General features: G+C 40.7%; 1 protein-coding gene and 1 long non-coding RNA gene across 4 annotated transcripts in view; both read left to right on the forward strand.

Annotated features, from left to right (window-relative positions):
* The window catches only part of NEK7 (NIMA related kinase 7), a 77,570-nt gene extending 67,385 nt beyond the window's left edge, over positions 1–10,185 (forward strand). For all 3 annotated transcript variants that reach the window (XM_054833625.1, XM_054833623.1, XM_054833624.1), the window contains one exon: positions 2,142–10,185. In XM_054833625.1, the coding sequence (XP_054689600.1) occupies positions 2,142–2,252 (111 nt within the window). In that variant the 3' untranslated portion in view covers positions 2,253–10,185. The remainder of the gene's footprint in view (positions 1–2,141) is intronic.
* A 36,723-nt stretch (positions 10,186–46,908) lies between these two features.
* LOC129209227 (uncharacterized) lies at positions 46,909–54,967 on the forward strand. The gene is made up of 3 exons (XR_008578021.1): positions 46,909–47,015; positions 52,597–52,769; positions 54,845–54,967. It is a non-coding gene; the product is annotated as an uncharacterized LOC129209227 (long non-coding RNA).
* The last annotated feature ends 5,981 nt before the right edge of the window (positions 54,968–60,948 follow it).

The following is a 60,948-nucleotide window of genomic DNA, read 5'->3' on the forward strand; positions in this document are numbered from 1 at the left end:
TCTTCTTCAGTCTTGCCTGGTTTCCATGCAGTCTGTCCGAGGTGTTGCGTAGCAAGCTGCTAATACTTTGTGCCTGTTGCTTACACTGTGTCCCACCTGCTTCTTCTACAGGAGATTGTTTTGCTTTGCATATTTCTATTACATGTTGGCAATTATTATTTCTTACAGTTATTTGTGATTCCCAGCATTTTATTCTCCAAATGATTGGGACTTACTACAGGCTAATAGTTTTTCCTGTCAGTGGTATTGTATTTTATTTATTGGCTGCCAGAAGCAATACGATGCCTTTTGTAACTCCATTAGTCAAAATGCACTTAGCATATTTAAGATTCAAATAGCAAGTCTGTTCCAGATTATTTTAATATGTTTCTTTTCAATCCAGCAATCTGACCACTATCTTCAGAATTAATGATCTAATTTTTAAATATTAAACTCTTGCTAAAGAAGAGGGATGTCTAGTGAGATAGTTTTATGTATTGTTAAATATGAAAAACCTGTACATTGTATACAATTTACAATGTTTCTGCAAAGGCTAATGGACAGAGTTCTAAATAGTGGTATGCAATGTTTTTTACTTAACTACTGGACTTCTTATTCCTATGCATTTAAATTAATCTTCTGAAAAGTGAAAGGAGTATAATTATAATTTAAAATCCTTCTTGGTCTTTTTATAAAAAGCAGGAAGGAAACTCTCTGATGGCAGATTTGAATATGCAATCTATGTTACTTTTGAATAATTGTGGTGAAGTCGTCTCTCTATGTTAGTTGCAATAACTACAGATTTTTTCAGCAATCTTACCTAATAGTACTGGGAGGGAGACTGAACCAAATCTGACATATTGCCATAGAAGGGTGGATCACAAGGTGGTTTTTTATTGTTGGTCGTTCATCCCCTGTCCCTCTCCCAGTGCTATAGGGAAATTTGGCAAAGCTGCTAAAAAGCATAACGGAAGAGCTTCAGAGTTGATGAAGTTGCTTTTGCAAAGGATGGTAAACATTCTAATAAGTCATCGTGAAGCAGGTGTATTCCGTGTTGCAAAATGTTCGGGAGGTGCACACAATTTAAAATCAATGTTCCATCAGAAGGCTATCCAGACAATTTATTAAGTTCTAATGTTGTAAGTTCTTAGGCATATCAAGGGAGGAAGAAAAACCTGCAACTGTTCTGCCAGTTTGCGGAGGCAATGAGAAGTATCCAAGTGGTGTGGAAGCTCTTCAGGGTTGCTTCTGCTGAATATGTGCACTATAGAAGGCCCAGTAAATTATGGCGTTTGTGGAAATACCGTGTTTTCTAGTCATAGTGCTTTGTTTATTCCCAAATAGAGACTTCTGTGAACATATTTGTTAATTATGTGCTTCTTTCCGTAACGAAAAAATGAGTGATCTAATCCTAAGACTAGATACTGGGACATAGACCAAAGGTTATTTATTCCAATATCAGGTCTCCAGCATTGGGCAAGTGGAGTAACAGGGCCAGCATGATGTGATACTTCCCCAAAATGCTTTCCCAGCTTCCAGTTTTAAGTTCAGAGATTTCCTCAGTCAAATGTGGAGTCTTTATACTAAAGAGCCCTCAGTGAGTTTAGTTTGTTCTGTCGCTTTCTGAATGCCTGTGTAGCTTCTAGCAGGAGGAGGTTCTGCAGGTTAAGTGTGCGTTGTAAGGAGAGTTGCTGCCTTTTGTTTGTTGGAACCTGTCATGCAGCAATGCCATTTATTGCTGGCTAACTCTCGTATCAGGAGAGAATGAGCGAGCAGTCCCAATTTTCCTTCTCGGTGTGAGCTTCAGCCTTCTGCGGTTTGCTGGCGTAGCCCTCCAAAAGCACAGAAATTTTCATTCAAATGACTTATTATGAGACTAAATGCATGTCTAAAGTTGCATGTTAAAAGGATTAAAACTTAAGTCTTCTCATCAGTTTTTCTGGACAACAGTACAAAATGTAAAAATCACGGGAGTATGTTGCATATGTGCTTGCATAAAACTGTGCAGTGTGTGTCGAGAGAGGGAGGGTTGAGTGTATGTGTTTATGCAGAATTGCTATGTTTGGCTAATTTTTGCCACTCTTATTAATTTGAATTTGATAATGCATAAATACTAATTGACAGGATCCTTGGCTTTCTTACATGTTATTTTCCTTTCCTAGCTGCGACAATTAGTTAATATGTGCATCAACCCGGATCCAGAGAAGCGACCAGACATAACCTATGTCTATGATGTAGCGAAACGTATGCATGCACACACTGCGAGCAGCTAAACAGACATCAGATCATGAAGACAAAAGCAGAAATAACCAAGTATTTTGAGCAAATCATCCCACCTCTGTGTGTATTACTGAAATGTAATTATTTGAAGCTTACTGTTGTGCTTTGAATTGTAAACCAATTTATATACAAGCTTTGTTGTTTTCTGTTCATTTCTATTTTTTGTATTTTTTACTAACTTGCAGTTTTACAACAGATTTAAATATGTAAAGTATATAAGATACCAAGAACCACTGTTTTCCGTGTTAAGTGGGTTCAAGTATATTTTCTTTAATAACAAAATTGTATTCAGTTGGGCCTCAGTTCTAAAACACAGTTGCACTTTTGCACATGATACAGATATTAGGCTTATTATTCAGAAGCAAAATGTCTGAATCTCTCACCTTTTTAGTAATTTATGAAAGTATGAATCAGCACAGTTTATTTTAATCTTTGTTCTAAGAGGGACATAATTATAGAAGGTTATTGTATTTTATATTGAATTGTAGTTTGCAGTTCTTGGCGTAAGAGTAGACAGGCAATAGATAGGATTAGTTCTCTGCTTGCCAAATGTGGTGGGAAAATAGTTTCAGGAAAATTGTCACGCTGAAATTTTTGTAACATCCCTTTTTCTTTTGTTATTCTGTCATAATGCACATAAAACATTTGTTGGAGGTTTTCTGGGAAAATTTAAGGTGTTGATTCTGCAATCTGATCGTTTTCAATAGATTTGTGCAGCACTGCCCTGGGGCAATAGGAGTCTGCATAGTTAAGTCTTAAAACCATGCAGATGCTTCTTGTAGCGAATAGGGTTCTTTTGAGGCTAGCGTTTATGAGAAGGTCTGATTAAAAGCTGCAATCTTTAAGTTACAACTTCCCAACTGTTTATGTATATGTCACTGTCTGTAGATTTTTTTGTGTTTAAAATAATTTGAATGCCTTACAGTATATTTAAATTTTATTTTTTTTTTCAAATACAGAAAACCTTTTGGAAAAGATACAATAGTGTAGTATAACACAAAGTGTATTCCTCATGAATATCTGGTTTTGTATACTGTATCCTGAGAATTACTTTTATATTTAGCAAAAGTAAGTTTTAGCTTTTATGTTTAAGAGAAAGTTGCCACTCCTTCATTTGGGAAATAAATATCTGTGCAAAATGTCTTATAAATACTTTATTAGTTGAAAAGGAAATTCAGAATATTTTTGTTAGACCCTAGTACCTTTCTGGGTATGCTTAAATAATATTTTTGTTGTTAAGGAAGGAAGTTGTCTTGTTTTTTAAATGTGGTAAAAATAGAGAATGGACTGAAATGTCTTGAGTTTCTAGACTGAACTTTTTATACAGAACTGTCAAAACATAATTATTATCAGTGATACTGCGAAGAAGCTGTTAACGGTCAGTTAAATCTTTTTCTTTATGTGGGTAAAAAGAAGTTAGTTCAAATAAAAGCAGCGCTATGTACATACACACATAGGTTCTAGATGCAGTCAGTTCCCTGCACACTCAGATTTTTTTTGTTTATTTCCCTTTGCAGCTTTAACTTTTGATTTGCTATAATGCTCAAAGAATAAAAATCCAGCTGGGGGGTTTGTGGATGAAATGTTCAAGCTAGGTCAGGGTTTTTTCCGGTTTTGCATTTTTTAAAACTACAATTACTATGGAAATTGTTTGGCAAAATACAGTAGTTTTTAAATAATATGTGCGAGATCATCAGCTTATCTTAATACATTTTTTTTATTTTTGTTTCCAGATTTTGTAGGATGAATCCTTAGTTTTCATTCTAGCTTCTGTGTATACTTAATCCTGTAGGACTTCAGCGGAACAATTTGTAGGGACGAAGCATTTGAGAAACCTTGGTTAGTGTCTAACAACCTCTGGATTTGTTTTCATTTATTGTCTGATCATTGAATTTTAAAAGTGATGGTTATGTTCTATAACAATAGTTCATATGTCATAGAATGAAATGGTTTGTATTGGAAAAGGCAGCGCAATACTTGCTGCCAGGGTTAGCTCTTAATATGCACAAGCACTCAAACCATTTTTTTTCTGAAACGTACTAGAACAGTTAAAAATCACTTAAACCCTAACACAGTCAGGCTATTTGCATCTAATATTACGTATGAGGTATTGAACTCTTCCTGAAAGAAACCAATAATAGATTGTTGGGTTCTCCGCCTCTCCCCGCCCCCCCCCCCCACCCCCTGAAGGGTACATTGTGTGAAGAAATCGGGTTAGAGTTGGCAAATGCACATGCTTAAGCATTTAAAATTTTTATTGTTGTTTTTTTAGTATTTATGACTAAATCTTGTGCTGAGGAAAAAAAATAGTTGTTCCTATTTTAAAATCTGTAAAATGAATGGTACAGATGACTCTGGTACCAAACTTTATAATTAAGAATCCCATATGGGTTAGTAGAACTGCTTGTATAACTGGGGATTGTAGAATCTATCCCCTAAGTAAAACACCTAGTAACATATGAAAATAAGTCTGTTATAACACTCCCGTGTGGACTACACACTTATAAAATATTTTCTTTTATAAAACACCATTCTATTTTTCATATGTTGTTGATGGTGGCATTTGGCACTATTTATTTTAAGCTGTGGCATTACATGTTTATTTTCTTTAAAGAAAACCTGTTTTATTTCTAACCAAAATGTCTGACTAGCTCCTCCTTTTATTTCAGTAATGCTACAGTATTAACTTGCTTTATGAGTGAACTTTGTGCTTTGAATGAGATCGTATAAAATCTTTGTCTTGTCTTGAAAGCTCCCCTGCTGTGCAGTAGTCTAATAGAAATAAAACATACATATATTAAATATAATGTAAAAATGATAGTGTTTGTATGATATTTTTTCAAACTTTTCTTGTTACAGATACATATATATATATATATGTTACAGTAGATGGTACCTATCTTGTGGACAGTTTACTGCTTCCAGTAGTTGATTATAGGTGAGTTTTCTTGACTGTAACAAAAGACAGTACATTAAAAAAAATCTTTTTTGTATTATTTGTCAAGAATTTATCTAAAAATACTACATCAGAGATAGTCATAATTAATCCAAAAGAGTGTTTTTATCTAAAATTTAAAAGCAAATCTAAAATTATTTTCAAACTGATGTGAAAATATCTGAAAAACATAAAAATAATGAAGAGTTCCCATTATGGCCCCAGTCGTGTGAGCTCTTGTTTATAGCTAGGCTGGGTTTTATGTAATTTCAGTGATTTTGAGTGAACCTCCTATACACATGTGAATAAATAGTAATCAGTAGGGTATATAAAAATGACATGCTCAGCTCACTTCTTACCCTTTCTGAATGTCATTGGTTTGGTAGCAGGGAATAATGTGTTTTTATGCAACCCTCTTCTGTTGCACTCTAATGATCCAGTTTACCAATTGTATGAGCAAGCAATAGACGTATGTCATCTTTTTGGAATGAGCAGAAACTTTAAAAACATGCCAATATACTGGAAGATGAAATACAGTATTAGAAGTGTCTGAGAAGGCTGGTGTTTTATTCGTGCTCCTGATTAAGAAAGCCATAGAGTGAAATTCTTGACAGAGGCTTGGAAATGGAGGAGCACTTCTTATGCTAGTGGTTCTCCGCTATCTCTGAATGGGACCCAAAATCACAGTGATGTTTGTTTTCCGCAATCTGTCCACTTAATGTCCGTCTTCGCTGTTATACAGTGAGATGAGAATCTTAATGGTTGAATTTGAATGCTGGTGGTGAATGCTGTGTCAGGTATTTGAGCTTCTAGGAACAGGAGGTTGATGTGAAGGAGAGTCAATGAAAGCCTTCAAGTCTTGCTTTGTGGAGAGTTAATTTAATCTGGAAGTAAAGGTGTTGGATAGCAGAGTTCAAATCACTGCTTTTCCATCACTTTTAATACTTCTGTAACAGTCAAAAATTTTTTCCAAGCCTGCCATATCCCCACATCATCTAGCCAGTGGCAGTGCTGGTCGTCTTAATTTCTGATGTCTGGTTTGGTCTAGGTGAATAACTAAACCGTTCTGCCAAGATCACCCAAGGAGAGAAATACAGGCACTGGGCACGCCCAGTGGGGTGTTACTTATGTTTCTGAACATGACTCAACTATAGATTTTTAAGGTTCTTTTCCAAACTTTATTCCCTTCCCCAAACCTTCTTCTTCAGTTGATGTTTTTAAAAAAACGTTTCCCTTTCAAGTTCACTTCTGAAGTCCTATGATTCCTGTCGTCCACTGCTGCTGCTTCATCTGTCCTGTTGTCTGTTCTACCATCTTCCTGATTTGAAGTCCTCTGTGTCTAGTTTTGCTACTGGCCATTAGTTTGCATCTTTGTTTGTGACTTTGCTAAACTCAACTCGTTTCTGTCTTCTCAAATTTTATCCCTCACCATGTGTAAGCCTGTTTTGTCGTCCCCCCCCCGATAAGTACTTAACCCCATTGTTCTTCATTCTGTTTTTCCAGCCCGACACCTTTGATTTCTAGTTTTAAACAGATTTTTTCACTGCCTCAATCATTCCCATGACCTTGTCTTGACTAAATACTGTTCACTTTATTATCTCTCATTTCTAAATTCCCTTTCTCTGATCACTACCTGCTCTCTTTCAGCTTATCTGTCTTTCTCTCTCCTCTACCCTGTCACTCACTCCTTTTGGGATCTCCAGTCTATTAACCTTTCTGACTCCTTTACTCTTCTCAGCTGCCTCCTTCCTTCATTGGCCTCACTTCCTTTGACTCTCTGGTCTTTATTTTCATCTCTATCTGCTTCTCTATACATGGTTTCTTTGGTTGCTTCTCACATTGCCCTGTTTCCATTCTTCTCCCCAGACATTTTTTCTTGTAATTTCTTAATTTCCATTCCTGCTTTTCCAAATGTCTCTGAAGAGTATGTCAGCACAACACAGCTTTGGACTCAGCTCTGTCTTACCTCTTAATTTTCCTTCCAAATGGACTTTTTAACCACTTCTATCCCACCTTTTTTTTTCTGTTGTTGAGCTTGCTTGTGGATTTGCTGTTCATTTTAGTTCTCCATTCATTCTTGATACAAAATGTGTCTTCAAAACTGATACTGATTTTTACATGATGAGATCTTTTTCAAAATTGTTCCACTTCTCAGAATCCGTTTCTGAACTGGGCTTCTCTGTTTAACTGTATAAGTTTGCCCCTTTTATTTCTGTATCTTTGATTCCTTTCTCCTTTCATTGAATGACTTCTTCCTGTAAATCCCCCTTTCATTTCCTTCACTAGTAACCAAGTTTTTTTCTTCTGTCTTGAAGGGGATGGCACCCATCACCCTAACTGCTACTCTTCTTTAATACTTTGCCCTTTATCCTCATTTGTCATCCCCTAATTTCATGTACCTAAACATCCTTGCTCCAATTTGTTTTCAAGTTTTTGGCTTTAAAATTTAATTTGAACACCCCAAAAATCCAGTGCTTCCTTCCCCAGTTTGGTTGTCCCATAGTTCTATCTCCACATGATTCCTTGAGTATCCAGCCACAGTCTCAGACCTGTTCAGATTCGTAGATAAGAGTTTTTATTCCTAACTCCCTCTAGACTATTTTCTAACATCCCTGACAATTTTACTTGCCTGTTTTCCAGGGCCACAACCTTTCTATCTCTGACACTTTTCCCATGCCTGCATATCAAATGTCTCAAAGTTAGTAGTATCAGATTCCAGCCCTCTTCATTATCTGTGTTCTTTTTTATCTTTTATCTTCACTGTTTTAACCTCTGTGTCATTTTGACTTCTTTTCTCCCTTCAAAGTATCAGAATTGACAGGACTACACTCCTGTCTTTGGGCTTTAGCTGTTTTGTGTGCTGAAGAAGAAACTCCACCAAATTACTACTTGTTTTGTTCGGTTTTTTTTTTTTTTTAGACGCTTGAGTCCCTCAGATTTGGTCTTATTTCAGGACAATAGAGCTGGAGTAGATTCTGTTCCTCCAAGTACTTCAAAAGTGCTTGAATTTGGGCCTTGATTTTATATCTGAAGCAGTAGAAAACTAAGTTTTTGTCACTCATTTCTTTGTGTTTCCTCTGTGTAACTTTGTCTTGTCTTGTTTCTGCATGTACAGTTAACAGTGGTTTTCTTGTTACAACAACTTGATTTCAGTGCTTTTACCATTGCTTGAAATAAGAATGTGCTTAAGAGCTTCACTGGCTGGATCCAGGGTGTTGGGCACAATGCTCCTCTCTGTTACTGTCCCACCCTTACACTGGCTTCTCTGGTTTGCTGCCCTCTGTATCTTGCCTAACTGAAGGTACGCTCTGTTATGCTGCAGGGTAGTGTAGGTACAGTTGAGCCAGCTGCAAATGAGGTAGCTTATTTACCCTCTAGGTCTAGAATTGAGTGTTGTGCTGTACTACTCTCTATCCACACTACCCTCATTTAAAGCTAATTCAGGTCTGTCTGCATGGTGGGGTGCATGGCTTTCTGTGTCGGTGCACTATCTGACTATCAGTTTTAGCAGGCTTTCATTTTTGGAAGACTGTGTTTGCAGAGATTCACTGTTGATCAAATTGTCTGATCTTTGCTCATAATTATCCTTATACGTATGTTGAGGTTGAGAAGCAAAATTCTCCATGAAACGAAGAACTTTGGGGACTGTAGGATATAGAGCTGAATATGAGATTGTTTGGTGTGTGTCAATCACTGCTTATTTGCACCAGAATAATTCTTTTCTTTTAGTGGATCAGTTGCTTGTAGGCACAAAACAAAGACTTTTTTAGTAGTCTTCAGATCTTATGTTTATTCTTTGTTGCCAGCTTGTGTCATGTCATACCATTAGTTAATTTGTTCTAGAACTGCCTTAATGATGGGTGGAGGCCTTACACCTTTGTCTAATAGAAATCTTCTGTCCATACGGAAATAAAAATAAGAAATCAGGTGCATTGAGGCCTTCCTGATAGTTGTGCTTGCTTTGCATTTAAATGCTAGCAACAGAAAGAGGCCTCAAACTGGACAGAAATGGTCCCCAAGATAGAGCAGAGATGTTCTGGGGCTCCCTGCTTCCTCTCCACCTCCTAGCTCTTCATTCTCTGGCTTCCCTGGGGCATTTCCTGGGAACATGGCACTGCCAGTGTATTGAGGGCTAGTAGAAACTTGGAAACTCAAATGTTGATGCTATCCTGCTTATGTTCCTGTCATGTTCTTTCTCAGTGAGAATAGGAAATCTCCCATTTAAAAATTACTGGGAAGATCTTTAGGATTGTTAAACAGTTGTTTATTGCTCTTTACACATTTAAAAATGTATGTTTGCTGTTACAGAGATAATTTTAAATCATGCAAGGGCTCTTAGTTTGCCTTTCAGTGTGTGGTGTTGGTACTCTTCTGCACACTTCATTTGCCAGTTGTTTCTTTGATTTCAGTCATGCTGGGCTGTTGTAAAGATGATCATTAAAGCTGAGTATTGTATTTTCTGGTAAGATTTTGTTGGGAGAGGGGAAGAAGGGAAATGTTTATCAGTTTGTTTGAATTTGGCTGCTGATTGTGCTTGAATCAAATCATAGAATCATTCAGGTTGGAAAGGACCTTGTGAGAGGTCTCTAGTCCAACCTCCTGCTGAGAGCAGAGTCAATGCTGAATTCAGACCAGGGCTCAGGGCTTCAGCCTGTTGGATCTTGGAAACCTCTGGGGATAGAGATTGGGCAGCCTGCTCCAATGCTTAGTTAGCTTCACTGTAAACCTTGTTTTCCTTATGTTCAGTCAGAAGCTCCTCAGTTACAAATTATAGCTGTTGTTTGTTCTCCTGCCACTCCTCAAATGTTCTTTGTATTGCAATAAAGGTAAGTCAAATACTGAAACAGAGAACTTACGATGTTTTATTTTCTGAAACCGTTGTTGCAAACAAATAAATATGTTCATGTAGTACTTCTGTATCCTGTATGACGTGTACACTATATTCATTTACTACTTGAGTGTAAAATAAAAATTTTGGCAGTAAAACTTGATTTACAAGTTTGTGCTGTTTATGACCTGAACGTTCTTGATTGTTACCTTTTAAATCTACTAGATGTTTCCTGGCAGGACACAGTGCTGTCCACCTTGGTGAAGCAGGGAAGTCAGGATCCTGAACATAACTTTGTGTTTCTGCCTTCTGGAGCCTCCCTTGAGGAAGGTAGCTTACCACCAGGGATGGGATGGGAAGGAGGCTAACATGTATCAGGGTAACTGGTGATCATGGGAACTCTACTTTTAAACTCTCATCTGCTGGTAGGAACTTGCCTAGAGAGATTTATCAAAACTGAAATTTGAGGAGGAAAATGACCTCTCTGTGCATGTGTGTAGTTTTCAGAGTAGTAGTTGGGTTTAGTAAATTCTCCCATGAGAACTCGAAATTTGAAACTTCTGACCACAAACTTCTTGGAAGCAAAAATCCTTGGAAGATCCAAAATCGAGAGAAATTCAGTCTGATGAGACAATTCCCTTAAACCAAGAATGTTTTCCTGATCTTATAAAATATCATTTAACAGTTACCAATCTGGCAGGGTGGCGGAGGCGGCTGTGTATCATTTCTGGAGTTTTTACAAGGCATGTGTTTCCCTGGACCTGCTTGTGGGGTATTGCAGCTGTCTGGGCTGTCTGGCAGCTGGGGTCCTTTGTCTGCCTCATCCCACATTAGTGCAGCACAGGCGGCGGAGGGGACATGGTGACCGAGCATGCCTTGTGTAGCGTTCGCTTCCAAACAAGTACTGGCACGGGGTAGAGCTGCACATGCCGCTCTCTTCTCATGCTTCCCTGCACCAGCCACGTAGGTCAGACCCTCTGATGCTGGGAAACAGGAAAGTTAGAGGTACTGTGTAAACACACGTCTCTGATGTACATCAAGTCCACCGTGGTAGAATTTCTTCTGATTTTCATTCATTTGTAATGTCAATATAATTCAAAAGGTTAAAAAATAAAAAAGGAGCTGCAAGTGATTCAGAGCTTTTACTCTTGTGGAAGACTATCTTTACAAGGTAATTTAATTTTGCAGGATTCAATATGCATTCTTAGCAAAAATTATTTTTGTTGCTTGTTTGAAAACATTTATTTTAGAGAATGATTTCTCCACAGTGTGATCTGTTAGGACTAAAATTCTTCCTGCTCTACTTTTTCCTCACTGGACAGGAGAAATTCAAAGTGTGTTTTCAGAAGCATAGGAAGAGCCAAGTGCAGTTGCACTGATATCAAGCCCCAAGGAAGGACTTGTGCTTAAGTCCTGTCTGAGCAGCTGTCATGCTTCCACCTGTAGCTGGAAGGGAATTCCTCCAAGGCAGAAGCTCTGCTAGACAGATGTAAGACAGCTTTGAGGACCTTAAAAAAAAAAAAAACAAACCAACAAACTTTTAACGAATTTGTAGGGAAAAAAGGGGTCTTAAAGCATTATTATTGTGGAGAGTGTTTTTAATGCTGTAGCCTGTGTGATAGGCTTTGGAAATACAGGATCTTCAGCTGCAGTACACACTAGGCTGAATTCAAAGGACAGGCTGCTTGTCCTTTTTCCTTTAGCTGAGATCTGTATTGTGTGTTTGGGGACTACCTCATGGTCTGGCTGAAAAATCCTGCCTCAGGTGGGAGAGTCTTTGTAGGTAGTTTGCATGGAATATCCAATACTGATAGTAAGTCACTAATTTGAAGAACCATGTACAGTCATCTTGTTTCTGTAATTTAGTTCTTCCACTCCAGAGCTTACATGGATACGGAGATGACTTCGACAACCCGGTCCCTGTAAAAGAGCAGAAATAGGACAAGGGTTGTGCCCTGTCTTGTATTTTCCTGTGGTGTGTTTTTGTTGTTGGGTTTTTTGTGGTTTTTGGTTTGTTTGCCAAACACTTCTCACATTAAAATTATCATTAAAAAATGTTTAATATATATGGAATAATTATATACATTTATATATATTAAGAAGGCTTACAAAACACTGCATGCTTCTTTATAGGAAATGTTTGCAAGTTGATCTGCAGTCACATAGCATGTCACACTTGCTACTAGCTGTCCTTTGTTGTCATGTTGCACTGTTGTGAACGTGAACATGTTTTCTTTGTTAAAATCTAAGGACTGATCCTATGAACATCAAATGCAAGGCGTACACCTTTAAAAAAAAAATAAAATCCACATACTGCAAAATGAGATAATTATTTGGTCTTTCCAGAACCCTGTTTCCTGTGTATGGGTATCAGTGGTAAGTATGGCCGTTAGCGAGGCTTGTGCTGGTTCGAGCATCATTAAATAGAAGCCTGCTGACACTGGCCATTGATCCACCAGCCGGCACAGGGCCTCTGGGCCACAGTATTTCCTCCCCCACCTCTTACTTCTCTCTGGGGATAACCAATTGGAAGAAATGACCCACTTGCCTGGAGTATTTTAGAAGCAGTGGGCAGTTCAATGTGAATTGTCAGCTCCAGCTAGAAGGGCAAAGGATCATGTAGTTGACCCTTCTCTATTGTTGGCATTCTGTTGCTTGTAACATTTGACCGTCCCTCACCATGTCACAAATCCCAAGATGACCTTGTGAAACTCCACCAATGCAGTATTTGGAAAACTGTCATCTTTTACAGCTGTTATGATACAAAAGGGTGGTGATTGTTTTGAGCTATAATACTTTAAAAAAACAGTTCTGCCTGTTTAGTAATCAAATGTTTATGATGCTAAGCAATCTTTTTATAAAACTATATTTTGTTTGACAATTGCTTTATTTTTTCATTCTCTGAGAGTGCACAAGTTGATGACAATGGTCCCAAATGGGTAGAAGCAGATGACGTTCAGGTAATAGCCACAAAATGGAACATACTATCATAGATACCATATTCTTCCCATTTATTGTTGTTTTCAGTCTTGAATGTTTTCTTTAAACAGCATTAATAACTCTCAAAACTGCTGCAAGCTTTTATAAAAACAAGTTAGGTATTCTAATATGGTGTGCTATGAGAACTTTGCATATATTTTGCAATTAATGGTTTATATTTTTTTTCTGTAAGAAATTTAAATTTCAGACATGGTATGATTTTGTTATTAGAGTAGTACCCAAATCACAGAATCATGATCAGAATCCCATGGTGCATCTCTTGGACAATATTCTCTGTGTTGAGTACAGCCTGTTATCTAATTAAATAAACTTTTGCAGTAAGTTGCCTCACACATCGATTTGGAATGCCGTCAGTCATTTGCCTGCAGCAAAGTACCTTCCAAACATATAACTTCTGCCTGTTTTATGGGGCTCTTGTTGGAATTTGGCCTCTTTATTTCCTTCTGATTTTTAATTTCTGACTTTGTATAGGACCATCAAGCTACTGCAAAAAGAACTATAGATCATAATTGTAATTTATTTCACAGTAATTGAGTGTAAAATTCTGTGCTTAAAATGCAGTGCTAAAACACAACTTGCTTTTAAATCAGATATTCTGCAGTTCTCTCATAAACTTAAAATGTGGTCAGTGTTACATCTTTACATAACTTCATACATAATTTTATGTAATGAAAACCTGAAATAGAAATTCTTTGACTGCATAAAGTGCTTCAGTTAAAACTGCAAAGAAATCAATTGTGTTCTTCAGACCTCTCAATAGTTGTCTTTATATTCATTCTTTAAGGTCCTAACTGAGTTGAAATGCAATATTTCATTCCTGACATCTAATCCATGAAAATGTCCTTGGAGATGTATTATTCCCTTAAAATAATTTACGTGTACCCTACAATGAACATGCACTGCTGGAGGTATATCAGAATCACTTGTGCTCTGCTGCAGGACATAAATAGGAACCATATACATGCCTCAGTTGAAATTGGTTTATACAATTGTCATGTGACAAACGTGTTGACTTATAAATAAAAAATAAGTACGGTATCAAGCTCTAACAGATGATTGCATGAACAAACACTGCATTTTTGGCTATTCTGATTTGTGTAGCATTTTGTTTAGTTTGTAAATGAATAAAAGTGGTACTTCTGAGCTCAGTCAGCCCAGATAACATTGAGGTACAGTAGATTTGTCCATGTGTACTCTTGGTGTTACCATTTGTCTGCAAGGGTATTGACCCTTGAACGAGCTATTCTGGGGGAGCCCCTGGTATGAGCTCACCTTACGGCAACTAGTCTGCTCGTGCAGCTTCGAATCACACTCTTACCTGGCGATACCGTGTGTTGTGAGCCAAGGTAGCGTCGGCTTAGTGAGTTAAGGCTGAACTGGATATGTGCTAGCATTTGTTACTGAATGACTGATGCTGTGGCTTACCTCATGGTGCTCAGCTCGCTTGTATGCTGGGTATTGCCAGTCTTAGCAAAATAAGTGAGTGTATCTTATCAGAGTTGTCTTTATACGAGTTAGTCAATGGCTGTAGTACCCACTTGTGCCAGAACTCTGCATCCAGAACTCTACGAAAAACCACAATGTCATTACTTATATGCTTCCTCTACACCTCTGCCCATACATACTTCTGTTAATCAAATTATTTTTCCTACTAGTTAAGAAAGAAGAATGGAGCAAGAATGATTTCTATCATGGTAGTACCTCTTCTTAATATTGCTAAACTAGCTACAAGTCTTAAAGATGTATGGCATAGGAATATCTATTCTATTGAACTCCAGGGATGTCCATCTTTGGACACCATAAAGGGATTTGAGTATTTCTATGTACGTTTATTATGTGGATGTGGATATAGTAGATGCTTTTAAACTGGATATCTGAAAAAGTCACTTGAGTGCTATTGAAAAGCCTGATCTACTGCTCAGTATGGAAAAACATGGAACACTTACTACCTTAATCACTCTGAGTGTGCAGGTTGGCCTTAATTATGTCTCTGTTTCCATTTTATTTTGCCGTGCAACTTGCACAGTAGGGGTTTCCATCCTGTACCAGACAGATGTTTCCAGGCAGAATACTTCACAGTGAATTGTGTAAGTGAGCAGGAGTCTTGGAGGAGTCCAGCAACTTTGGAGCAGCATGCAAACCTCACAGCTTCTGCCCTCCTCTTGTATATTTGTAGCTCTGGTTTCTGCTCTTTTTCTGGAGCGTAGCTAGTTCCTACAGTGCTTCTGGCCTTTTTTTAGCATTCCCAATTTCTGTGGGATCCTGCATTTCACACTATGCTTAGGTCTCAGTTCTGCTTTTTACCTCTTAGCTTTGCTCAGTGCTGTGATTTTTTTTTTGTCTTTTTTCTGTGCTTTGAGAATCTTTCGATGTTCCACCCTTTTTGCAGCATCTGGCTTGGTAACCTTGTACTTCTCTTATTCTCCTAGTAATTTCATGCTTGCTTTCTTATGTACTTCTGCTGTGATTTGAGGTTGAGATTGCTTTTGTGGCTTATTTCCCCATCTCCCTAGTGGGACATTAAAATCCTTTTCCATTCTGAGAATCTGGTAACATCACGAACTACTTTTCTCCAGTCCCAGTGACACAGAAGTTGGACTAGGAGCCTCTGAGCAGGTTGTGTGTCACTTATGTGGATCACAAAGGATGCATTAAAAACATAATTTGCAGATAACAGCTATTAAGAAAATTGAGAGGCCACAGTGTGCAGGATTTTGAGGGAAAAATTTTGAGTTCAGATCTCACTCTTAAGAAAAGTACTTGTGCAGCATTGCAAGTAACAAAACAATTACCCAAAGCATAGGACCTTTTGAAATTATCACTGTAATTTGGCTAGTACTAGTAAACTTGCTGTTTTCTCTGTCTATATTTTGTCCATTAATATTTGCTGCAGAGCAAAGCAAATAGTAGGGGTTTTTTTGAACGATGATTTTGGGTTTTGTTGATAGATGTGGACTGTATAAAAATAAAGGATTTTTCTGTGGTTGTAGAACAAATATACTTCTCTTTGATTCAGCACTAAACTTTAAGAACAAATGAGGATCCAGGCAGTGATTTTTTTTTTAAATGACACTTCCTTTTCTTGTTGCCAGCAAAGATAATTGCATGTTTGCTTATAGTTCCATAACATTTTTTTATTAAAACTTCTAGTTTCTTTAGCTTTTCTTTTGTCATCAGATATGCTAGCCTTAAGGAAAGTATAAAGAGCAGCAGTGTTTTGCAGAATCATATTTGTTCTGAGGTGGATGTTGTCTTCCACATGGCTATCAATACACAAATACTGAAATGCCTTTAAACCCTTCAATCTGCCTGTGAGACTGATACTTATATTACTCATGCTCGCTTACTTTTGTAGATCAATATTTCTTGGTCTATTTACTAATACAAGATGAGTGTTTCTATTTTTGGCTAAAGTGTATATATTTTTTTTTTCTTTTCCCAGTTTCTAACAAATTGCGTTGGCAGGTGGTGGAATGACACAATGCAATATGATATGCCAAAGTAGTTGGGCATCACTTGTCATCTTGCAGACAAGTGAGGCAGAGGAAATAAGAGAATATACAAGTCTCTCCAATATGCAGGTGAAAAAAATGACATTTTCCGTAGGATAGAAATCTTTTCCTGTAACTGCCTCCTTCCATCTTGTCCCTGGAGCAGTTCAGTTTCTCATGCTATTTTATCTACACCATATTTGAGGTATTCTAAGTGAGTACGTGAAACATTTTACCTGTAATAAATAGCTCTGTGTATAATTTCACTTCTAAGATGCTTGCTTGCTTGCTTTCTGTAGTGCAAATAAGAAGCCATTAAAGGTAGTAAAGATATAAATAATGATCTTTAGTGTTATGGCCTATGCTAAATGCAAAGTATATAAGCATATATCTTGCTATAAAGAACTGCTCAGTTCACTGTGATTTCATAGTGATTGTTTTTTGACCATGCAGGATTATTCACTTTGTTTCAGACAAAGGCATACCTCAGTAACTCATCAGGTTGTTCAAAAGCACAAATGCTCGTGCATGGATTTAAGGGGCAGCTATCTATGAACATGTTCTCAATTTTTGATCCCTGTAGGACAGTATGGTGACAAATATTTAGCAAATTGCTCCCTCAGATTATCTGTTTTTCCTGAAGCTTGAGATCTACAAAAGCTTTATTAAATCCATCACAAAACATCAGTGCAAATAGAATAAGATAGCTGGAAGAGCAGCCTGTGTTACTACTTTACTGACCCCTAAAGATATGCAGTATGCTCTTCCCCTGTATGTGTGCAGCAAGCATGAGTGAAGAGGCAAACGCAAGTTTAGTAAATCCTGCAAAGTAATAGCATAGCTAATTTAGCTCGCTCGGGAAGCTCACTGCAGGTCCGAAGCAGCTCTTTCTCATCCTGTGAGCTGCTCAGCTGCGTAGCTCCTCTTCTGGGTGTTCCTACCATCTGCAGCAGAGGATCCATCCCCAGTTGTGGTGGAGGTTGTTAACCTCTCCCAGGTTGAGGAAAATACAGTTGTAATGTTGAGAAAAAGGAGCGGCCCAGTTCAGAAGGGGGGTTTCCTGAAAATCCTTTGTGTAGTAAACAGATAAACCTCCCAAGGATGGTTTTGACTGTGAGCTTTACAAAGGTTGCTCCAAAAGGTGACGTATAACTTTTTCTCCTGACTGCTTCACTTTCAGATTCAGCATGCTGAGTTTGGTGTGTGAGGTTGATCAGGATCAACGTCTTCCAGATTGCCTGTGCATTGCTAAAATGCAGTCTGGCTCCTTTATTTTGGAACTTCCTTTATCTGATGTGGGAGCTTAATATTTTTAAAGATCTGTCTGCGGGTATGTCTACTTCTACAGTTAATTTATAACCAATTTTTGGACGGACTTAATTTGAAAGGAAAGAAATGATGTTTTCTGTTATTTTTCCTATAGTGCATTACCGTGTGTTTCACCATAGTGAAAAATCATCAGCTATTTGTTTTCCTTTTGATAAATGAATTTTGCAGTTCCTCAATTTTCTCCAATCTTGACAGTTCTTAATCTGTAGTATTTGCAAGTACTTCAACCCTGTTTTAATTACAGCAGTACATATACAAAAGCCTAGCATTCATTCCAGGTTTGCTGTTTATTACATGTTATCTTATCATAGACTGAGGCAAGAATATTGCATTTTGGGTCACAGCAGGTTTGGCTTTCATTTTTCTTATGATCGTGTGATTGTTTTATGCTTTGGAATGGTGCTAATTTAAAGAGAGTAGCAAATGCAGTGCCTACTGCCACTCCAGCTACTTAGTACTCACTAAGGCATCCTCACCTAATCACATATTTTTCTATTTAAAAATAATCTCTCCCAGAAGGAGCAGGTGTTAATTCCACATATGGGGACAGCCATCATGCAGCAATATACATATGCATAAGAGAAACCATTTTAAAGGGATTTTTTTGTTGTTGTTTGTATCTTAAAGTGAAGCTTGGTTACAAACAGTTCCTACAGTACACACGATGGGTGCGTTGGGTCTTTGTGCCTGAGCAACCCTTTATGTTGCTTGCATATGGGCAATGCTGGAGTTTCTTTAAAGCTCATTTAATATCAAACTAATAAATGTGTGCTGGCTTCATTTAACCCCAAGTTCAGTTTCTAATATAGCTGTAGCAGTATGTCAGGGAAGAAGGAATTATTAGAAGGTGATAGTCTCTAACTGGCTCTGTTTCCTTGGCCGCCCTTTGCATGCACTGGAGGGCAGACCATCCTGTGCCATCGGCTGCCAACCTCTCCTGTAGTGGCAGGGGGATGTGCATACCTCTGTGCCCCCCTCAGAGACACAGTTCCTCCGCACTGCATGCTAGGAATGTGAAGGTGGGAATCATAGCTCCAGAAAATACTGCATCTTCCTCTGTGGGTATTAATTTTAGATGTGTTTTGGTAGCAACAAAGTTTTCGCTGGTTCCCATGCTGGCCTTATTAGGCAGCAAAGGAAAAAATATCTCCTCTATATCTACCCACGTTTATCCCTTTATGATGAGGATATGTAAGAGACAACCTTTCCATATAAGCATATTATGCCTGCTGAAAACTAATGCTAAAAATGCTCTCAAAAAATTATAAGCCAATGGAGAACTTCTAAGGTATTGTTGAAGTAAGCTATGAGTTAAGAATTAGAAAACCCTATGGCCCAGTAAGAAATGGATTTTGTGGTCTCTTTGTACTGTTAAAATTTCTTTTGGAAACGAACTCCCGCTGTCTAAAATACCATAACGTTTTACAAGTTTGCAGATGATGAAAATGTTACCAGATGTTAAGTTCAAGGAGTGAGTTAACTGGTGTTGTCAGATGGAACAGTTCTTGCTGTTTGGTAACTTCTCCTTACCTTCTCTCCCTCTCTTCCCCTGCCCCTTTGGTTCCCTTCACCAGAGCTGCTGCCAAACGGCCCATCCCTTCTGCAAATAAATCAGTGTTTCACTCACATAGGTGAAGGGAGAAGTCTGTGTTGTACAGTGCATATCATTAAGTTGATGGTTGGTTGGATGACCAAAGTCTTTTATCGAAATGGATTATCAAGCTAAAGTGCTGTAGTTAAATATAGTTTGCTATTAAATGCACATTGAATAAGCAGAAGAGAAGTCGCTAATAACTGACTTTGGCATAGTGAAAATCTGTTAAGGGCACATGAAAAGGATTGCTAATATCAGGCAGCCTCACCTTAGTGCTGCTACAATGCTGCTATTTTTGCCTTAACACTTTTTTTCATAATATGATTCAACTATATAAAAGGTTTATGGATTTGAAGCACATCAGAGGTCATTTCCTCCTGTGACTCACTAATCAGCTCTGGTACTTTCATATATACAGCAGGAACTTTCAGACAAAGGTAAGATTAGTAGCTAACCAGACAAAGAGAAAATGGAGGAAAATAATAGTAGTGGTGAGTACATGCATCAAGTAAGTGTGGCCCAATATTTTTATGACCCTTTTGATAGATTGCTTTCGATGCTTCTGGGCAACATTGAATGCAGCATTTTTTTTTATCTCTATCCCAGAAGGATTATTCCAATGGTTCACCTTAGATTCTGCACAGAATATTACTTTGATACTGTAATAGCTTTGGAAATGCTCTCTTTTGATGTCAAGAGCTGTATGGAACTGTTCTTTTGATTAAGAAACACTTATACGCTTGAAAAACCTAATAATAGATTAAAAAAAGAAAAGAAAAAAACGATCATCAATTGTGCTTTATTAAACTAGATCTATGGGAGAGATGCAGAACGTGTGTGCATCTGTATCCCCCGTCTTGATCTGTTATTTTTCTGTTGGAAACCCTCACAGTATGTCTGTGTCTGTCTTGAATAGCCCAGGAGCCTGTTTCTTTTTTCCCCCTCTTCGTTCTAGGACTCTCCTCTTTCTTCTGCTGTTGAATGCTTGCAGATCGAACAACCTGGCTGGCAGTCGCATTATTATATTCCCCCTTCCCTCATCCTCAATTGATTGTCAAAGACTTATTGCATACAATTTCAATTTAAAACCTAGCCTGGTCCATACCAGGAAAGTTTCCTTTTACTAGCAAGGGGTGTAATTGAACTAGTGGCCAACAATTTAACTTCATTCCCTTATTTGCAATCAGTGCCATTTCAGGGAAATAAACTGCATACAATCACGCAAAGATGCTCGGCTGATGTTGTCTGTGCCTGCAGACGGAGCTCAGGGGAAGCGTCTGACACAGTTCAGGGCTTACAGAAAAAGCCCCCTACATTGCTGTGGTACATCTATATGATGCCCTTTCAATACAGCAGCAGCTTTTAGGTCAAAGTCATGTTACGCAAGAGTTTAGGAGGTACTAAGTCAATTTGCCAGTTGAACGGGTGTTGAGATTTGCTCTGAAAACATAGATTAAAGCTCTGTTATGCTTAATAATAATATATTTGCTGGGAGTTTTGTAATGCTTTTGCCCCAGATACACTCCTGGAATGCACAGCTCTATTTTTGCAAGTTAATCTCTTAATTACTTTACGACAAACTTTTTAGAAAATTTACTGATCCTGCACTGGTGGGAAAGGGGGGGAGACTGCTCCACTCTTAGGCAAGGAAAATCCTTTTTTTTTTTTTTTTTTTATTCTGTGCTCTGCAAGTAGGCTGCTTTTTTTTGGTGAGTTTGTTTTACATTAAATCCAGAGTCACTGCCTGAAAAGAGTTGAGAAATAACTGGGTGCATGTTTCAGTTTTAGATGTAGGAACATACTGTACGTGAAAGTTTGCAATTTTGATCCCTTGAAGAAAAAAAGAGCTGTAAGGAAATAAATGTATGCTCAAGCAGATGAAGCGCTTCTCAGCAAAGTAAAATTGGGATGACAAAAGTGTCAGTGGACATGGAGCAATATATTGACCTGAGATATGGATTATGAAAAAACAAGGATTTGGGGTTTGGCTGAGTACTGCCAGAGCCGTGCCAGCCTGCAGTGGAGTTATAAGAATAGAGAGGACTCGTGAAATAATTATCTTTTCTTTTCTGTTTCAAACTCTACATGCCTGTCAGAGTTTCAGCCATTCAGGCTAAAACTTGAGGTTTCACAGGCTGTTAGATCCTTGCTGCTTCACGTGGAAAGCTTTGGGCGAGAGGGGGAAAGTCGGAACATTGGTTCACATCTTCACAGGAGAAGATGTGATTATTTGACTGCCCCTTCATCCTTGTTCATGGGGCAAACCTCTCAGACAGCCTTCGCCACTCCCTTCGAGTCCTTTGTATCTAGCACAGTTACCTTTCCATGCTTTGAGGCGGATGTGCATCATTCACCCCAGTTTGGGAACCGTGGAGTAGGTTGAATGTAGGCTCTCCCTGGTGCATAAGCGTCAGGGATAATCAGAGGACTAAATGAAGGCGCTATGTTCTCCAACACCCAAACTTGCCCTAAGCAGTGTCTGGGGCTTCGCTGAACACCAGACAGCAAAGCAGACTTGTGTATCTTGAGAGTCTGTTGTCAGGAAATATATTTTGCAGTGCTTTCTTTGCAGCATTTGGAGAAGTTTTTGATGAGGCGTAGCTTGATTATTTTTGCAAAGGCTTGCCTTCTCTGAAGAGAACAACTTTCCATTAGAAGCTATATAGTTTTTCTTCATGGTATGTAGTCCATACTAGATTTTTAACTTGGTTTCAACTTAGAGGGTAGTTTTTGAGAATAGTGTAATACAACATACCAGAGATTACTTGAAGGGGGTTTCTTAGTCTGTTGATATTTTACTTTTGCAAACATTGTTAATTGTTTACCTGGCTAAAAGAGCATCCTTTAAATCTTCAGATGGAAATTGCTTTTGCTCACAGTTGAGAAGAGGAAACAAAGCAAGAATGGAAAAAGTTATTAGGAAATAAATATCAAGAAGCTTTAGATATTAATCCTGACCTAAGAGAGATGTAACATAAAATGGAAGAATGAAGTGAAGGAGACCAGGAAAGGTATAAGACTTTTGAAAGACTAAATTAGTTTGAAGACAATCTCAGGCCACAAAGAATAGTATTAGTAGCCAGTATTGATTTATGTGATAGATGATCCCGAAACACTCACCAAGAAAAGAACCAGACACAAGCCTAGATGATGAAGTAGGAAAATATATTTGCTCAGGAGACATTTAGCCAATAGCTTGAAGACTGTGAAAAAATTTGAGGTAGCAACTGGCTGGCTACTTTGGATTTTATCCATACAAAATGTCAGGGATTTAAGATTTATAGGTTGAAGAGATCACCTGTAGCCTCACAGTACTGGCATGTTTGTTTAGCCTTACGTAAAGGCACTACTTTTTGCAGAAGTTGTCATTCTGTGAAGAGTAGAGGCGTAGCATGTCTGTGTATTTACATATGCTGTCAGGTGGGGAGGGAAGCAGGCTGAGCTGGATCGGCTCTGTAGTGCTGTTCTGAAGTGGAGAAACATCACTGTGAAATGCTGCTTTCTCTGGGTTTATTGCAGTTTGATGTGCAGTACAACATGTGACATTTTGCTATTTGTGATGTGCCTCCCTGCTGCCCCTGCTCCTAAACCTGGACGTGAACTTCCAGTATTTAAGAAATGCCTGATGTTAAGAATGTGATGGAAGGGTTGTCAGCAGCTTTTATTTCAGATAGAAATGTATGCTCCGTCCCTCCTCCTTTGACTGTTCCTGAGGCTTACCTGTCAAGACCTACTGTCACATCAACAGTAATTAATATGCCAATTTGGAGGTATGTGTTTAAATGGTATTTTTAATCGTTAAATGTTTTCTTCCTGCCAAAAGTGTACTTATTGACAAGCATCAGCCCTAAGCTTCCAGCAAGGCAAGAGAGGAGTGAAGCAGAACTAGATCTGTGTCTGATGGGATGAGAATTAACTGGGACAAGGACCCTGCCTGGAACCGAGTGTTTTGGGAGGAACAAAGGAGTTATCCCGATTCACGTGCCAAAATTAGCAAACGAAGCTTGATATTTTATGATGTCTTGGCTGCGCAGCCTTCCTGGAAAACAAGGTGCGATGCCCTCTCAAGCACATCACCAGTAACGCCCTCAAATCCCCACCCCTGCTTATTGCAAGGTACTCGCAGTGGTGTCTTATCTGACTTTATTTTCTATTTTCTCTGTGCATTCAGGATAACTCTTTTGTTCCATTTTCAGCCCACACGCTGACACAGCTCTCTCCCTCTCTCTCTTTCCCCTTACACTGTTGTTTAAGCATGCTGTAAACTTATTCATTCCCTAAAGGCAAGTGCAGCTATCTGAGCAACACTTTGTCAGCATAATACATTTACAGAATGCATATTTATGAACCTTTGAGCCTTTATTGTTCCAGAGGGCAAATAAAAAACATGAAAAGTAGCAATATAGTGTTTCAAAGGTCCCTCAAGGAAAACAAAAGTAGTTGGAAATAAATTCAGGAAAAAAAAAGTTCTCCAGAAGAGAACCTTGAATTAGCACAAACAAAATATGGGCTGGTTAAGACTATTCTTTTCTTCCACCTATCCCAGGCTCTCCTAATCCAAGTTTTCAGAAATTTTAAGCTTGAGAAATGGTTTTAAGCTTTACAAAATAGAATAAATTGCATAGATAAGACATACATGGTAGTAAACCAGAGATTTTAAGCAGCATGTTTTGTGCAATCATAGTAAAGTAAACACAGTTTTTAAATGGAAATGATCATCTTCCTTGGAAGCTACAAATCAGTATGGTACATGCCACAAAATTGTTACAGGTAAAGGGTAGCTGGAGGAAGCTGAAAAATCAATAAAATGCCCTAATTGTTGTTATTTTAATTGACTCTAGGTTCTTACGAACTTTACAGTGTATACCTCAACTTTTAAAATGAATGGGTTGCTACTTATTATTGCTGATAATAAAATAGAGCTAGTTAGGCAGTGTTTGTGTTCTTAGACGTGTCTGTTAGCATAATTACAATGAAAAGATTATTATACCAATGTTCTTAGATTATGCAGCCTAAAAATTAAAACATGTAGCGTTGTCTCCCTGCATGAACAGGCTCATATTTTAAAATGAGAGATGCAAGTGTGGCTGCCTGTAGCTTTCATCCAAAGCAAAAACTGGAATGTGTGCCTGACAACAGAGCTCATGGAAATTCAGTTTAACCAACATTTAAAGTATTAAAAAAGGGAAATAGCTCCAGCAAGCAGGAGAAAATAGATTAAAGTTCCAAATGGTCAAAAAAACCCTGCCCAAATGCAGATTTTTAGCTCTTCCACAGCAGTGGAGCTATAGGGATTTGTACATTTTCCTTCTGGGATAAGAGTTTCTAATTGTGCTTTCTGCTATAAAGACTTGAAAGACACATGCAACGGGAAACTCAGCTGTACTCAATCTCTATTACTGCTTTTGGCCCAAATTAGGGAAGGAGACTCATAGAGCTCCCTGTGGAAGGATGCAGAACCCTACTGATGGCAAAAATTAACCCTGGAATGAGCTGGAAATTGCAGTGCCTCTGCCATAAGGTATGGGATGAGTTGTGTGGAGGGATGGAGGGTGAGAGGGAAGGTTTGTTTCCTGAATCTGTCACAATTTCACTAGTGGATACTTTCCTCCAAAAGGGATGTGGATATATGGCTGTCTCGGCTGTCCCCGGTGCTCACAGGCACACTCTAAAAGCTTGTGTGGCTCAGATAAATGAGAGGGGTCCTGCTCAGTTTGCATGACATACTTTTTCTGTGAGCATGAACTCTGATCTGGGGGTTTCTGTTGAGAGGGTTTTTTCCCAAAGGTATTGGCTCCATTATAATGGCACTCCAGAAGAAAGGTGAGAGAGTTCCTGTGTGAAGGTTCAGCACTGCGCAGAGGAGGCAACTTTGTGTATGTGTTTAGTTATCTGAAGTATGCAACCGAATTCACAAATCATTCCAGTGCCTCCAAAGCTGTATTTTTAGCCATTATGCACAAATTACGGGTTTTCTTCCCTTCTTTCCTCGAGAATCACTCTGTTCTGCTTTGTCTAAGTCCTGGACATTGAGACCCCCAGAGCAGATTTGCGTCTATCATTTTCCAGTGAATTGTGGTAATCATTTGTTAAACATGAGAACAGCTTGAAACGTTACGATCGCTCAGGAGTGACTGCACGGGTAAACTCTCACCTACCATAGTGCAGTGACTTTAAAAAGAAAAAAGGGAAGAAAAAAAAAATGGTGTAGTTATTTCATTGATTTCTCACATTTCAGGTGTCGCTGACAACGTTCCTTTGCAGCAAGACATCTGAAATATCAAATGGTTATTTAAAAAACACAGAAGAAACCAAAGTTAATCTCTTGCCAGTTCTACAAACACATTTGCCTCTGCTGTATTGCTTATGACATGGGGAGGATTCACTCTGCCAAGACTGGGTGGGTTTCTCCAAGCCCTATACTACCACTTAAAGGACGATGTCTTTTAAGGATATGTAACCTCATTTATAAATACGCTCTAAGCAAATGCTTCCTATCCAAAGTGCCACTTTTCTTTTTATCTTTTAACAAGCTCGGAAAAGCAGGGCGTGATGGTGAGGTCCCAGCTCATGCCTATCCCCTCAGCAAAGCGGGGTCCTGCATTCGCCCCTGCAAAACAGTCCTTGTGCTGTGCGGGCAGCGCTAGTGCCCAGGGCCTTTTGCAGGCCTGCCTTCTAAGTATGTCAATGGAAATAATTACATGGATATAACTTGTTGCAGAGTACAAATTAAATATTAGGAAAGCAGAATGGATTGTGATCCAAGGGAGGCAGAAGGGAGATGCAGTGAGAGGAGGGGTATCGGGGGACACTGCGTTAGTTTTCATGTTATCTGTACAGAGCATCACCATGTAGAGACTACGATTAAGCCCCTCTGCAGCCCTGTGGTACTTGTCGGGCACCCCTCCCATGGGTGGGGGCCTGGATAATACCGTGTCCAAAATGGGCTAAGCAGCAACTGCTGTCCCCAAACTCCATGCGGGGATGCTCCATCAGAGAAGGCAGTAATGGGGAACAGGAGGAAAACTCTCAGTAGACATCTCCCGAAACAAGATGTTATCAACCATCAGCGTTAGGAACAGGGCTTAGCCTCAGCAGGGTTATGCGACACAGACAGGAAACTCAAGTTAGGTGAACAGCTAGTTCCTGTTCTCACCCAATTTCCCATAGACCCCTTAAAAACCCCAAACAAAACCCGCAAGCCCGTAGCCATCATGCTTCAATTAACTATGGGACTCTGCTTTTTACTCCCAGTCTTGCTGCTGCTCATCCAAAATAGGACTGTGTCTGTTTTTAGTGAAAGAGTAGGTCCTTAGAGAAGAAATGTGAGCATACAACATTTCTTACTATCATGAAAACCATCTAAAGTCATAAAGATTATTAAATAGAAAAAGAGAAAACTCAGTTTTGTTTTCTAGCGTTCAAATCAGCTTTTGAAATGTTTTCACCAATGTGAAATCAAGCATAGATCACTTACATTCTTGACTCATTGTGAGAAAGACTGATATGAATAGATCTGCAAGTTAAAAAAACATACATGACTACACTGTCATCTTTAACTTTTCTGTACATAACAAAAGTGGCAGGATGCAAATATGAGGCATTCTAGATCAAAGAAATAAAAGTATGAAGATATTATCCACAAAATATACAGTGAGTGATGTTAATGATAAATATTTTAAATCTAGTGAAAGGAAAAATCTATAGGAATCTTTCTATTTCAGTAGGAATTGCACATCGTGGTTTCAGAGTTCCAGATTACACTGTTTTGCTTTCATTAGAGGTCTCTAGCACTGAAATAATGAAAAAGAAACAGTTTACATTATTTCTAGATACTAAAGGAATGAAGGGGTTGTCATCATCAATCTCTTTATTATTTCCTTTTCTCAAAAAAAGTAGCAAAGCTATGGAAAAAGGGCCATATTGTCACTGCAAATTAGAGATTGTACTGGCTTCCTTTATGACAATGAAATTTGCTGTACTAGGAACTTTTCTTATGTATTGTTCAAAAAAAAGTTTGGGGGTTTTGGAAGTTTATATTTCTCTCTTTTTCCTGGTCAGATTTTTCTTAAATAATCAAAGGTTTTGAACGTACTGGAAAACAAGTCTTATCTGAGGGTCAGGTCCAAGCAATTAGGACCAAAAAGCAGAAACTGAGTTGGGACAAGTCAAGGCCTTTTAATTTACATAATAATTGTTTTGAGGGCTGCTACATTATGACTATATTAAAAAACTTGTAACATTAATATTGTATCCAAGTTGATAATTTGATTAATATTTTAGAGTAAAGCTTCTTAAACCTCTCTGACATGATTGCTTGTAAAATTCTGGTCACACTGTGAACGTGTGCCCAAGTTTGTCCCTGGTCCCAGTGTCTGGGTCTCGAAGGCTGCCCACCAGGTCAGTATTTTGCCTTCAGTCTGTCATTAGTTGTGGCTTATGATGCTCTTCCATTTTTCCAGTTCTGATGGTATAGGTAAGCTGAAAAGTGAACCATATTTCCTATGTCCGGCCCCTGCCAAAAAGACACATTCCCCTTTAAAAAGATAAAGTTTCTCTCTGTTCATAATTTGGCTGTGCATCAGTGACTCTGCTGTAAAAACAATTGAGAGGTTGATGTGAGAGTTAGGTCAAGTCCTAGCGCTGCCTGCTCGTGCATGAGTAATAAGTTGAAATATTCTTCGTGAATTATATCTTTCTGTTTGAGAGAGTTCTGTTTCTAAGACATGGTGTGTCCAGTTGGTGCCTTTCAGGCTGGGTCCTGCTTCTCTGCCTCCTTATTTTGGGCCATTTGGAAGAACTAAGATCTTGATTTGCTGGAGACGCATGCCAAATTAAAGGGGGGGAAAAAAAAAAAAAGAGAATTAGTTCAGAGAGAACATGTTTATTTGAAAGAGATGATGCAGTTTTTGTTTTTGCTGAGGACACAGTAACATGAGATAGCAAGAGCCCAAGGTTTTAACGATATTATGCATCTAAGAGATTACAGAGTCTGTAAAAGTGTGTCCAGCCCTATAAAATAATTTTCCTAGTGAAGCTGGTACCAAGATAAATGACAGCCTCAAGTGCTTGTCAGCTCTGTGGGCTCGGTCCTCTGGAGTGCAGCTGGAACTGCCACACCAGGAGGTTGATTATTGCCAATAGTTTCTGCTGTGCATCTGCTTTTTTTGTTGTTGTTGCCTCCCCCCCCCCCCCCCCCCCCACCCCGGTTAGGTCAGTGGCTGCCTTTTTGTCTCTTTCCTTCTCTGTTTCTCATGTGTGTGCCGTAGGGATACATATTGAATGAACTGAGGAAAAATAAGGAAGAAAATCGGTAATCTGGACTAATATCCCCAGAGTATCACCAACAGGTTAGATGACTCCTGTGTTAGGAGATGTTAGGGGATTATTGTTAACTGGTTGCTCTTACATATCCTTTTTTTTAAGTTGGATTGAATGTAAATATGAAGATAAACATTCACTGGTTTTGTTTTCGGGAGGGTTCACCGATTCAGCTTCTTAAGAGCAGAAAATGAGTTTTGTTAGGGGGTAGAAAGCCTTTTGTTGCAAGTTTTCCACGAGTAGGTCAGTAATACCACCCATAGGCTAAACCAAAAGCATCATGCCACTTGCTTAATAATTGAGCTCCTCATTTCAGCCGCAGTATCTAACATAAGCTAAATCCAGCGAGCCCACCAGCTGTGTACTTGCTCGCAGAAAGTTACTGCTATGATGTTGTACTGAATTTCTCCCAGTCATCCCAGTCTTATTAATGCCTCAGTGTGGCATAAAGCTTCATTCATTATTCATAATAATCCAGTCAGAGGGCACTCTGAGACCTGATAAATTCTCACCTAAATGACAACAGCTGACAGGGCCTAGGGTTTTATAGCCTTTCTCTTGCCATAGCAAGGTGCTGTGGGCAAAGGTCCAGAATGATCCTCTACTAATGACCAGTGTGATATATGAGCAGCTGCTGATTTTCTGACATGAAGTCTACTCTGCTGAGCATCCAACCCGCCAGCCGTGAGTAGTGGATGAATATCTGACAGGCGATATACTTCAAGAACAGGTCACGAAAAAGATCTGTCTCAGGTGGGAGGGAATAAAAGGGTTAATCCTGTGCCGGAGCACTGCAACATCAACAACAACAAAAATATCCTGAGGGCAAAAAAAAAAAAAAAAATCAGAAGTCTGTAAATTCTGGCTGTGCTGATGTGGAAATGAGAATACAATTCCTACTTCTGAAAACTCTTCCTTTCTGGCACCCAGAGGGTTGAATAATCATGACTTTAGAAGCCTGTAAATTGCTTTATAAAAATCAATAATCATCTGCTGAAGGATATTAATTGCACTTTTTCACAAAGGGAGAAAGCTTCATAATATTTTATTGGTTTTTAATGGGCTCTTTGATACCACAGGAGGTAAGTGAAAAGCCTCTTTCTTTTGTTCAGGCACAGACCTAGCCGTTCAAAGGAACGTATATACCTATTTGAGTTTTAACTTCTCCCTTGTGTTGTGGGTTCAAATTAAAAGCAGGTGGAGTCCTTTTATTTAGCCCTTCTGTTTTACTTTCAACAGTGATTGATTCTCTATTATATCATCTTAGCTTTCTTAACTTACAGGAAAAGACATGTGTTTGTATATTTCATTGCCATGCAAATTTGGCACTTAATTCTGGAAGTTTGACTTTATTGAGATATAGCAGAAAAATGAAGCTCCAAGTGCTTCAAAAAGATTCGGTACTGACAGGGCCAAGTCTGATATCTTTTGCTTGTTAAAATAAGTATAGTGAGTACTAATTTTCCAGTGTGCCCCATCGTTGCTTTGGAAGAATGAGCCTTTGAGGCCCTTCAAGGGTGCCATTGTTGCATTTTCCACATCCACAGCATGTTGGGTCTCTAGGCCAGGATGACAAGTGGTTGTTCTGCATATGGGCTTTGCTCAATAGGCATTTCTGTTCACTCCGTGTAGCACCACTCAAGTGGCAACAACAGGCTGCTCTGGCCTGAAATCGTAGAGGGCTGGAGGTGAAAAGGTGGTCCTTGCAGGACCGAAGTTGAAGGCTGGAAATTCTATTAGTTCGATGCTGTGTTTTGACCCTCATCTTTTCCAGGTTTTGTGCCACAGTACCAGAGAGATCCACAAGGTCAACGAGAATGTTTTCCCCTCTTCTCTCCCACTGGTGCCTTCTTGTTAGTTAATGGAGAAATGGACTCTACCTGGTTCCCACACTGAACCAGTGGGTAGGATACCATCAGGCAAAAGTCAGGTGAGTGGAGATGGGTCAAGTCCTGCACTGATTCTTGTGCTTGTGTTATGTACAATACATTGTGGTTGTCAGAATAATTCAGGACTCAGCCATTGACAGCTACTTCCATCATTCTAATGCCACAGCGCTGGGACTTGCTTTTGGGGATTTTGAGGGCTGAAGGCTGCAGAAATTCACCATCTACTGGAATTATGGGGAGGGTTGATTCTCCTGACTGAAGTAATTCTGAAAGCCTTATTTGGACTTGTTTTGAGAACAACTATTTCTATTAAAAGTGACACAGGCTATTTACAAATGAGGTATGCCTGAAGTATATGAAACCTAAACATATTCCAGACAAGTTTAGGCTTTGTTCTGTGCAAGAAATGGGTGAAAGCATTCCTGGAATCTCCCATGGTTGCCTGAGCGACCTGCAACTGTAACCAAAACATTTGTCACTCTTGGTGGGTTCCTCTGTCAGCCTCTTCAGACACTTCTTCCTTCTTTACACTATTTTCCTGTAGAAGTAAACAAAATATGACATTTGCTTAGGGTGACCCACACCAGTCAGAATATTGGCGTGTTGAACACAGCCCGACATGCAATTTGTCAGGCCAAGCTGTTGGATTTTGTAGTCATCCTCTGTTGTCTTCACTGATGTCTTGATTCCTTCTTCTCGTTGCTGCTCCTCTGTTGGCTGACAGGCTCTTTGCTTTGAGCATTAGGAAGATGCTGGGAGAATGTTCTAATGGGTGTGGTAGACCAAGGAAGACTTTTTATTGTTATTTTTTCATATTGAGGTAGAATAGAAAGATATGTCATTAATACTCATGGACATAGTGAATCACCTGTATGATTTTTGACTGTGCAGGTCAGATTGCCTCTAATGTGGCAATCCCTCATTCAAGTGTCCATCATTCAATATCTCCTAAGTTTCTGACGCCTCCCCCTTTATATTTTTCTACCTAAGTGTGAAAATGGTGGTTTTCTTTGTGGTTTTGTTTGTGGGTGTTTTGGTTTAGTTTGGTTTTCTTTTTTTGGTAGAACATGCATGTTCTGTTCCCTCTGCTTGAAGGACCTGGAAGTCACTTTTGTTTGGTTAACTCAAAATTTCCCTCTCCCATAAAAGCAAGGGCAGACAAAATTCGGAATCATTCTACAAAATACTCTAAAAGCAAACTAAAAAGCATTGCAAAAATAACTTTAATAGAAAATAAAGCTGGGTTTGTAAATCCATTAATTGTAGCCTGTGCTTTTGAAAATCAAGCCATGTATTTAAATGTGAACATTTTTTCTTAGTGTTAAAAACTTTGTCCAAAGATCATAAGTTTTCATATGATGTAATTTAATACAAATTAATGAAGGAGAGCAAAAGAGGAGAGGAACCTACACTCATTAAAGGTATACTTAGGGAGAAGACAGTTCCACCTTTAGTGCAGATTTTTGTCCCGTCCTGCAGGCATCATGTATACCATGGTGCAGGAAATAACTGACTTTATTTCTCTTGTTCTTTAATTCCTGACTTAGGGTAGGAGTCCCTGCAGAGATTTAATGGTAAATATTTAACAAGGGGAACTCCTCTTTCCTTCTATGATCTCATATTTTGTAAACTGATTAATTTAATAAGGAAAACAACATTTCCCTTCAGTTAAAGCCCTCAGTTCCTCACAACTGGGAGTTCTGTTGCTCAGCCATTTCCATTGCAGGGCTCTCCCAGTAGGCAGTTTGGTCTGCCTTCAAGTGGAAAACAAATCATTTATTTGACAGGAAGGAAGTCTTCAACTAGTCCTTTCACAATTAAAGGGACAAGAAGGGTTATCTGAACAAGCTATAGACAGTACTTCTAATTTTGGTCAGTTGTAGAGCTCCTGCAAGACTTCTCAGCCATCTGACGCAGTTCTGTGATGTGCCCATGGAGTTAACTCAGGTACACAGTGGTTTCCACCTTGACGTGTTGGCAGTAAACCCAAGCATATACCATGCAGGACCTCATAGCATTACATCACTACTCATCTTCATTTAAATTGAAACATTTGAGTGAGGTTGCCATATCATCAGAGAAATCAAGTGTTTCTGGGATGTCCCCAGGTATCTCTTTCCCTGTATGGACTCCCCATACAGATTTTTCTGTGTGTGTGTTTTTAGGAGCCTCTCACGTTGCCATCCCAAGCACACACTCCTGGGACAGACCTTGTTTTCATTGCTCCAGCTTTCTCACCTTGGTAGTTAAGAGCTGTAGCTCGTTAAGAGATCAGAGAAATTCTTGGCACTCGTAGACTGCCTATTGCTATTTGACTGAGCACCCAGGTGCATGTGCATTTTTTTTGTTGTTGTTTTCTGGGAAGCCATTGCACAACCTTCATGCACAAGCTCTGCTGAAGCTGACTATTGTAAGTACACAACAAACATGGTGTCGTTTCCAGCTCGTAGTGGGGTGCAAGCACTAGCCCATGGCTAGAGAGCTTACTCCAGACTGAGCTCAAGCTGCAACACAGGTGAAAAAACTGATCACAATACATATTACAGCATTGCTTACATATGGATCACAATATGCTTAGCAAATACCATTTTCTTCTCTACTGCATGGAAGAAAATATGGAATAAAAATGGAATTCAGTAGAATTGCCCTAGATCGACACCTGGTCAATCTGAATGGATGCTTCCCTGGCTCTTGGCCATTACCAGAGACGGTATTGCCTAAAGTCAGGCTCTACAGTATCACGGAGTGTGACAGAGTATATCTGGGCAGTTGGATACATCAGTGTCTCACTTTGGTGCTTTTGCGGGGGGAGTTGCTTGTCTTGTTTTCTGTAGCATGGTACTGCACAGAACTGTGATTGCAGAGCTGTATTTTTTGTGTAGTGGGTGAATGGGGACTTTTCATTTTGAATTCAAGGTTCTGGGAGATAAAAAGGAGAGTGTTTTTTGACAGTTCTGTGGTTTTTCTCTAGGGACATTGGGTGCTGATTTTCATTCCAGTACATCAAGGCAACTGTCTGAACTACAATCCAAACAGAAATTCCTTCAACAACAAACCACTAATATCACATGTAGTTCTAGTTGTTCACACTTTCTTGTGCTCCGTCTTTCCATGAAATCTCACTTCCCCAACCCACTGCCTTGGGCTAATAGTTTGTAACAAAGCTCAGTCTCTAAAATGTCCTATATAAATGGAAAAGGGAAGATCATAAAAGAGAAAGATGAAAACATTTACCACTCCAGCTCCCACACTCCGAGTCTCTCTTGAGTTTCCCGATTCATCAGCCAGTTAGGAGGGCACGCAGTCGCCCATGCTGCCTGGCTGCTGTTGCTCTCTCCAATGCTACTGGGTACCATTCATCACAGACTGCTAGCTGAAGGATACGGTGTCAATGCTGGCAATTGATCCAAGAAAACCTGCACATGTTATTGTATCTCACTAAGGGAACTCTTCCCTTTCTGCTTTTCCCTGTAACTGAAAAATTAACCCGTGAGGGTTTTTTTGTTGAGATTGGAAGAGTGAAAATAATATCTGTAGGGGGGGAGGAAACATTCTGTGCTCATCCCATCCCTGTGTTCTAATCTTAAGCTGTAAATTAGGGCAAAAAAAAAAGAGTATTTGCTCTCTTCTAGCGTATCTGATTTAGAAGAAAGGAGATCTGTAGGGATTATCAGCTTGTAACAGTATATATTCATATGATGAAACTGAATTACCCAGAAGACAAAGGAAACACTTGAGATACAGCATTCATCTTTTGTACCACCGTGTGCATTCATGTGTTACACCTTGGGGCAAATACCAGGCAAGTGCTGTTTGAAGGAGGCGGGGGGGAATCTTGCTTTTTCTAGATCAGCAATCCTAGATGTAATTATTATTCACAATAATGTACTATGCACTAAGCCCACTCATTCAGACCCTTAAGGTTATTCATGAAGTAAGGTACTATTAAATAGGGGCTCACACTTTGACTCTGACTAGAGCTGCATTTGGAAATCTGGGAGTGAGGAAGGAAGGCTCCTTTGGTAATTTGAACTCCCTCGGTGGGGGACGGGAAATATGGAAACAGACAGTCTATAGGGCACCAATTTAAGTCCATCCCAAGTCAACCATATCAATGCATGCTTTGGTGTCCATTGGCTTAGGTATATGCTTACTTCCAAGTAATTTGTTGAATCAGGACTGTAGGCAGTGTCCAGCCACTGGTGCTATAAGGTACAATGTGAAAGCAGGAAGTTAGGCAATTTTGAGGGGTTTTCTTTATGGGAAACTTTACATTTTTATAGGGCTTTTCATTTAAGAATCTCAGCAAGCTAAGCTACAGTGATTAATTAAATTTTACAGCTACCCTGTGCACTAAGTAAACACTGCATTATTATTTTTTGCTTTAATAAAGAGCAAATGCGGGATGCAGAAAGGAAAGGATTTTGAAGTGTGTCCAGTCAGCTGGGGCGGCTCCTTCCCTCATTTGTAATTGCCCCTCTGACGCCCGATAGGATCAGTATTGCTATTTTTTGATAACTAGAGTCAGATGGACAGTTTCATCTCCAGTGTGCTGTAAATCAGAGGTCAATTTCTGGAAGACAACTGCAACAGATATAAATCCAACCCAAAGAAGAACAAAGTCCCTTTTAAATTTAGAGAAATACTAAGTTTGACTTTTTTAGTCCTGGTCTCCCTAAAACAAGCAGATTTTGGAACATGTAATCAGCATGACTATTTGGCCCCAAGGACACAGGCCTGAGTAGCAGATGCTGGGGGAGCTTTTGTGCCTTGCTGGACGTAGACTGTGCCTAAATATAATCTATCCTTGCTAGCTGTTAAAAAACCAGGGATAGTCTTTCTTGCCTGCCTGTGTTCAGGGCATGAAAGGTGCATGAGAGAGCTCCCACATAACGTGTGTCAGGGACAGGAGACGTGGGGCTTCTTTTGGCTCAGCAGATTCTGTACATAGAAGTCCTTGATTAGGGTATGATCCTCCCATCTTGAAGAGAATACAGGAGAATTAAAAAAAAAAATATTAAACACTTCAGAAATAGAACTAATGTTTTCTCCATAGCCTTTTGTAATAAGACAAGTGTACAAGGTGAGAAAACTGTTCTAGCTGTGGGAATAGTTTCTGTACTTCGTGCTATTTTATATGATTTGTTAGGAAAACAGCAGGTATTCTACATGAGCATCATGATTCTGGAATGGGGGTGTATCTAGTAGCGGGTATCAAAAGTTTGCATGGACTCAGGAAGAGGCAGGGCACAATGATGGAAGAAAGCATCAGCTTCTCATCTGACCAGATAAGGTGGTTCTTTATGTACATAGTATCCTGTAGTTGCAATGCATTCTGTAAAGCCCTTGCCTCCATGAGGAAAGAGTTGTATTTTTAGTTTAATCGTTGCAAGGAACAATCTGAGCTGAACTTAGATGATAGAGAGTGGCTAGTCTAGCGGAGCTTCTTTACTTTTTATTTACTAGCTGCCATGCCCTCCTGCAGACTCTGTATGACATGATGAAAATAGAATAAAAGCAAGGTTCTACCCCAATGTGTGCTCTTAGCTCCACTGTAGTGCCCTTTTGATTGACTTTAGTCTTCAAGGAAGCAGACACCTAGCTGGATGTAATAAACGCTCATTCCGTGACTTTCTCCCGAAGTCTGTGCAGCAAATTGTCTCCGCTCATGCTGTTGGTGGGACAGTCGTGCTCTGCAGATGGCATTTTCCTCTGTCAGCCAAAGGGAAACCTCTCCTAGCTGAGCCAGCAGAGCCGTGTGAAGCGTGTCGCAGCTGGAAGCTGTTCCTGGCATTATTTACATTTAGCTCATTGGAACAGCATACCTGTCATCGGGGGTGGTTTCTGTGAAACTCTCTATCATGTCTGTTCTTAACCAGGCCAGCCTGGCCTCTCCAGAACCACCCCTTTCTTTCACGCACCTACAGGGGGTTTTTTTGCCCTGTTTGTTGGACTTTGTACTTCCAGAAAGCCCCATGTGCCGTGCCAGAGAAGCACGTGGAAAGATGTAAAGTGATTTTGTAGACCATGAGAAAGGTAAGTCCTTTATCACGGTCAAATGCAGCTCTGTCAGTGTGTGGAAAGTTGTTTTTATTCTGACTTGTCAGCTCTTATGGTCACATGTTAATTGAAGTAATGGAAATGTATAGGGTATGGTGCTGGTTCAAATAAAGAGCCTGGAGGTGCAGCCACCTTTCAGGCAGGCTGGGGACAGAGGGAAGGAGGATGACCACAGCTGGCTGCGAGTGAGAGGCTCGTGGGCATGACTGCGGGGAGAGAGGCAACAAGGAGTAAAGATCTGGAGTCGGATCCTGGTTTCCATGGGCTGCAGGTGTGTGCAGGGGCCTGGTTCTGCTTGCTGTTTCCGCAGTGGAAACAAGGGGTCGGTGTGATCATGGACACAGGGACGAGCGTCCCCCAGGCAAAGAAGTGAGAGCAGTTGGTGGCATCGTATTGGAATTAAAAGTCTGATTTGTTAGATCCTCATAGGTGAATGGCTGGAATTCAGAATGAATGTGGAAAAGCAGACTCTAAAATGTGGCAGAGAGAGGGTTGGAAAATGCAAAGCCCAGCCATCATGTTTGACTTGTGAGACTGGCCCCAAGCTGACTGACATTTGGGACTTAATAAAGTGAGTGAATCCTTTGCATTTTCAGTAGGAAACTTGAAAGCCTTAGTTATTTAAATCTGGAAAAAGTGACTGAAAAGCATGTTAAAAGCTGTTTCTGAAGTGAAAGAAGGTTCTCAAAGTACTGGTAGTATCTCTCTCCTGTTTGCCTTCTGTGCAAGTGCTGCTGTGGGATGCGGCTGCTGCAGGGCTGAACCTGGAGAGATGTGTTTGCTGTCATGAGGCCGTGGGATCTCCGTGAATTTTGGATCCAGTTTTCCTGAGCAGCTTTGGGAATGCCAGGCTGAGCCTTTTTTCTTGTTTTGAATTGTCTTTGGCTGCTCAGAGGCTGGTATGTGGTACCATCTGCCTGGCTTATTGAATGTGTGAGGGTGTATAGCCGCTCTGGGAAAAAGGGACATATGGAAAATGATAGTTGGTGAATCCCAAGAAAGAAAAGTCACGGGAAACCACCTAATTACCAAGGCTTAATAGCCAGTGAATCGACAGTAAGGAGCTTGGTCCTGAGGTCCTGTGGCATAAATGCGTGATTGCGTTAGCGCCCCACTGCTACTGGGATACTTTTGTGTTTACAGGGCTTTCTCCGTTATTGCTAGAGGCCTTCAAATCCCAGATAGTCAAAATCTCTATTCAGTGCTGCCTGCTGGGCGTTTAACAAGGGTCCTTGTAACGGGACCTGGTACGAGTACAAACATGAATGAAGAGTGCAGGGGCCACCATAGCACCACAGGCTGCAAGGTAGCCAAATGGAGGCAGCCGCAGAAAAGCAGGAAAAAGTAGACAATGACCCTCGGCGCCTCAAGGCATTGCTTCAAAAGGTGTCAACACCAATTAAATTGTAAAGGCTCTGTCAGCTTCTGAAAAGTTATCTGGGCAGGGACAGAAAGTACAGAATCAAAGGGGCTGCAATGTGGTTTTGTGCGTCTCACAGCAGAGCCGGTGTACACATGCTCTTGACAGTGTGGGATCCGGCTGGGAGCCTCCCAACGGCACAGAGCCATGCTCGGAGTGGAAAAGAGGCAAGATGGGTAGTGTGGGGTCTCTGCACCGCCAGTTTTTATCGACAACGGGGGGAGCGTTTAATAACACAAACCCAGGGTTGGTTAAAGAAAAAGCTGAGTGTTTACTCTCCCATTTCAGTCAGGGGTTAATACATTTGAGAACTGGATGCAACATCTTCCCCAATGTATTTGCTTTCTGTATGCCCTAAGCATTTTTAATTTTCTTGTAATAAAGAGTAGCTCTCAAATTTACTTTATTCATTGCTCATTAGAAAAGGAAGTGGTGTTTTAGCAGCTAATTTTTTGTGTGCTGAGATATGTATAACTATGAAATTCTTGTGCTGTCTCTCCCTTTTACTCATGGGACTGTGACAGGGTCTCAACCTATTGTTTAAAATGGTTGGAGGTTCAGGGCGAAGGCACACGTAGGAATCACTCTGTGCCTTATCGACAAGGCTGTTGTGATGCGCACGGATGCTTATCATGGTCTGTTCGGCGCAACAGTCGAGCTGTGGAATCTAACGCAGAATGAAAGGAGGTGAATACCGAGTCTGGTGCTCGTGCATGTGTGTGGGGAAGAAGCGTGTGTCTTCTGTGCGTAGTGCCTAAATTTCCATGCAAAAAGGAAAAATATTTCATATGTAAAATAGATTAAATGATTTGTGCTATAAAAAAGCTTCTAACTATATTTATTCTTCTCTATGTTGCTTAAGTTTAAAAAGCAACTGAAAACACGGAATTCAAATTGTTGCTTTTAGTCGTAGTTAGCTCACAAGGCATTGTTATGGCAATTCAGGTGCCCGAGTGATGCTGATATTAACTCATCTTTGGAGGTATACACAACAAATCAAAATCAAAGAGACAGTTCATGGGTTTTGTACAATGAGTCCTAAATATGGTATCTTGCCAAATCCTCCTTGGTATTGTAACAAATTGTTTAATCAAAAATTGGTTTAATCAAAAAATTGGGTTTGGAGGAGGAATCTGAGTTGGAAGGTTTGGGAAAGATACTTAATAGATACAGAATTAATGGTGTATTGCTGCATTTTAAAAAGCCTTTTCCAGACAAGTAGGCGATTCAGCTGACCATAATATAAAAGCAATAATGAAAATTGCTGGAATACATCCATCTATCTACAGCTAAATTTTTCTTTGACTAAAAGTTTGGAAATTGTTTGTTTTTCATTATCTGTTTATTATCATGCCTTTGAAATGCATCATTCCTAAATATCCCAATAACTTGAGAAACCAAAAGAGCAGTTTCTGACAAAGTTGAAGGACCTGTCAGAACTACTTTGAGTCTCTTTGCTTGAGTAGCAGCTCAGTTTAGCAAATGTAATCTTCTCAAACACTAGAGCAGAAGTACTTTAATGGAGGGGAAAAAAATAAAACCCAGGTTGTATGTGGGGTGTTAGGCAAACGGCAGAGCAAGGATACTGAGGATCCCGTCTCTGGCCTTGCCAAGACCACACGCTTCCTGGTCTCTGAGAGGACAGCGGGTATATTTTGTACCACCCATGAGGATGATTTCATGAGTGTTTTTGGGCAGTCAGCCGTGCCCCGCGGCTGTCCCAGCTGTGCCAGTGGTGAGCAGCAGCCAGCTGGCCCGGCCAAGCAGCTGGGTGGGCTTTGGCAGGAATGCCTAGCTGATCTCCAGAAAACATCGCTGAGCAGCCCTGAGCAAGGGGAAGCCCCTGTCTGTTCCTGGCAGGGGAAGCTGGACTCGGCGGCAGGTTTCTCTCTGTACGTGAGGATTTCCAGGCTTTGCGTAGGAGTCAGGGCAAGTTTTTGGGACTGGCACCACAGTGCACCTGAGGTAACGCCCGCTCCTGGGAGCGGGTGCTGCTGCCTGTAATCCAGCTCAGTTGAAATAGACAGTGAGCAAGAGCGTGAGTACACATACGTGCACACAGCAAAGAGGTTGGGAGGAAAATAGGAGCGTGCTTGGACAGCTGCTGATTAGTATTTCAACATAGATGATGATGGAATACCGGACTGTGGCTGTGCTTTGTGTTTGGAATGGAAGAGAGCGAATGTGCCAGAGCTGCCACGTCTGCACTCATCGGAGGTGCTGCTGGCGAGATGCTCCCCACAGGTGTAACTCAATCAGAAGTGATAGGGAAGGGGGATAATCGCGTGAGCCGTAGCTCAGTACCAATTTCATCCTGTGCATTTGTCAGCTGTTGCTAGGTAGCTGCCTGGTGGGAGTGGAGAAGTGGGATTTTTTTTCCACCCTTAAAATGGCTTATTGCAAATTGCTCTCCTTCTGTGCAAATGGGGAGAACACCTCCCAGCGCTGCTCTGCCACCGGCCAAAAGAAAGTGACCGCGAGCGGGGCTGTGCTCCTGTCGGCCCCCGTGCGTGGGGGGCGGCACGGGTGCTGCGGCTCCTATTCCAACCGTCCGTAAACAACTCATAACAGACTTCTCCAATTTACAAGAGAAAGGGATTAGTGTACAGAAAGCTACCTGACTATGGCAGGAAAGAAAAAAATCAGTCAGGTTTTGCTGTGGTTTGGGGGGGAGTTCCTCAGTCTAATGTTGGTTTGCTTTTTACTAATTCATTTTTCATGTGGAACAAAAGAGCTCAAAAAGATATCATTTCCATGTTGTGTTTTGCTCTATAAAGCAAAAGCATTGGAGAATGAGGGGAACGTCGTTTCTGCTGGTAAATAACAACACAATTATACTGCAATTTTTGCCCTTCTGTGAGTATCAAAACAGGTTGTGTTTTTACTGTAAAGAAAACATAATTTTGCTTTTTTAAAGAAATGTCGCGGTGCAGGCATTCCTCAAGATTTAGCAAAATTCATACAGCTCTTTCTGGCCAGTGAGAGGAGAAACGTGACTGTGTTTGTCCTGTGGCCGTCGAGCGGGCAGGGAGTCTCGGTGTCTGAGGGGCACTTTGACTCTGCCCGTCTTTGTGCGGCACGTACAACACAGGAGACTTTACATGGCTGAATGCATTGTAAACTCTGTCACTTCAGGGTATCACCCGGTTAAACAACATCCTCATCATTTTTCTTAGGAAATGATCTGAGGCAAAATATTGAATTATTTAGAGTACCACTGGGAGAGGGAATTGATTCCTTGCTATATCAGAGAGAAATAGCTGCTCTTTTGAGGCTTGATCCAAAGCCTGGAGAAGTCAATGAGAATCTTTCCATTGATTTCAACAGGCGTTAGATCACGCTCTTACTCACTCATCAGCTATTTCTCTTTAGTTAGAACAAAACAATGCATCCTTTCATTGCGAGATACTCAGTTTGTACCTGAGAGAAATACATTCTGTCCTGTTCTGTTGAATATAAAATCACGTATGGCCTGCTGAAATAAGTAGGAAATAGCTTTTTAACATCACTGAAAGTTAGATTTAGCCCCCGTGCATTTGAAATTATTGTAGCATGTGCACAGCTACCTGCGTAAGTACATTTTAAACTCCATATATGAACTTGTGATACTATCTCCTTTCTTTGCAAGTAATTCTTCTTGTTTGCAGTAAAAAGATGCATCCTACTTTTTCTAGGCTTTTGGATGTGCTTCATCCTCTTTGCTGCCAAAGGAAAAAGTATGGTACGCTTTCATTAGCTATCAATTCCTGTTCTGTTCCTGGGAAAGTCAAGAGGCAGCATCTATGCTGGACAGCACTGAAATTGCCCATTTTGACACGGAGTCTGAAAGGAGTAGCCAAACTAGGCAGGGCTTCTGCAACTGCCAGCAGCTTTTCAACACCTTCTTTTAGAGAGATGCAAAAGTTATTTTCTTGAATGTCTGACTTCCGTATTCTCTTTCCTGGTGCCATGTGTGTTTAAACAAATTTTAGCCGTGTGTAAACAATACTACTCCTATGCGTGCATTCATAAAGGAGACTGAGAGCAGATCGTTAATCCAGTCTCAGCTTGCTGTCTTTATAAAATGACTCAGAAATGGACCTAACACAAAATATAACAGGAAAACAAATAACAGTGAGTGCCACACTCAACTTTTGACCTCTTAGGCTGTGTTTGATTCAGGAGCAAGGTAAATTCATTGCTCACCACCTACAGTGTACCTGCTTCTGAGCTCAGGCTGCAGGATACACCTGATGGCTCTTCTGGAGTTGATGGTAATACAGTTTAGTGTCATTTAGATTAAGGGAAGATGACAGTCTGATACGTGGCTCAGTGCAGAGCCTGTAGGGCTTGTGTACAGGAACCAGTTTATAACACTTTGCTCCACAATATGTTAAAGTTCAGCCTTTGCTGCTTATCTCCTGGTGTGCTGTAGTCAGCCGCAGAGGAGCGGCACGCCGGCTGGAGACAGAGCACCAGCACCCTGCGTGCTGTGCTTGCAGCAGGGCCCAGCCTGCACGCCTCCCCGGAGATGGGGAGAGAACTCTGTCCAGCGTGGGCTTTGCAGCAAGAGACACGTATTATAGAATTAAACTCATTGTATAATTCAGTGGTAAATTACAAACTTGCTCTGTAACTTCCTATCAGATAGGTTTTCTTGTCATGCCCTGTTTTTCAGTAGAACAATTTTTTCACTTTAATAATTTAATATTTTCAATACATTTTGCTTCTTATCTTGAAGGAAGTGTTTTCAGCTATATAATTATTCAGTCATCCGGAGGGAGTTCTGAACAGCAGATTTATAGTACTCCTAATAATGTGATTCAGAAAATGGGTTGTATCAAATTGTAAACATTTAGAAATGTTAAGCAATGATGAAAGCAAGATGAGATTATCCCAGCAGGGACAGGGGCAGCGTGTTAAAGCACCACCTGCGAAGACTCGTGCTTTTGGGAGACATGTCCGTGGTCAAAGGCTGGTGAAGGGCTATGGACCCCTTGAAGAAAAAAATGGAAATATTGTTTATATTACCCTATGATGCTTACCTACAAGTGGACTAATATAAAGACCAGAATAGATTGGGGTGATTTTGGTTTTAAGCTGATTGAGGCAAGACTTGAAAGAAGAGAAGCAGAGCATGGTTGTGGTTTCAGAAAAATGCCACTCAATTTTCATAGCCAAGGGAGGTCCTGTCAGTGAAATGGAGAAATAATAGCTTATGTATAACTTTATAAATATTTACTAATACAGAAATAACCATGGGAATCAATCACAGAATTGGTAACAGGAGCACGATAAGTCTTGGTACAAGTTCTACTGAAGGCAATCTGATTGCTGGCATTGATTTTGGGAAGGATGAGAGCAATCAAGATTTTTTCAAAGATTTTGCAAAAGAAACCAGGAGATCTCAGCTAGCCACCCTTCCAGCTCCACAGTCACAGGGCAAGGCACGGAGACTATCATATCAGGAGACCTTGCTGAGAGATTACGATAGCTGTTTTGGGGGTGAGTGTGTGTATCGGCTTCCTTTGTCAGTGAACTTCATCCCTCAGCTAAGAGTTAGCAGAGAGCTCATTTCGTATTTCAAATGAGATTTGGTGCTGCAAAGACTGGATTATAGCCTTTTAGTAGCATATAAACACGTTGATACTTTATCAGTTTACCAACAAAAGTGTTCTTGAGGCAAACTCAATGATCTTTGGACAGGATAATTAACCTTTGAAAACCTAAACTTCCTGGGATGTGATTGTTTAGGTGAGTGAAGCAAGCAGGATATAAACTGTTAAACAGCACAGTAATACTATAGAAAGTTTAATTTTCTATTTTTTAAATTAAAATAAGTCTGAACTAAACACTTTTTTTTGTTAAATTCTTTGGAATTTGGGAAAATGATTATTTCTAATCAAATCACTGCACGCAGTCTGATAACTTTAAACTTGGAACTTACTGACCGGAATCTTTGTCATTTTTGTAGTTGCTTAAATCTGCTTTCTGTTTAAGTAGGTGATATCTTAGCTGATCCATAAGAGAGTGAGTTTCTTTCCAAGAACAAGGACAAGAGCAGTTATTCCACAGAATGGTGGGTTTATTTTGCCTGCCCCGTTCCTGTGTAAGCTGACTCTTTCCCCTTGCGTTGCAGTAGAGATTAAGGAAAGCAGAACAGCTTTAAAAAAAAAGCTGAAGAACCTGGTCTCAAAAGCAGGCTGCCTTTATTCTGAGAGTTATTTTCCACCAATTAATTGTCTTTTATTAAGAATTTTCTGTCAGTGCTGGTGACTAAATTTACAGTATTTGAATGAACCATTCTACATGCGTACATAAGCAGACCGAATTTGGAACAAAATTGCATTACTATTAATCTGGATTTATTATTTCCCTGAAATATGACAGTAAGAAGAAGATTACAAGACCTTAACATTTGGATACGTGCACATGTGTGTGTAACTACTAAGGAATCAAACTGAATTTACCGGGAATCATCAGGGTTGGCTGAAACCGCGTCGGCTCGGTGCTACCAGCTCTGCTGGGATTTCCTCTTGGTACGAGCTTGCAGGGCTGGGTAGTTCTGAAGTCTCCTGACGGCACAAAGCCAGTTCCCTGATTCGTCTGCTTGTGAAATTTCTCCTTCCAAAATAAAAAGTTCAGAGCATTCAGTGGAGTTAAAAATCTCAGTGATTGATATTTTTGTAAATAAGGAAAAAAGCAAAGATAATATTAGAGTCAGAGAGACTTTTTATCTTAAATTTTTTTTTCTTTATCTGGGTGTATTATAAACTTGAGTAAAACTGTGATTAGCCCTGGCTATTTTCCTATCCTGGCAACTATACATAGATACTTTGTCATCCATTTGTAAGCTTAAAATATTTAATAAATGAGCTGAAAAATAGGTATTTATGTTACTAGTGCCTCCTATACATTTATAATTGGTAAGATGGAAAGCGATCTGGGTTTTTTTTAATTTGTATTTTTAAGAAAGTGTTCCTCCCTGCATTTGTAGAAATTAACTTTTTTGTTTTCCATTCCGATTTGAGAAGGAAATAGTCCTACTCAATCCGACAGAAGTTTTGATAGGGATGCAATTACCTTTAGTTTCTTCCTTCCCATATAGAGTTAAATTTTACTAGCATGAATACTCTCTTAAAGATATAAATACCTCCATAGCAGAGAGAACCATATTGATTTAACGATATTATTTTTTTTGCATATAGAAAAAAAACTATATGAGCAAGGTTTAAAAAAACCTCATTGAATAAGTATTTGATGCTTCACAATTAACAGCCATGATTTTACCTGTGAACAATGGTTAGAGTTCTGAACTGTGATCATTGTTATTAGAATAATTTTTGCTCAGGCATCTGTTTCCTTTTTGTTGTCTTATGCAATCATTGTCATTAGAATCTACAAGTAATGAGCTTGCTGAGTTGAAATGACTTAGTCTTGGAAAATATTTCATAATGACAAATATGCGTGTATCCTTCCCCCTATCTTTGGCAAGCTCAGCTTAAAAATTTTCATCCTTATTTGTTGACACAACCTAATCTGAATGTTATTAATCAACACTGCTGATTTGGACCCACTGCAGTTTTCAAAAATATGACTATGATTTTTTTTGCTACTGGAGTCCATTTCTGGAAAGAGAACTAGATCGTTAGCTGGTGGGAAATGGCATAGTTGCATTGAAAACAGTTTTCACTAATTGATTATCTGGCCGATTCAATTTTCAGTCTTGGCTCTCACTTGGACCAGATGCAATATTATCTCTCAATATAACTCATGGTTAAATTTTACTGAAATGATATTCCTATGAAATTTCTATTTGTGCAACTGACTTAGTATTTATCTATCTGTCTTATTAAAATCTAAAATAAATTGGGGCAATCCCATCCCACATTCAGGAAAGTGTCCTATTTTTGGTCTCCATGCCAACTCTCTGGAGAAGAGTCTACTATTTTGTACCATCATTACGAGTACATTCTCTTGTTACAGATAATAAACTTGCTCTCCTTTCTATCGCCCTAGTCTATTCATTTAAAAATTGTTACATTTTAACAACACTAATGTTATTCTCACCAGCTTGGCAACCCTGGGATAATAGCATAAATCGGTGAATTATTATTTTTGTTTAAGGCATTTCTAATTTTTAATTAAAAAGAAGAGTCAGACTCTTGCTGATCACCTACAGGATTGTGACTCTCCATGGTTACCTGTCACTCAAAGAGATCTAGCTCTGAGGAATGCTAATTAGCACTGTTAAAGCACTGGTAATTGAACTGTGGAGACAGCCTGCAGAAGGAGGCTGTTTGCATTCAGCACTGCTTTGCCATTTAAATGGACTAGTACAGTCATGAAAGTACGGTGGATAAAAGCAAAAACAGCACTCGGGCTGTAATTTTTCATTTTGACTTCAAAGTTGTTTACCAAAGTGTTTCCTAGAAACGAGTGCCCGTACCAAAAAAGTGTCATGCATAGCAACTTCACTGACAACCTACGCCTAAAAAGTGCACAATGCCCTTCATCTCTTACTTTTCTTGTTGCCTGGAACAGCCACTTGTAGCAGTGGAGCTCAAGATGCTGCCCTGGGTGACCCACACCTCTCCCTGTTCAGTGCTGGGTTCCAAGCAAGAGATTAAAAATTAAGGAAGCCCAAATTTAAAACAAGCTGAAGAAAAACCCTAAAGGAAACTACTGTTCACACTGTGGTTGATGACTCTCTCCCAGTTATTTATCTGGCTCCCGGTGCTGTGATATCTACGTGCCCTGGAATAATTCACCTTCCATCATAGTATTTTACAGGTTTGCTGAGGTGAGGCAGAACATCTCTTGGTGCAGTAGAAGTGAAAACCAAGCCGTCTATTCCAAGGGCAGGCTTCTCGTCTGGCATCTTCAGATGGGCTTGATTTTTCTCTGAAGGTAAATATTCAGCATCACCTGAAAATCTAGTACTTTTAAAAGTACCACAAAGGTGAGATAGCCATGTCATGCTGATCTAATGTGTCTTCGTCATCTCTTTGCTCGTGCAATCTTTTTTCCCATTGTACAGTTTAATGTCTCAAATTATTCTCCATGCCTTTGAAGATTTGCATATTTGTTTAGTTTAGCAAATATGAGCCATTTCATTCACAGGCATGAAGTTGCACACTTACCTTAGTCCTTAGATTGTGATGTGACGCATACCTGAGTCATACATTTAGATACTCTGAGAATAATGAATGCTGATTTTAAAATGTGTCCATCAGCTAATAGATGAAATGTAGGATTTTTTTAAATTTCTGTTTATCGGATAAGTGTGTGCACATTTTAGTACCTGCAAGATCATGAATTGATCATTTGATTATGTAAAGTGAATATTTGCAGCATATAACAGCTATATTTTATTAAGCTGTGAATATTTGAGACAGACGCTAGCTTAAGCATTTCAGGATATTGATGACTTTTGTGTTAAAACATAAAAATATGATAATGCAGAAAGTGTCCAAGTGTTAATCTTCACTGATGAGTAGCTCGCAAGCTCTATCTCCACCTTAGTGTTTATTTAACCAAAACTGTTCCTGTGGGAGAAGTTTCCAGTTGTTTTCATTCTTACTGCTTTGTGGAGAACAGTATGGATGGAAATTTTCCATGTTATGAAAAAAAACCAACCCAACAGTCAATAGTTTCATGTTCCTGAAAGATTATGATGGCAGTTGAAATTTAGCACTTTCCAGATCATATTATATCTGGAGAACAGTAAGGCTGACCTGACTGACTGTGTGCTAGCACGTTTCCACCTTGCTCCATTCTTTCTAATGGGACGCGTTGGCACATTCACCACGTTTCATTTCTCATGGGTGTTTTGCAGGATGTGTTGTCTCTTTTGGCCTCCTGACTGTGGCCTGTGCTGGTTAGATGGAGAAGGACCCACATACTTTTTCATGTGATTTACACTTTGTTATTCAAAAATACTGAGGGGGGGCGGGGAGCGAAATTATGTCCCAAGGTGTGCTCAGGAGTATAATGGCACATCATTGGCTTTTAATCTGAATCATCTCAGACGGGTATCTTGGGAGCACTGGCTTTTTTCAGTTATTTGCAGGTTGGGTTTGAAGAGGTGCTGTCTTTCTCTCATTTATGTCAAGCCGTTATCTGTTTAGCCTTTATGTCAAGCCGTTATCTGTTTAGCCTTCACATTGCTCATGACTTTTTATCTCTGAAATGCTTCCTGCATGCCAGGACTCATGTGAAACACATGGGCAGGGCACAGTGCGTAGTCAACGTATGGCATCACACAGGATCCAGACCCAAAGTGGAGGGCACAGGGCAGCCGTGCTCTTGACGGGGGCCCTTGCAGCATGGCCTGGTGCCCCCAGTGTGGTGGAGACGTGGCTTTGAAGTCAGGCAGACCTGTCCCCACTGTGGAGCACTCTGCCCAGCGTGTCTCATAGGTGCCCTGGAGAGGCAGGGGTGCTGGCTTTGCTGCTTCTTGCTGGGGCTGGGTGCCTGCTGGAATCTTCAGAGTCTGTGCCCACATCCCTGTGTGCTGGCAGGCACCTGAAAATAAGAAGGAAGATTGTCCCTAGCTCCTACCTGTCAGATAAGCAAGCAAAGAAAATCAGCCTCAGAAAAGGAAGCTCTGACTTAGCTTCCCCAAAGGAAGCCTGGAGTCATTTTGACAGTCCAGGCATCATCCAGCCCTCAAATACATGACATTATTGATCCCCTAAATTTGAAAGCCAGCTAGTTAGGGCCTGCACAGTATGCTGAAGAAGTGGAGGGCAGCACATCAGAGTGGTTTCTTGTCCTTGTAGCTGACCATATTTTTGTTTTTCTGCCCTGGGCAAGGGGGCCCATTCCAGACCAGCAGACTGCTGCACTGCACCAGCTTAGTGCTAACGGAGCCTGAGAGAGGGCGTAAAGAGAAGCACCTCAGACTGGTGCCTACAGAGACCATGTAAAGCCTTTACTGGAACGGGGAGCCGTGGCAGAGGCTGGTAAATGAGTGAGAGATGCGGTATTGGGGTCTCCAGAGGCACGTGGGCTCCTGTGACCCAGTGCCTGGCTGGGAGGTGCAGCTGTGTCTGCAGCAGCCCGTCATGCTCTGGAGCAGTGGCACAGCACAGCTCTTTGATTGTGATAAGTCTTATAAATACACAAGTGTGGTTTTTGAGACTAGACCAACACTGACCTATCAGCAAATAGACTCTAAGGTCATTTAAACCAGGTAATGGACCTGCTGTGTATCCCATCCATCTAGCAGGCCAAGATGGTGTCATAGGACCTATTTTTGGACATGTGAGATGGCAGTCACCATGTGCATCTCTGTAGCACTGCAGGTAAAACACCATGCCAAAACAAAGAACTTCTCCTTCCTCTGTGGCTTCAGAGGAAGTTTATTCAAATGTGTCTTTGCTCTTCCTCACCTGTCTCTGGAGAATTACACCAGTTAAATTCACACAGAAGAGCTCAGTTTTGAGCTCGGATAGTTGTTTCTGAATATGCAAACCTTTTGCAAGTGTTGGGACTGAATATGTTGAGCAGAGGAGTCACATTTGAGTGGGGACCGTTGTAATGAGGAGCTCTGGAGCAATAGACGTTTTGGTTTATTTTAGTCAAGGTTAAGATGACAAAGTATCAGAGCTGGGAAAATTAAACACTGACTGTATTAAATTGTCACTTTTCCTCTAAAGAATTGCCAGAAAAAATGCTGGTTTTACCAACAAACCTGAAGGCAAGAAGAACAGGTGACTTACCTGGTGTCACTCAACATGTGAAAACCAGAGATGAGACACTAGTTGTCTTGAACCCGTGCCCCCTTCGTTAGCCCAAACTGCCTGATGGGCAGGCTGTTAACAGAGACACAAATAACCAGAGAAAGAAAAAACTGATGCTGTATAATTTGTATCTGCCTAGTCTTTTCCAGGGCAGAAGAGCCTTTCACTTCTTAGAAGCTGTCTGCAAAGGGATATTTCCTTTTATGATTATGCAAGTATAATAATTATATTGCATTCAAAGCAATTTAATCTGAACTGCAGATGAGTACCTTGGTACTAGGGAGTTGCATCACTGTGACTACAGAGGTTTAATGCTCAGTTACAGCTGTATAACTGGCTCTGTAAATCTCCCCTATGTAGACAAACCCTTAGACAAGCAGAGTAGGACAGATTTCCTGTAAGCAGACATGTTTCAGAGCACGGACTTGCCCCCAGTGCCGATGACATTTAGATTTGGATTATTGGGGCAGTGGTACATGCAGACACACTCAAAGCAGCACGTGGCTGAATTTCATGCCCGCTGTGTTGTGTATGGTTGGGTGCATTGTTTTACGAATCAGGCCAAGAAAATACATGCAATATGCTTTACAAAAAAGCTGGTACAAAGGCACAGCTGGTTTTGAACCAGCAGTGTTTTTTCAGTACTTTTTACACCAGGCTACCCTCTTTTAGACTAAAGGTTGCAGTGTGTCCATTTTAATTTGAAAACACAGAGGACCCTGGAGGCTGGATCCTTTGCTCATGTAAATTAGCAATGCACCATTCCCTTTGGTGCAGTTGAGTTATGCTGTCACCTGATAACGTTTGTTTTACTTCTACAGCAAAAGACCTATAAAAGCCTTCTGCTTTTTCGAGTGAGCAATAAGAACTGTACTAATCAAAAATAGTTTAAGAGAAACAGTAAGAAACCTTTCTCTGCTAATTGTAAACAAATGTAGGTTTGCTTACGTATATTGTGAGTATATTTATATTCCCTTATTGTTGGACACAGTTTGAGATAAACTGGGTTTCAGTGTCTGCACAGACCACGCTTAGCTGCCGTATGCAGCAATACTGCACAGGTACAGCCCGAGTGTCTGCATCGCATCCTGCTGACACCTGCCAGGCTCCAGAGAGGTGTGCGCCTCCACGTTTGGAGGGTTATTGCCTTACATGCCAGCCTCGTGTAATTCATTATCCTGTTCTGAGTCTGCTCCAGCAGCGGGAAGGAAAGCAAAATATTTAGAGCTGCCGTGTCCCTTAAACTACTGCTTTTTGGGAGCTTCATGCAATGGTGTTGGGTGAATGTTCCCTGGTGCACAATCTCACTGGAGACTGTGGGGCAGCCGCAGTTTGTTGTGGCATGCTGGGGGTTGCATGCTGCAACAAGGGTGCTGCTCGCCTTGTGCATCGCCCACTGCAGCCTGGGACGCTGCCCGAGCTGTGCCAGGAGAGGAATGCCAGCCCCAGCCCCCTGGTTTCCTGTCCCCCAGGAGCTCCCCTGTGGCCTTATCCCCTACCACATTCAGCAGGCAGAAATGCGTGACTTCAGCAGACGCTGGACCGTGCATAGCTTCTCTGCACTGAGATATTTGCATTTTGTTCTTTATTCTGTGCTATCAGAGCAGATCTCGCCCCATCACCTTTTAATACTGAAAAATTTAGCCATTTGATTTGAATATCACATTTCCTCTTTTGATAGTTAAACCATTCATAAGATAGACTTGGAAACCAATTTGCAGTTTTCTCCCTCGAGCTCTCACACTGGTAGTGGGACAAGGGGCTTTGTGTCAAAGAAAGATGTCTACCTCCAGCACCAGGCTCGAATAAAAAAGGATAATAAAACACTTTTAAGAATGCATTTCACAGTTTATCCTTAGCGTGAATTGCTTCTTACACTGTGAACTTTTTGGACTGTAGGGCTGAGAATTTTCCTTTGCGTCGGTCCTGGGTTACAACCAATAAAGGTCTCGGAGCAGAGATGGCAAAGCTTCTGCTCCAAACTCCAGAGAACGTGAAAATGGAGCTCTAATGAGGGCGTCTGTCCTGTGACAGCTTTCCCAGCAAAACAACAAACCGACCGTACTCCCGTTGAGTACTAGAAACCCTTAGGGGATGCTAATGTGACATGTACTCACTTCCTGATTAACTATACCTGCTGAAAAAGCTTTTTTGTTCTCGGGTTCTTATGAATTGCTCCAGTCTGAAGGATTACATTACAGAGCAGTTCATGAGTATGGCATTTCCTGGAACATATTTAAAGAAATATGGTGCAAGTGCATATATTGGCATACAGTCTTCAACCTTCCTGTAAATGAAATATTACCAAACCCAGAAAACAACCTGCACCAAGAAAAAAATCCTCCAAACCATTAAGGGTCTGTGAGGCATCTAAAACTAGGTGTGGACTATGTCATAAAGTGCATTTTGTTAGTACAGAATTTTCAGCTTGCTTCTGAAACCTGAGGTCAAATTGCTGTTATACAGCTACACGCTTTCTAGGTTAATGCTGACATTAGCTCAGCACTACATTTGAGGAATTAGATGCTTCTTTGCAACAAAATGCAGAGTTTAGAAGATTAACCACAGCTCCGTGGCTGCGCACTTTGAAAATGTCCGTGCCTTTCAGGCTGAATTCACCAAGCTCTGGTACGACCCTGTGGTAGAGCTCCTGCGGTTGTGTGAATATATGTCAAACCTCTGGCTGCTCCACAACCCAGGTACACTTTGAAGATTTTTTTTTTTATTTTATTTTTTTCCACTAGCAGACGGATGTGAAGCCTGCCGCGGCTGGTGGGATTTGTTTCCATCATCATCTGCAGCTGGTGGGATGCAGTCAGGTCAGGATCTGCTGCCAAGTGACTTCTTTCCTCCTGCGTCTTGTGGAGTCCTGTGAGGGGAGGTCCAGAAAAGCATGGGCAGCTGCGGCGGCTGCGAGGTGAGAAGGGCCCTGGAGGGACCGTGCGTTGCGAAACAGGGAATGTGAGATGGAGGACTTAAAGGAAAACTTTTTCAGACTTTAGCTACAAATCAAAATATGTAAGTAAGCTCTTGAGAGAAGGTCTGGTGGGCAAAAAAGCTGTTTGCAAAGAAATATCCTCGCTAATTTCAAACACTGAGTGAATTGCAGAGAGGTGTGGGTTTGGTGTAAGAGCCACGTTGCTTATCACCAGACGTAATGGCTAAATTGCAATACATATCTGATTAATTTGGCCTTGTTTTCTTCATGTGAAATATTAATGAAAATTCACACATACTGTGTTTATGTTTGTCAAATAAAATTCTCCGTGAATTACTTGGCTCCACTTACAAGGGCTGAACAGTGGTGCTTACAGTGAAAATACTCCTTCGGGCTTAAGATCAGTCATTGCTGCTCTGTAGCAATATAACAGTTATCTGAGCAACAACCAGCTGCAGGTACGCAGAAAACTGGAAATACCGGCAGTTATGACAACCACAGACTGGTGCTAAAGGCATGTCATTCTGTGATAGGGGAGGTGGGGTGGCAAGGGACAGCAGAAGGATGGTGCCAGCTTCACGGCTACCCTGCAGGAGCAGCAGCCGTGCAGGGGCAGCAGGCACGCACTCTGGGCATCTTAAAGGTGTATTTTGGTCGCTAGCTTAAACATATCTTTTCTGGCTAAACGGAATTCCTAATGATATCCTACTAAATACACCGTGGCACAAATAATGTTAATTTTGCTTAGCCATGCTTATTTTTCTCCTTTTAAGCAGCTAGTTTTAAAAAAGATTCTATCCAGCTTGAAGCTGGTAGAAAATTGCCCTGTTTAGCGAGGAGAAAAGTGTATAGAGAAACAATCCCATATTGGTAACAAGCGTGAATGAATTGTGTAAATTCGTTAATATTGCCTCTCACCACTTTCTCCTTGCTATTGAATTGTGTAAAGTCAACTCCCTTTTTTTTTTTTTGTTTTGTTTGAGCAGAGCAGCAATCATGGGTTGCTGTATTTCAGATTGACCACCAAGCAGGTGGTGGCTCTTGTTTCATAACTTACTCTTCTGTTGTAAGCAGGCACAGGAGACCGGTTTGGTGAAGACATTACAAACAGACACTTTGGCACCATTTAAGGATCATTTCTAGCACTGGTGAGGGTAATTTCACTAAGACCCCATAGTCCTTGATATCATGCAAACACAAGCTAGCGTCTTGCTGTTGCATGACCACAGCCCTGTATCCATGGAGAGCATCCACGGAGGTTTTAGCAATGGGACATTGGCAACAGGACTATGCTAATTGTTTGCAACCGTTCCTGCCCTGATGTTTTTAATCTAAATAAGATTATTTTAATTTAAATAAGAATATAAGGCCATGTAAGTGGCCTGCATAACCTCCTTCAATGCATAGTGAACAATTACTTTCCTTTCTTATTACAACTACTTGCAAGTGAACTAACGCTGTCGCAGCGGGAGGGCAGGCAGGAGTTATGCTTGCGTGCAAAGAAAAAGAATAAAAAGTTGGGCTCGAAGCAATCCTACTGTTGTTTTCCAGTCCAGATTTCAGACTGGAAAAGCAGGCTGAAAAGTGAGCGTGCAGCTGGACACAAAGTTGCGTGGCCCATGATTTTTAGAAGAACCGCAACCAGTTTCTGCAGGTTTTCCCTCAATTTGTTGGTACAGGCGGCGAGACCTCCACAGGGACTTGCTCCAGGTCCTCCCCTGTGCCTCTAGCAGGTGTCACGGGGAAGCCTGGAATATCTGAGCCTCGGGGATGATTTAATTCCTTGTTTCTGCACTGTCATTTAATCTCCACTGTTCTGCCTTGTCCCTGCGAATATGGCTTCTGACAGTATGTTTGCTGCCTTCTCCATCAAGCTCCCTTGTGCCTTGCTGCAGGGACAAGTGACATAAAGCCCTTCTTGCTCAACAAGCGAGGCCCCTTGTGCTGCCATTACAGAGCTCTGACTGAATGCAAAACCCAAGCTGGTATTGCTCATGCTTAATCAATTGTGTCACTGCCGATGGTATTGGTAATTCCTGAGTTGTTTCTGCTAGGCAGGCTGGGAAAATAACAAGGAATGGCCAGGAAGAAAAATCACTTTGCAACAACCGGACATGCAGAGCCTGAGATGGCAAAAATTTACAGCATCTCCTCCTTGGGCCTGAGATGAGATGACTCCATACAATGCAAGGTAGGCTTATCTTTTTACTGTTGTGCTGCCTTCCTCTCTAAATTTTAAATGTCGGAGTTTTCACTTCTGTGCCCTGGTTGAAACTGTTGATTGAATTCTCTCTTCTGTTGGAGAAATTTCTGTGCTTCGCATGGTAGAGCTATTGCTTCTCGGAGCAATGCTTCTGCTACTGCAGATTTTAATTACCGCTCATTGAGAGCAAGATAAATGGAGCTTGAAGTCCACAGCATTAAAGCTATCCATACACAACCTGACTATGCCTGTTACTGTGCTTAGATGATGTCAGCAGCATACTATTTACTTAACCTATAAATGTCACTGATGTGATTTGTGCTGCTGAAGAAGATTTGGGGAGAAATTCTAACACGCAGCAAAAGGAAGAAACCTTTAAGGAACAGATGGTCAGGCAGGATTTTCACACTCACTGTTCATATGTAAGAGCATGGAGAGCCCATATTTAAGGCAGCAGATTTTTGCTGGGGGTGAGCACATCTTGCACATCACTTGGCGTGCGCACAGGAACACGCTTTCTCTCTGCACTTCGCACCCGCCAGCGAAGCCCTGTGGGAGCCCGGTGGGTGTGAAGAGGTGCCGGGTGGGTGCCAGCTCCGCGCCTGTCAAAATAGTTATCCTACCAGTGCAGGTTAGGATGAGCGCAGCTGGGCCAGGAGAACAGTAAACACCCAGATATGCTGAACTGCTCCTTTGAACAGAGCTCGCCTCCTGGCAAGCGTGCGCTGCGGGCAGCAAGGCTCTGCTGTGGAGCTGCTGGCTCACGCCGAGCTCCGTCAGGGATGTAGGGCGCTGGTGGGGGAGAGGCTGAGGCTGCCTCTACCAACCTTTGAATCCCAGGTAGAAATTTTGCTATTTGGAAGAAAAAAAGTCTCATAAACTCTTCTCCACCTGTCTGCTCTCAGCCTTAAAGTTGCCGACAGCCTGTGGTTAGCGGGATGGACTCACGGACCCCCTGCATGCATTTGCACACAAGCTTCAGCTTCAGAGCTGAAGGGGTTTTTCTGTGGAGCAGAAGCCCCAGGCGAGGCTTTACAAATGCCAGCTCAACCTCTGGGGCTGGAGCTGCAACCCTGCCTGGACCTTCTCCTCTGAGCTCCTGTGGGTTCCTCCTGGGTCCTCCTTCCAGCCAGGGGAGGCCTTCTCCTCCAGAGATGCTGTTCAGAGCAAGAGGAGGACAGAGGTGTGCTTTTTTTGTGTTTTGTTTTGTTTCTGGTGGTTTTTTTAATCTCACGGGAGGTCATGAGACAATGTAGGTCAGTGACAGGGCAAGGCTGGGGACATTTTAGGTATAGCTGCTGTTTGAGTGTTGGGGTGTAACACAGCATGATCCACAGCTGAATTTATTTTTGGAGAGGTGCAATGGGGAGAAAGTTACACCCTCTGAATTTAATTCCTGCTTTATGTGTGTCAAGTTGGGTGTATGCTTTTTTCCTCTTTTTTCTCTTTTTTTCTTTAGGATAAATTTATACTTCTTTCTGGTCTCCGTCCTGTTTGATGAATTCATGGTGCCATCTACTGATTAGAGGTGGAATTAGCACTGAGTTCTAGTCGGGGATAGCATTCTGCACTATTTCAAAATAAAATTGTGATTAAACAGCAGCTTTAAACATGGAAAACACCAAATACCTGGGATTTTTTTTTTTTTTGCCAGCAGAGCTCAGCACCTCTAAATCACCCTGACTACTTAGTTAGCCTCTCTCTGCAGGAGGCTGAATAAGGGCAGTGCTTGTGAAATCTCACCCCAAATGTACAGCAGAACCCCCAGGATTTCTCCTCCCTGTGCTCAGAGCATTTGTACACCTCTGCCACTGCTCTGCCCCTCAAAATGAGAAATCGTTTTCACAAAACATTTTGAGCTTTTTAGAAAATTGGAAGATTATGAGGTTTTTTCCTGTTTAAAAAAAATAGCAGTAACCAAAACCAACAGATCAAAATGTTGTTTTGAGTTGGTTTGTGAAGCAGACAAATTCTTTCCCCTTTTATCTGGATCAGCAATCTTATACAATGTGATTGCAAAGCCAAATCTGCAATTTAAAAACCAACCAAACAAACCACCAGTGAGAGGGAAAAAATTGATCTTGGCTGTCTTTACAGACAATATTTCTAAATTTCAGATTTCAAAAAGCCTCAAACGCTTTGATTAGAAAATAAATAAATAAATCTGTAAATAACTTGCTGGTTCTACTGAGGGTGCGTGAATGGGGATGAGCTTTGCTCCTGCAGATCTCTCCTCTAGCTTTAACTACTGTCTCATCCTATTACTGTCTCTTCTGTGCTGACTGCTCCTTCTCTCCTGAGCTATCTATTTCTCCTGAAGCTTCTTGCTCTTCAGGAGTCTGTTTCCCATCCCCAGGCAGATGCACAGCATCAGCAACCTAAGAACCTGGCAGTCAACCTGGAAAACAGGGTATGGGGCTGGAGTTAGAGATCCAGGATATCTTCATCCCCAGGGGGCTCTTGTCTTTTGAAGGACTCTGAGGAGTGAGCAACAGAAAAAGTGTGGGGAAAAATACAAGCAAGTAGAAGCATCTTTAAAAAAATTACATGAGTACTTCACCAAATGCAAAACAGCTGGAAGGCTTAATTGAGATACATGGTTTTGCTTCTGAAATATCTAGTTCTTTTTCCTTTAGAAGAAAATATGAAATGTATCCTAAATGGCAAGCAATTTCCACATACGACTTTACAGTGGCCCCTTTTCTGTCCTTTTTCTGTAAACTCAGTGATTGCCCGTAATAGCTTGCCAATGTTCCTAAGATTAATAGATAAAATAGATAAGAGCTAATAGTGTTCCATGTAGTGGTGCTTTAGGGAATACTGCAAATATTGAGGTAATTGGGAAGTCTGTAAGGGAGGGATCACCAAAGAGGAGTCAAGGTAAGATTAGAAAAGCTGAGCTGCAGATCTCAGGAATACTTGACAAAGGTCAGAACTAGAGGCCACTGGATCACTTTCTCTTGAAATAGGGAGTCAAAGAAGAGGGCATAACTAGAGCAGTACCTGTTATTTCCGACACCTAATTATTGTATAGATATTGTTATTTTAATAAGATTAGGCAGCAGTAATTGCAAAGCAGTAGACCCTTCCTTTCTTTGTATATCTGATAGTCTGCCCACCAGCAGAGGAGTGCCATGCTTAGAGGGGGACATGCTATAGTTAGGCATGATAGATCATAGGTTGGTTAAGAATTAACTTTGGTTTCCTCCTCTCCTTGTACAATCAGGTTCAGCTTTGCACAAGCTGTTAATGGCAGGTGGTGGGGAGCCAGCTACAAGTTAAGAACTGGCTCAAATGATGCTGTAAATGGGCAGCTGGTATTTATATGAAGAAGGTTTGGAATTTGGAGGGTCATCATTTTTAATCCAGGTCAGAGCTGTTAAATTAAAATTAAAGTCTTTCAGTAAAAACAATGCAAATGGGATTTGTTTGTTTGTTTTATAATGTGCCTTTTTAATCCCACCCCAGGAATAAACGCAAGGAATATTCTTGCTTTCTGCCAAATGTAAGATTTATGGGTCAGAATTACCCACTGCTTTTCACTTAAAAAGGCTAATGCCCTAGCTCAGCCTGCCCCCCTTTTGAAGTCTAAGCTGATTTTAGCAGACATTTTGTTCAAGTTGTAAGCGTTTCGGTACAGCTGTGTCAACGTAAGTAGGCTGTGAACACTTACTACATGATAGTTCGGCAAAGTCAGATTCACATGTGCAATAGTGGGCAATGCTCTGAATGTATTCATCGGCACCCAGACATCTGCAGCAGCCTTGCAAAACAGCTTGAGGCGGGGATCACTGTTCCTCAGTTTGTGTAGGGCTCGGCACAACACAACTCTGTTGTTTAATAGTAGTAATTTGTGTTTGGTAACTCCTGAGCACGGCAGTCGTGGACCAGGACTGCACTGAGGGTGGAACTCGAGGCTGAGGTTGGAGAGGAGGATGGTTCCCATCTCCAGGAGTTTGTAGCACAATATGGCAGCTGATGAATTGGGATATGAGAAAACAATAAATTATTGAGACATTATTTGGTAGTATAATAGTAGTCTCATAACACATTTCATTTTATGGATGTCATGCTCTTTTGGTAGGATTTGTGGCAAAGGAGTCTGGAGGAGGAAAATGAAGTGATGGAGGTGAAGTGGTGTGTGTCTATGAGGAATTCCTGTTAGAGAAGGAGAAAGCATGAAGATGCTGATTTGAAAATGTAAATAGAGGATAATGGAAGCGGGATCCATAAAGTAAGTAGAAATTAAGGAAGTTATGGTGGGAATAAATTAGGATGCACGTTAGAAGTAAAGAAAAGTAGGTTACATTTGATGTGAGAGAAAACAACCAGATGAAAGTAAGAGGCCAGGAAAGCTTTGGGGTGTTTGGTTTTGGCTTTTTCATTCTTCACAATGACAGCAGTGGCTACAAGGAGACTAACCAACAAACCAATTACTGCAGCATCTACACTCCCTTGGTGTAGTAGATATGTTTAATTTGAGCAAGGATCCTGTGAAAGGGAGATGAATTCAGTATACAGAACTACAGAGAGATGACTTCAAGTCCTTCAGTCACAGCAGCACCTCTGTGTGATGTTTGGAAAATAGACCTTCTCTGCCTCATGGATGTACTAGAACAAATCTGCCAAAAATGTAGGGTACCCCAATGGCTGGTGAAAGCAGTGCAGAGGAGCTGGATATGGCACCTTTAGCAATTTCCTTAGGGCATTATCCTCAGGTTTTCGGTCAAGAACTGGATCTCCTACAAACCCATGTTGCTGGAGTGTGCTTCCTTTCATTTATAGGTCTGAGTTAAGATTGTTCTTTCAATTCCCAGCTCTTTTATAGATGCGCTGAAGTCTGAACTCCAGTAGTAGCCTATAAGGTCAGCGAATGCTTGTGCATGTACTACTAATGTTTTTCCTATGCAAGCATTTGGAACTGCTGCAGCACCAATTTATTGGTTGACTTCTGAACTTGGTTGCTGTTAGTACTCTGCAAGGTTCCAGCCTCACAAGAGCAGCTGAGCGGAAGCAAGGCAGTGAAACACAAACTCAGACACGCTCGTTATGTTATATGCACCTTCAAACTGATCTTCACCTCTCGTGGACCCAAAGTTTACAAGGCAAAAGAATAGTTAAAAGAGTTGGAACAAGTCGCAGGGGGGTGAGAAAACAAAGAGGCTCATTAAACTTTATGCCTGCATCTCACCTATAAACAGCATAGTGCAGCTTTTGTTACTGCTTTGAATTTTAATTACGTGCTGCCTTAACTACTACACATCTAATCTTATCTTTTTCCACCTGGTATTAGAGAATGAATCTCAAGTTTTAAACTAAAAGCTGCACAAGATTTTGAGGAATGCTGGAGTACATGTTTGTGTCTAGGATACAAGTTTGCTCACCATCTCAAAGAGAGGGAAGATATTTTCATTCTGCAGTGCATCAGAGTTTTCTATCCACAAAGCAATTAATAACGTATTAGTATATATGACTGCATTCAGTGTTTGCTGACAAGTCCACATGCTTCTGTGTAGAACATATTTTCTTCTGAATGTGACATCTTTCTTAACCACCAAAGAGTATAAATATTGGTCTTGGTGCTTGAACGAGTCACATCTCAAACAAGTGAATCACATTTTTAAAGCACCGTGCTATATTGTGGAATTACTGAAATTCTCTACAGATCAAAGCTGTGACAAATGTTCATGTTGCCTTGAACATGGCCATACCCATTTGTTCTGTCCAAGCAGCCAGTATTCCAGGGGGTATTGCAGTGTGCTTCAGAATAAGTTCTCTTTTTAAAGTTACTCTCATTGAAAATAATACAACATCACAATTTAAAGCTTGAGCCAACTGAAAAACTTTTCATGCAAAGTTTTCTCAGAACATGCCAGTCTTACGGAGACACGCTTCTGCTTTGAAATTCTCTTTAATTCTCTGGTGTACTCTGCAGCCCGCTTCTTCGACAGCAGG

The sequence above is a fragment of the Grus americana genome, chromosome 8 (genome assembly GCF_028858705.1).
Source record: "Grus americana isolate bGruAme1 chromosome 8, bGruAme1.mat, whole genome shotgun sequence".
Taxonomy (NCBI): domain Eukaryota; kingdom Metazoa; phylum Chordata; class Aves; order Gruiformes; family Gruidae; genus Grus; species Grus americana.